General features: G+C 44.8%; 1 protein-coding gene across 1 annotated transcript; it reads left to right on the top strand.

Annotated features, from left to right (window-relative positions):
- Positions 1-7,013: 7,013 nt before the first annotated feature.
- Positions 7,014-38,660, top strand: HAO2 (hydroxyacid oxidase 2). Its single transcript, XM_074975192.1, has 8 exons — positions 7,014-7,193; positions 13,996-14,148; positions 16,324-16,475; positions 17,008-17,291; positions 21,137-21,352; positions 26,879-27,037; positions 34,292-34,361; positions 38,294-38,660. The coding sequence occupies exons 2-8, from the start codon at positions 14,018-14,020 to the stop codon at positions 38,347-38,349; spliced, it is 1,068 nt and encodes a 355-aa protein (XP_074831293.1). The 5' UTR covers positions 7,014-7,193; positions 13,996-14,017; the 3' UTR covers positions 38,350-38,660.
- The last annotated feature ends 33,429 nt before the right edge of the window (positions 38,661-72,089 follow it).

A 72,089-nucleotide genomic window follows, 5' to 3' on the forward strand; every position in this document is an offset into this window, starting at 1 on the left:
TAGCGCTTAAATCGGCCTTGCTGGGTCGAATTTGGGGTACTGTGGACACAATTCGACGGTATTGGCCTCCGGGAGCTATCCCAAAGTGCTCCATTGTGACCGCTCTGGACAGCACTCTCAACTCAGATGCACTGGCCAGGTAGACAGGAAAAGAACTGCGAACTTTTGAATCTCATTTCCTGTTTGGCCAGCGTGGCAAGCTGCAGGTGACCATGCAGAGCTCATCAGCAGAGGTGACCATGATGGAGTCCCAGAATCGCAAAAGAGATCCAGCATGGACTGAACGGGAGGTACGGGATCTGATCGCTGTATGGGGAGAGGAATCCGTGCTATCAGAACTCCGTTCCAGTTTTCAAAATGCCAAAACCTTTGTCAAAATCTCCCTGGGCATGAAGGACAGAGGCCATAACAGGGACCCGAAGCAGTGCCGCGTGAAACTTAAGGAGCTGAGGCAAACACAGAACCTGCCAGATTGGATCAGACCAGTGCCTCAGTTATTGGGTGCCCAATTTGAGACACCTCAGGACTCATTTTCAGAAAATGCTGAGCATCAAAAACTCCAATGGAAGTCAATAGCAGCTGAAAATTAGGCCAAAGATGTCTCAAGCTGGCATACTTGTCAACATCTTCAGGGAGAATAATAGTTGATTTTTAATTTGCATATTGAATTAGGCCTTATGTAGACTGGAACTTTGCACTGATTACTGCTATCAGTGTAGCTGTATCAATTTAGATGGAATATACAACTCTTGTATCAATTTGGATGGAATATACAAGCCAAAGATGTTAACATAACCCAGACACAGTCCAACAGTATACAGTTTTTAACAAGGTTCGGGATTTGGTATACAGAAACCTCATTCTGCTTAGTACTATGGGAAACACACCATGAAACATCCTTTTAACCTTTTGTTAAAGATAATGTGGAAAAAAAAACAGTTAAAAATTTGACATGTAAAGTATTAAGCCAGGCTCTCATTTTAACAGTGTTTCTTGTTCTCTTTCACTTTAGCTGGAGAGAGTTTTTAAAAGACAAACGCCCTTGTTTGACAGTCTGTTAGATGGCATTTAGCTTGGTAATACTTTCCTTTTGGGGAAGATAGAAGAAATAAAGAAGTATGTGCTGGATGGATGCACTACAAGGTGGGTAGAAAGTTGGCTAGATTGTCGGGCTCAACGGGTAGTGATCAATGGCTCCATGTCTAGTTGGCAGCCGGTATCTAGCGGAGTGCCCCAAGGGTCGGTCCTGGGGCTGGTTTTGTTCAATATCTTCATTAATGATCTGGAGGATGGTGTGGATTGCACCCTCAGCAAGTTTTCAGATGACACTAAACTGGGAGGAGTGGCAGATACGCTGGAGCGTAGGGATAGGATACAGAGGGACCTAGACAAATTGGAGGATTGGGCCAAAAGAAATCTGATGAGGTTCAACAAGGACAAGTGCAGAGTCCTGCACTTAGGATGGAAGAATCTAATGCACCGCTACAGACTAGGGACCGAATGGCTAGGCAGCAGTTCTGCAGAGAAGGACCTAGGGGTGACAGTGGACGAGAAGCTGGATATGAGTCGACAGTGTGCCCTTGTTGCCAAGAAAGCCAATGGCATTTTGGGGTGTATAAGTAGGGGCATTGCCAGCAGAACGAGGGATGTGATCGTTCCCCTCTATTCAACATTGGGGAGGCCTCATCTGGAGTACTGTGTGCAGTTTTGGGCCCCACACTACAAGAAGGATGTGGAAAAATTGGAGAGAGTCCAGCGAAGGGCAACAAAAATGATTAGGGGACTGGAACACATGAGTTATGAGGAGAGGCTGAGGGAACTGGGATTGTTTAGTCTACGGAAGAGAAGAATGAGGGGGGATTTGATAGCTGCTTTTAACTACCTGAAAGGTATATCCAAAGAGGATGGATCTAGACTATTCTCAGTGATAGCAGATGACAGGACAAGGAGTAATGGTCTCAAGTTGCAGTGGGGGAGGTTTAGGTTGGATATTAGGAAAAACTTTTTCACTAGGAGGGTGGTGAAACACTGGAATGCGTTACCTAGGGAGGTGGTGGAATCCCCTTCCTTAGAAGTTTTTAAGGTCAGGCTTGACAAAGCCCTGGCTGGGATGATTTAGTTGGGATTGGTCCTGCTCCGGGCAGGGGTTGGACTAGATGGCCTCCAGAGGTCCCTTCCAACTCTGTTATTCTATGATTCTATAAAATTAGATGAGTTGGGATGGAGCTGTTTCAGCCCAGGTGGTATTCAGAATTCAGCTGAAGCCCGTAGAGGTGGTGATGTCAACTGGATCCATCTCTCTGGCTTGGTCTGGATCCCAGAAAATGTGTGTATGGGGGTAGCCATCATGGTGAAGCTCACTCCAGTAGCCAATTTTTGTGCCCAAAGTCTCTTTCTTTAAGGACCCACAAAGGAAGTGGTGGGCAGAATAGTTCATACGCTCATTATTTTATCCACCAATTAGGCCTAATTTCTGACACACCAATTTTGGTTCATTGATTTTTTCAGTCTCACACTTTTCTTGTTTACCAAGCATGATCTTAGCACAGGCCATGAGTTATATCAGTAGTCTTTTTTTGTTTGCACTAATTCAGTCTTTCATACCATTTCCCATCAACATTTGTTATTATAGATCATTGTGACATCCTAAAAACTTGCACTTACTTTTTTACAGCTGAACTCACAATTAAAGTAAATTTGTAGGCCCAATTATCACAACAGACCCTACTGTGGACAGGCACAAGTAGAGTTTACGATAGGGTTTCAGGCAAGGGTAAACTCCACCAGAGCAAAGCGTGGTTATCTTATCTACGCTAAGGGGTTCACTGGTACCTACAACAGCAATTGACCACCAATGACTGTAATCAGCACAAAATCAACGTTTAGAAATGGCTGCTGATAGTGTAGCTCCTCAGCTCAGTGGGAGAGGAGCTGATGTGCACGTTCCCCTGCACAGTAAAACCCACACTAAGGCAGTGCAGCTAGAACCCCCATCAAATACTCAAATTCCTAATTCTACTCCTAGTCAATTAATTTCCCATCCAACACACATGCCCACACAGATGCCCCTTAATAAATTGTCAGCTACCCACCCCCACCCACAACCCATCAGGGAATTAATTACTCCCTTTGACCACAAACCCCAACACCAATTATGGCCCCCACGTGCACATCTTCATATTCTGCTACTGCTGTGCCCATTCCTGTTGTTCCCCTTAGCCCTTGGTTTCTGTGTCTTCCTCCACTGCTCTGCTGGGGCTGCTCTGCTCCCTCATCTACCCTCAAAGAGCACTCAAGGAAGCTAAGACCACTGCAGAGAAGAAAAATGAATTCTTTACATTGGTCTTCACTGCAGAGGATGTGGTGGAGATACCCAAATCAGAGCTCTGCTTTTTGGCTGACAACGCTGAAGTACTGTCGCACACTGATGTGTCAGTAGAAGAGGTTTTAGAACAAATTGACAAATTAAACAGTAATTGGTGACCAGGCCTAGTTGGTATTCACCCAAGAGGCCTGAAGGAACTCAAATATGAAGCTGAAGAACTTCTAATTGTGGTATGTAACCTATCACTGAAACAATAGTCTGTCCCAGATGACTGGAAGTTACCTAATGTAACGCCAATTTTCAAAACGGGCTCCTGAGTTAATCCTGGAAATTACAGGCTAGTAAACCTAACTGAGTACCGGGCAAATTGGTAGAAACTATCATAAAGAATGGCATTATCAGACACATACATAAACATGATTTGCTGGGGAAGAGTCAACATGGCTTTTGTAAAGGTAAGTCATGCTTTACTAATCTATTAGAATTATTCAAGGGTGTCAACAAGCACGTGGATAAGGGTGATCCAGTCAATATAGTGTACAATACTTGAATTTTAGAAAGCTTTTAACAGGGTTCCTCACCAAAGGCTATTAAGGAAATGAAGCAGTCCTGGGCTAAGAGGGAAGGTCCTCTCATGGCCCAGTAACTGGTTAAAAGATAGAAAACAAAGGGTAGTAATAAATTGTCAGTTTTCACAGTGGAGAGAGGTAAACAGCGGTATCCCCAAGGATCTGTACTGGGACCTATGCTGTTCAACATATTCATTACTGATCTGGAAAAGGGAGTGAACACAGTCGTGGCAAAGTCTGCAAATGATAAATAAGTGTTCAAGACAGTTAAGTTCAAAGCTGACTGCGAAGAGTTACAGGGGATCTCATAAAACTGAATGACTGGGCAACAAAATGGCAGATGAAATTCAACTTTGTTAAGTACAAAATAATGCACATTGGAAAAAATAATCCCAACTATACATATAAAATAATGGGATCTAAATTAGCTGTTACCACTCAAGAAAGAGATCTTGGAGACACCATGGATAGTTCTTGGAAAACTTCAACTCAATGCTCGGGAGTGGTCAAAAAGGCTAACAGGATGTTAGGAACTATTAGGAAAAGGATAGAAAATAAGACAGAAAATATTATAATGCCACTATATAAAGCCATGGTGCACCCACACTTTAGTCCATTTCTGGTTGTCACATCTCCAAAAGGATATAGTGGAACCGGAAAAGACTCAGAGAAGGGTAATAAAGATGTTCAAGGCTATGGAATGGTTTTCATACAGGAAGAGATTAAAAAGATGAGGGCTGTTCCGTTTAGAAAAGAGACAATTAAGAGGGAACATGAGAGAGGGTTATAAAATCATGACTGGTGTGGAGAAAGTGAATAGAGAAGTGTTATTTCCCTTTCCCACAACACAAAAACCAAGGGTCACCTGATGAAATTAATAGGCATCAGGTTTAATAAAAAACAAGAAGTACTTTTTAATACAACATACTGGAACTAATTGCCAGGGGCTATTGTAAAGGCCAAAAGAATAACTGGGTTCATAAAAGAACTAGATACATTCATGGAGGATAAGTCCATCAATGGCTATTAGCCGCAATGATCAGGGATGCAACCCCATGCTCCAGGCATCTCTGAGCCTCTGATTGCCAGAAGCCAGGAGGGGAACACAAGGTAGATCACACCAACTGCACTGTTCTGTACATTCCTCCTGAAGCCCTAGTAGTGGCCACTGTCAGAGACAGGATACTGAGCTAAATGGACCATTGGTCTGACCCAGTAGGGCCGTTCTTATGAGAATCTCACCTTTCATTTAAAAAAATAAGTCTCCAGCTCTTATGCTTGCAGAGAAAAGCTTGAAAATGTGAACCCGAAAGGCTCCCGAAGCAGAAGACACATACAAACAATTCAACATTTGTTATTTTTTAAAATCTCATCATTTTAAAGCCAAAATCATGAATTTTCAGATCCTGACTCACGCTTTTTGAACTCTTGGGCGTGGCAATACTAGAGCGTGCAGGATTCTCTCACCTCTCCCTAGGCATGGGGGGGGGAGGGTTGGGGAGCAGGCAGCACTAGCAGCCAGAGAGGCGAAGCTGCAAAGCCAGCTGGGACGCAGGAGCGCTGAGAGCTTGGGGTGCACTCCTGACCCCTTAAGCAAGGGAGTGGGTAGAAGGGAGCTCTGCTTGCTCCATGTGCTGAGGGTAGACGAAGAAGCTCTGCAGCACGTGGAGCAGCATTTTCCCAGAAGGCAATGGGGAAGGACAGCTATCGGAGGGGTTTTCCCCCAAAGACCTGTATGAGGGCCTGAAAACCTACAGTCTATAGGGAAAGTGGGTAGAGCTGGCAGCCCTTTGATGAAATCCTTAAAAACGAACACACCCAAAAGCAGTAGCCGCTTTTGAAATTTGGGGGCTAAGTGCCCACCTGTGAGCCTCTGGTCCTTATCCACTGCTGGAATGTGGGGGCATGACCAGTCAAATTCATTGATGAATCATTCTGTCTGTTCAAAGAAAACTTGAAGGGTGTGTTCTTACTGAGGCACAGAGGGTCTGTATATAACATTTACATTATATTTATTTAAACACTACATAACTCTGACACAACAGCAGCCTGGTGTTTCTGGTAGTCCACAGCCTGCACCTCACCAAATGGAGGAGGCAGGGGAGTGGTATTAGGGACTTGGAGAGAAAAACTAAGCTCTCCCCCTCCTCCCATTCATGGTGTCCTGTACTTGCATTCGCCTTATTGGGATTCTTTTTTGCCCAAAGGCAGTGCTATTTGAAGAAAGGAGGGGAAAAGTGGTATCAACAGGAACTGGTGATGTTCAAGGGTATTTGCACCAAAGATCTTTCGAAGTGTCTCATCTCTTTTCCTCCCATCTCTGGGATAGGGTCTGAAATATGGTTGTGTTCAGAGCGACTAACTAGGGTTGGTCTTAGACAAATGCTACCGGGGAAGGGCTCCCAGAATGTGAATCCTTGAGGCCCCAAAACATGGTGCCCTGGGAGGCCATACACCCCTCACAGGCCTGCGACCTGCTCTGCACATGCTTCAGTGTTATTTACTCTGCATTACCTTCTGGGATGCTGCAGAGTCCAGTGGTCTTTGCACTGCTATATCCAGTCCCATGTATGCAGCATTCTGCTGCAGTGGCTCTGTACTTTCCATTGGTGACTGCACTGCCTTCAGTCCCTGCCACCCGGCAGTTCCCAGGGCTGTTTGCCAAGCAATCAATTTGTAACCAAGATGACCTGTGTCTTTGGAAGGAACTTTCTTTCAGAACAAATGTAGACATACACAAAAGTACAAAGTTTGCTGGTGGGTTAAGCTTTAACCTCATAGTTGTTTATTCACCCCAGAAAATAAATAGTGGCCATTCTGTAGGTCGGTAATCAGGCCCCCCCCTAGCCATTTTGGTGCCCCATGCAGCCCGTCTCGCCCCAGACCTCCGCGGGGGGAAGCGCTGGCCACTTCCTGTGGGAAATGGAGTGACCCGGCTCCAGCCTGCTCCGCTCCCCTTGCTCCCAGGCTTGGGGGGCAGGGGGAACCGGCCCCCAGCAGTCGCCAGCGGCGCGGCTGGGAGCCAGAGGAGCGGAATAGGCTGGAGCCGGGTCGCTCCACGTCCCACCGCCGCCGAGTGCAGGGAGCCCAACCCTGCTGCAGTCCTCAGGGGCAGCGCGGGAGCGGGGACTGGGGCCAGGTGGAAGAGGCGGAGCAGGAGCTGGAGCAAATACGCAGCTGCATAGTTTCCTGGTGCCCTTCGCAGCTCTGTACTTTGCGTAAGGGTGGGGACGGACCTGTCTGTAATCCACTTTGAAGCCTGGGGTCTTACCTGGTGCTGCTTGCTTTTAAAGCCCAAAGTAAGTTGGTTTTTGCAAGTGATTGAGAGATGAGTGAGGGCTGTGTCTGGGTGACTATGGTTCCTGTTTCTCCTGCTGTGAAATAATTTGATTTCCTATTTGTCCTTGGTGACTTTGGCTTTCTTTGCACTAGGAAACTTAAGACCTAGATCTCTCCTCTGGTGTGGCTCCCCTTGTGTCTGCTGTCATGCAGCTGTGTAGACAGGGCTCACCTTCTCAGAGAAGATGACACAGTGACAAAAACACCCAAGTCCTGTCTGTGCTACTGGCTCCAATATTGCAACTATTACTGGAGTTGCTCTAGTGGAGAATTACAGGTCCCAGTCTTTTAGTGTAGAGTTAAACATGTCTGTCAGTGAGACAAGCCATATCTACTCTTGGAAGTTTGGTTGAGTGATTTTGTCTACATAATCAATCTGTTTCTCTATGTCTGGAGCGCACATTGTCATCATTTGGTTGACTTTCCAACCTGGTAGCTCACATCGTGGCTATCTGACATGCTGGTTCCAATAAGGGTTGCAACTCCTAATTAACTGATATAGAAGGATAGTAGAGAGAGCTGGAGCACTCTCCTGGGTATTTTCAGAAAAATTAAATTGTAAACAATGCATTTATTCATAGTCTGAAGCGCCTCCATTTTCATTTGCACTGTAAAAGGTCTATTTTAACTAGGTCTGCAAAACTATTAGTAACAAATCATTTATTTAACAAATTTTGCTTCTTTTTCTGTTTTGTGAATTGTGAGGAAACACCTCACACTTATCTCATATTTTGTCATTATTTTCCAAATCATTTCTGTGAATAATTCTTGGTATGTAGTTTATTCACAGTAGTTCATAGATTAATATAGAGCAAGGTCAGAAGGGACCACTGTGATCATCCAGACTGACCTGTATAACACAGGCCATAGAACTTCCCCAAAATAATTACTAGAGCAGTTTTTTTTAGACAAGCATCCAGTCTTAATGTAAAAATTGCTATTGATGGAGAATCCACCATGACCCTTGATAAATTGCTCCAATAGTTAAATTTGCACCTTATTTGCCGTCTGAATTTGCTAGCTTCAACCTCTAGCCACTGGATTGCGTTATATCTTTGTAAGGTTGAAGAGTGTGTTATCAAATATTTGTTCCCTATGTACGTACTTACATCTTCAAACTTTAGCAGTCATTATTTTCGTTTTCTTCCAGGTCGTTGATAAAAATATGAAATAGCATAGCAAGAATATAGCATAGCATAGCAAACAGAATAGCAAGAACTGATCCCTGTGGGACCGTACTAGAAACACACCCATTCAGTGATGATTACCTGTTTACAGTTACATTTTGAGACTTATCAGCCATTTTTAATTCATTTAATATGTGCTACATCAGTTTTAAATCATACAAGTTTTAATCAAAATGTCATGCAATACCAAGTCAACACCTTACAGAAATCTGTTACATCAACCCTATTACCTTTATCAACCAAACTTGTATAATCTTACCAAAATAGAGATATCAAGTTAGTTTCAAAGGATCTGTTTTCCATATAAACCCATGTTGACTGGCAAGTATTTGATATTCAATGTTCTGCTGCTTTGACTGCACACATATGTCATGCAGTGTTATTTCTGTTCCCTGACTGGATGAAATAATACTAAGAATCATATTTCCAGTGTGAACAGTTGCAACTACAATTTCAAAATTTTGTTTGTGTCATTATTCTCCTGTAGTTGCTCCAAATGTTATACATTTGCCTTCGCGCCTACTCATTTGCTACAATATTCACAGAAAGCAAACATCAAAGGGACCTGGATTCATTACAAAAGTCAACTGAATATTTCTGGAAAATATTTGGCGGATTTCACCCAGCTCTAATTCTAACTATGAATTGGAACATAGTTTTGCGCTGCATTTATTCTGGAATGGGTTTAGATGCAGGTTTCTGTATTTACTCCTTTCAGAATTTTCTAGGCCAAATTCAGAAATGTTCTAAGTGAGGGTTGCATATTGGTGAATAGAAAAAAGAAAAGGAGTACTTGTGGCACCTTAGAGACTAACCAGTTTATTTGAGCATGAGCTTTCGTGAGCTACAGCTCACTTCATCGGATGCATAGCATATTGTGGAAACTGCAGAAGACATTATATACACACAGAGACCATGAAACAAAACTTCCTCCCACCCCACTGTCCTGTTCGTAACAGCTTATCTAAAGTGATCATCAAGGAGGGCCATTTCCAGCACAAATCCAGGTTTTCTCACCCTTCCCCCCCCCCAGACACACATACAAACTCACTCTCCTGCTGGTAATAGCCCATCCCTCTTTGAAACCTCTCTTTATAATGCGCATGATAATCAAGGTGGGTCATTTCCAGCACTAATCCAGGTTTTCTCACCACCACCACCCCCCACCCACACACACAACCCCCTCCAAAAACCACACACACAAACTCACTCTCCTGCTGGCAATAGCTCATCTTACAATGTGCACAGCAATAATCCAAGTTTAACCAGAACGTCTTGGGGGGGGGGTTTGTAGGAAAAAAACAAGGGGAGATAGGCTACCTTGCATAATGACTTAGCCACTCCCAGTCTCTATTCAAGCCCAAATTAATAGTATCCAATTTGCAAATGAATTCCAATTCAGCAGTTTCTCGCTGGAGTCTGGATTTGAAGTTTTTTTGCTTTAAGATAGCGACCCTCATGTCTGTGATTGCGTGACCAGAGAGATTGAAGTGTTCTCCGACTGGTTTATGAATGTTATAATTCTTAACATCTGATTTGTGTCCATTTATTCTTTTACGTAGAGACTGTCCAGTTTGACCAATGTACATGGCAGAGGGGCATTGCTGGCACATGATGGCATATATCACATTGGTGGATGTGCAGGTGAATGAGCCTCTGATAGTGTGGCTGATGTTGTTAGGCCCTGTGATGGTGTTCCCTGAATAGATATGTGGGCACAGTTGGCAACGGGCTTTGTTGCAAGGATAGGTTCCTGGGTTAGTGGTTCTGTTGTGTGGTATGTGGTTGTTGGTGAGTATTCGCTTCAGGTTGGGGGGCTGTCTGTAGGCAAGGACTGGCCTTTCTCCCAAGATTTGTGAGAGTGTTGGGTCTCTCTTTTTTCTTTTTTCTTTTTTCTTTTTACGAATACAGACTAACACGGCTGTTACTCTGAAACCTGTCATATTGGTGAATGCGTGTAGGGCTGGTATCATTTATAGAAGGGTGGAGAGGGACACTGGAAAATGAACAAGCAGGAGGATGTAAGAGAAAGGGCTGCTTTAATTTGCACCTTCTAACAGGCTCTTGTTGGGTGCTTTTCACACTACAGCCTCACCCTTCCACCTCCAGTGTATGTTCACTTACACCACCTACTGGTAGCAACATGTAACACAACTATCTATTGTTCTCTCTGAACTTAGCCCTATTCTCTGTTGTTGATTGTTTTTTCTGACAGCTGAACCTTGGAGAAGACAACATGGAGATAGAGACTGAGACAGAGAGATCATAAAATATAGGCTTCATTCTGCTTTCTGGCCATATCAGTAATGCTTTTTTGTAACACTGGGGCAGAAGATGATTTGCAGGATTTGCTTGAGGCCAAGTTAAATAATCATTAACCTGGATAATCAGAACCTGGTAAAGCAGTAGCTTAGGTTAGACTATGTTCTGGTTTTAGCTATCTAAAAACGATCAAGGGGCAAATTCTGCCGTCATTTGTGATCCTTTCATTCCCAAGTGGCATCCATGGGGTTGTACAGGTATAAAGAAGACAGAATTAGGCCCACTTAACACTGTGGCCGACATCAAAGAAAGTGATTTGAGTTGCTTGTGAAGTATTTCCCCTTAGAGACATATGATTACGTAAAAAAAATCTAAGTTAAAAGAACAATAAGGTTGCAAAGTCAAGCACTCAAAAGTTAGGAAATGCCAGAATTAAGGTGGCCTATGCCATCTTAATTCAGCCCCCTGTGTGTAAGCATTATGATACAGTTTTTAATTATATGATCACATACTATTTTTTCCACTGCCTCATTCAGTGAACACAATGGGCAGTGCTCACTTAATGAGCAGCTATTCATTAAATTAATTTTATCTTTATCATTGAATGTGTGGGCCTATGCGTTATTTAATGAACACCAGTCATACATTGCTCTTAATACAGAATTATTATTTCCTCAGGGACTTTTCCATGATGCTCATCACTATGATATCAGTGCTTCACAAACATTAACACATTTATCTTCAGAACACCTCTAATATTGTTATTCCCATTTTACAGATGGGGAACTGAGGCACAGAGATATTATTGTCAAAAGCATCCACTTACTTTGAGCTCCAGTTTGAGATGCCTATGGCCTGATTTTTTCTAGAACTTATCATTTTATCGCACTGTTCAGACTATAGCTCTCACTGATTTCAGTTGCAGCTCTGAGTGCTCAGCACTTCTGCAAATCAAACCCCTTCTGTTTCAGTGTAAGCATCCAGAAAATGAAGAACACTCAATTAGTGGCCAACTGTAAAAATTTTGCTTTCATTGGATTCCACAGGAACTCTGTGGCAGGGGCAGGGATAGAATCTAATTCTCCAGAGCGGCATTCAACTGCTTTAACCATAAGACTGTCCTTTCTCTTTCTGCAATCCCCCGTTTCATTCACTCACACCTTCCAGATTCTGCAACAATGAGGGAGGGGTTTTACAGGCAACAGTGTTCTTCTTTACACAGCTCTGATTCATTCTCTGAGCATGGTCCATCCTGTGCGCTAAATGAGGCAGGAATCCTGTGGGGGAAAAAACTAGTATTTGATCATGTAATTAAAGAGTGTATCATAATGCATACACACAAAGGAGCCAAATTATGGTGGCACAGACAACTTTAACTGTGGCATTTCTTAACTTTTGAGTGAGTGATCTGCAGTCTTAATGGGATTTAAATGTATTTTTGTAAGTAATTTCCTAGTTTTTTTAAAAAAGCAAACTGAAAAAACCCCCAGAAATTCTATCATGTGGAACCATATTGATTCTCACATGGGTCATCTTCAGGTTTCAGAATTTTAAATCCACAGCACAGCCCTCTACCACTTGAACTAAAAGAATAACTGATAGCAGTAGTAGGTTGACATTCTCTATGTGGGCCAGCAACGAGGGGGCGGGGGATGAGGCATACATTTTGGGTTACACAGATATTTGCTGACAGAAAAGGAATGATGAGGCCCAGGAATCCTGGGTTCCATTCCAGGTTCTGAGGGGAGTGTTCTCTAGTGGTTAGAGACTTCTGTCCCTGTTCCCTGAAAACCAGGCCCCTTCTGCCCACCAATGCCTGCAGCCTGTCCTAGGACCAGCCCCAATTATCCATCCCCCATCTCCTCATCCCTGTCCAGAGCCTTGCCCCCACAGGCCCCACCCATCAGTCCTCTGGGTCTTCATTGCAGTGTCCCCTTCATCACCACCCCAGTTCCTCACTTTCTGCATTACAGTTAGCAAGTACCTCCTCTTCCCTGCTGAGGCTCCAATGGTGGATCAGTCTCCCAGCTCTCAGTTCCTGTGTCTGCTGCCTCAGCTGGCAAGGAGACAATTACAGGGAAAGTCCTTCAGGTCTGGGCTGGAGAATGCTCAGGGAAAACAAAATCCTCAGAAAGTTTAGCTGCTAAACTCTGTCTCTACTGAGATGTGCAAACTGAAATTTTCAGTCTCACAACTTGGACAAATTTAGGTGGATATTCACAGTGAAGACACAGGATGTACCTTACATCAAGGACGTGCACGTTATTCCAAGTCCCTGGACCAAAGGACAGAGGTACTAGACCTTCTCAATGAAACAGTTATTCATGAGCAAAACAATGTATTTTCCCTAAGTGTGTTCTCAGAAATGACTGAACTGCTTTTGCTGAAATTTAAAACAACAACAAAAATCAAACAAAAACTCAGCCTGAGGCAGACACAAAGTATGGAAATTTCAATCCAAACCATTAAAGTCTGACAAAGTTAAAAGCAGCTGAAAACAGGGTCTTATGAAAGAAGTGTCAGGCAACCTTAACCATTGGCAGCACTACCTGCATCTCTTATAATTATGCAGCTGGGAGGAAATAGCTGTGTGGCCAACAGCTAGACCTGCAGATGTGCACTATACAGCAATGCCCAGTGACAAGTGCCCAGTAAAAAATAATACGATAGGTGTAGCATGCACAGTATCTGCAAGGGGAATGTGGTACACAATAGATAACACATAGTACATATCACAGGCCAAATTCAGCCAGTAGTTCTACCCTACAACCTCACAGACTTCAGTGGTATTTCACAGAGTACAGAATTTTTCTCTTTATGCTTCAGTTTCTGAAAGGATGAATATTCCAGCTTATGCAGTGATCCTACTATGCAGGAAGGAGTCTTGTCAGTACTTTGGTTGGAGACAACCAAAAAAAATCCCTAGACTGCTGCAGGAAGCAGTGTGCGTGACTGAAATTTGTTTGGTGAATGGTGGCCAATACAAAATGAGATAGTGGCATCTGAGACCATTTCAGATCTTGAAAGCCATCCTCGCCTTTAAACTCTGAGGCATTCTCAATAGATAGATTAGGGAAAAGTGCCCTTCTCATTCCTGGAGGTCACTCCATCATGGCAGAGATGTGGCACACTAGTTGGTCACTGTGGAGAAGCTGGAGCTGTAATTCTTCTGCAGACAGAGGATTGTAGAGCTGTCAATCCAAGACCAGCACTAAATTAAATTGAAGTGGATAAAAGAGAGAATGCTGACAAAGGGAATGCTCAAGGACCTCATATCTACTCTGTGCTTGACATGTTATTCCTCTCTTCTCAGGTTCCAATAACCTTTCTCTGAAATGCCCATGATATGTTTGTCAGACTTTGAAGCTTATGCTAAGAAGCATCTGCCCAAGACCACTTGGGAATTTTTTGCAGCTGGAGCTGATGAGTGTTGCACCCGAGATGACAACCTCCTGGCATATAAAAGGTACAGAGAGCTCTTCTTTTGTGGGCAAAAATCTTTTAGGCTATGTTGGGATGCAAGTTCTTGGTGTTCTCAAGTGTCTAATACTCTCAACACCTATCCCTTATATAAATGGCCACAGCAAAATGCACCTGAGTTACTTACAATGTAGCCTCTGGTGTTACCCAGCAGATGAAGGTAGGTAGCATGGAGCACAGTGGACTTGAGGGTGGGAATGGGCAGCAAGGGAGTGAAAGCAAGTGGCATGTTGTGTAGGTGAGAGGGTAAAGGGTGTGAGTGGCCATAGAGTGTGGGGCATTGGGAGTATGAGGATGGAAAGTATGTAGCACAGGGGACTGAGACTTGGGGGCAAATTGCATGGATAGTGAGAATGGGCAGTGTTCAGGCTGATGATATGGGTATAGCAATCTGAAGGTTTTTGATGTAAGGGAAGAGAGATGGAATCCGACAGCAAGTAGCAAAAGTGCAGATGTGTATGCCATGGGATACATGGAAGGCAAATGACGGAGCAAGGATCATTTGAGTGGGTGGTTTTCATGTTCTGGGATGCTATTCAGACCAGTGAGGGGTGATATCACCACTTTCCCTGTAACTCTGAGTGCTTTAAATGCTCTGTTGCTGAAGCTCTCTGTCTGGGATGCTCACAGTTAGCAACAAGCATGCCCTCTGTCTGTTTGCTGTGCAACCCTGATACAGCAGTAGTTTGCCTTCTGCAGCAACACAGTCACTCCCTGGTTTCCACCAGCTTTGGTTGCACCTGGCAATTTGACCCCAGCATCCACCCCATCCCAAATTTTCCTGAAACCATGTGCTTTGCAACGTGCAGACCTTTCCTGGACCATTCAGAGGAATAAGATTTGTTTGTTCCTCTAAACAGACAAAACATACAGTGTATCACTTTAACTGGAGTTAATCACTTCAATGCACACACAGCACTGGGCTGGTTTGGTTTAAAAGTAAAACAAACGTATTGACCAAAGGAGATAGATTTTAAGTGATACCAAGTTGAAAGAATTAAGTTAGAAAGGGTTAAAAACAAACAAAAGTAAAAATACACTTTCTAGTTAACAAAACTGTGGTCTTGGTTCAAAGTAAGATTCTTACCAGACTTCCTTCAAGCATAGGTGCTGGAACTAGGGGTGCAGGGAGGTGCAGCAGCACCCCCTGGCTTGAAGTGTTTCCATTATATACAGGGTTTACAGTTTGGTTCAGTGGCTCACTATAAAAATTGTTCCAGGACCCCTTCCTTCCAGCAAGATGGCCGACCACCTCCTTTGGTCAGAATCTCCCAAAAAGTCTGAAGTGCTCAGTTCCTTTGTCGTCTTAGGTGAAAGTTCTTTGCCCCACTTTTTATATCTTCTTTTCCTTTGAAAGGGATTCAGCTGAAGGTTACCCCTCAAAATAAAGTTCATTAAAGCTATGAGGAAGGAGCTATGGAGTCTGGTGATGAAGGAAGTTCCATGCTGGGGTCTTCCCCCACTAGTGTTCGCTATAATGCAAATTGATCTGTTCCTTCCCCATCCAATGCAAATGAATGGCCATTAGACATGTGATAGCCAATTGATTCTGACAACACCTCACTGGAGGGTTGGCTTGTCCTTTGTCTGGGAGAAACCTGTTTACTCACTCCACAGATTTATCTGGTAAACACATTTTAATCTCACATTTCCTCCACATTTGTATAGTCCCTTGAGGTGTTTACTGTACATACACCGCACAAGGATATTAATGATCAGTGTGTTGTTACTAGTTTTCTATTGATATCTTACATGACACATATCAGCTATGGTTTATTATCTTAATGAATTGGGGTACACTGAATTGGTGACACCAGTGGAAACTGTCTACCATATATCAGGGTGCTTCTTGCCCTCTGGCATTGGGGTGCTCTTAGGTTACAGTGGTACAGAGAATGATGGCAGATGGTTCAAGAGCAGATGGTATGGGGTTTACAGGTAGGTGGCAATGACTGTGAGGAGAGTCATGTTGGGGGTGAAAGTAAGTACCAACGAGGGGGTGGAGTTCTCAACAGGCAGTGGCCCCTGGCTTTTCCTGATTGGGTCAGACTACTGTGTGATAACATGTAAATGAAGATCCATTGATCAGGGAAGATCGCAAGCATTAAAACCACTGGGCTGCTACCTTATTGACTGGCATGTCATCTTTGTCTTCTTGCAGAATCCGCTTCCGGCCACGCGTGTTGCGGGATATGTCTGTGATAGACACTAGGACTATTCTTCTAGGGACTGAAATCAGCTTCCCTGTAGGGATTGCTCCCACCGGTTTCCACCGGCTGGCTTGCTCCGATGGAGAGAAGAGCACAGCAAGAGGTACCCTGTGATTTCGTTCTGTAAAACAAAAGAGGACATATTAAAAACCTGTTAGAAACTGTGAGCAACTCTGATGGCATTTTAATGTGTGGCCAACCCCCTGAAAAGCCAATCTGTAAGAATGACACTGAAGTGCCATGTTTCAGAGCCAGATTCTTTTCCTGACCTACTCCTCTCTCCCTTGTGATGCTCTGGAGGCACAAAGCAGCTGGAAAACCACATACTGTCACAGTGCTGCAGCACTGTAGTTATCCCCAGCTACCAGAACAGCCTCTTGGGGGCTGCTGTAACTTAAAGAAGCCCTGAAGCTATTCCTACTTGTGCCAGGGACCAGACTGGCCCCCTTTTGGCCCCAGGATCGGAGGGGGGTGACATACAGCATTCAGCCTGTACAGTCCGTACATACTTTATAAAATATGGATGAAAGATCTTGTATTGGGGGTTGTTAGCTGGCATTACCATTGTACCCAGGCAGAATTGGTGAGGAAGCTTCAGCAGCTTGTACTGAGGCTTTTTTAAATATCTCCTACAGCGGCTGAAGCCATGAACACCTGTTACATCACCAGCACATACTCCACCTGCACGGTGGAGGAGATTGCTGCAGCCGCACCCAGTGGCTTCCGATGGTTCCAGCTATACATTCATCGCAACAGGGCACTCTCAGAGGGACTGGTCCGACGTGCAGAGGCCGCGGGTTTTCAAGGCCTGGTGCTCACCGCCGATCTTCCCTACGTTGGGAAGAGACGAGACGACATCCGCAACAACTTCCAGCTCCCACCGCACATGACAGTGAAGAACTTTGAAGGAGTTTTTGAGGTTTGGGAAATGATTTGTGTGTGTGTGAGAGAGAGAGAGCGAGCAGATGGGAGCCTCACTGGCCAGAGGCAACCCCTGCCTGCCGATAGTGGGGGAGGAGGCAGAGTGAGGGCAGCCGGCTTCAGCAGTGTTACTGAGCATGCTCAGTCCATGTGAGCATGCTCAGTACAAGCCAAGCAACATATCTGGGGGGATGGGAGGGCTTGTGAATACATATGTCTCCCTCACACACACACACACAAAATATCACCTTTGCCACTGGACTACAAAAATAGTTCTTAGCCTTTTTGGATACATGTTACCATTTGCCAAACTCAGGCCTGGTCTATGCTTAAAAGAGTTACTGTTATAAATACTTCAGTGAGGGGATGTGATGATGTTACTAGTGTGAATGCAGTTATACCAGTATAATGGTGACTCGTACTAGTGTAGTTATTCCCCTTTTCATATGGGAATAGCTTTATTGGTAGATGCACCTTTATACCAATATAACCGCACCCATGCTGGTGGCAGTGGTGAGTGGGCATGCCACACTGCTTTAGTTATATTAGTATAGTTAAAGTGGTACAGTTTTTGTGTATAGACAAGCCCTAAGACCTCAGCTGTACTAGCCAGTGCTCACCGCCTTTCATTCATCTGTGCCTGCTCTAAATTCTGATGGAGCTTGGGTTCCTCTAAAGCCTGGCCTCACTCTCAGAGCTCCGCTGATGGTTACAGCAGTCACAACTGAATGGGAGGTGAGCTCTAAATCCATCTAATGCCCCTGAAGTCACTTTGTTCAACAGCTCAGGTGCCTTTGCAGGAAAAGATTGACAACTGTTCGGCACAAAGTCCCCTGGTCAGACATTTTCCTTTCAAATGGTTGGATGACAATCTGTTTTGATTTGACCAAATGTTTAAAATCATACTCTGTACATGCACAAGAATATTTTAATAGTGCTCTCCCTATTTTCTATTGCAGATCTAACAAAATTATGTGTGTGGAGATTTCACTAAAATGTTTTGAAACACCGGGCCAGGTTATCGGCTGCTGTAAATCTGTGCCACTCCATTGGTTTTAATTGAGCTACACTGATTTACAACAGATAAGAATCTGGTCTCCCTTTTCTAATTCAGGGTGCTCATGTATATTGACTGAGGCAGGGTTTCAAAGCATAGGCACCGACTTACAAGTTGCCAGGGGGTGCTCGACCCCTGTTCCGCCACAGGCCCCACCCCCACTCCACCCTTCACCTAGGCCCCCACCCCCACCTCACCTCTTCCAGATGATCTGGGGTGGGTGGGAGGCGCTAGGAGGGAGGGGGAGGAGCTGCTCGGCAGGGCCGCTGGCAGGCAGGAGGTGCTGGGGTGGAGGAGGAGGCACTGACCCCCGGGGCTATCAGTAGGTGCTGAGCACCCACTATTTTTTTCCATGGGTGCGCCAGCCCCGGAGCACCTTCAGAATCGGCGCCTATGCTTCAAAGTAGCTTGGCTTAATTCCATTCACTTTTTCAGGCTCTGCATCAGCAAGCAGTCATGGGATAAGGGGGGGAAGGTTCTCTCATGGACTGGTAACTGGTTAAAAGATAGGAAACAAAGGGTAGGAATAATGGTCAGTTTTCAGAATGGAGAGAGGTAAATAGTGGTGTCCCCCAGGGGTCTGTACTGGGCCCAGTCCTATTTAACATATTCATAAACAATCTGGAAATAGGGGTAAACAGTGAGTGGCAAAATTTGCAGATGATACAAAAGTACTCAAGATAGTTAAGTCCCAGGCAGACTGCAAAGAGCTACAAAAGGATCTCTCAAAACTAGGTGACTGGGCAACAAAATGGCAGATGAAATTCAATTCTGATAAATGCAAAGTAATGCACACTGGAAAACATAATCCTAACTATACATATAAAATGATGGGGTCTAAATTAGCTGTTACCATTCAAGAAAGAGATCTTGAAGTCATTGTGAATAGTTCTCTGAAAACATCCGCTCAATGTGCAGCGGCAGGCAAAAAGGCGAACAGAATGTTGGGAATCATTAAGAAAGGGATAGATAATAAGACAGAAAATATCATATTGCCTCTATATAAATCCATGGTACGCCCACATCTTGAATATTGTGTGCAGATGTCACCTCATCTCAAAGAAGATATATTGAAAGGGGGAAAGGTTCAGAAAAGGTCAACAAAAATGATTAGAGGTATGGAGCATATGCCATATGAGGAGAGATTAACAAGACTGGGACTTTTCAGCTTGGAAAAAAGATGACTAAGGGGGATATGATAGAGATCTATAAAATCATGACTGGTGTAGAGAAAGTAAATAAGAAAGTGTTATTTACTCCTTCTCATAATACTAGAACAAGGGGTCATCAAATGAAATTAATAGGCAGCAGATTTAAAACAAACAAAAGGAAGTATTTTTTCACACAACACACAGTCAACCTGTGGCACTCCTTGCCAGAGTATGTTGTGAAGGCCAAGACTATATCAGGGTTCAAAAAAGAATTAGATAAATTCATGGAGGATAGGTCCATCAATGCTATTAGCCAGGATGGGCAGGGATGGTGTCCCTAGCATCTGTTTGCCAGAAGCTGGGAATGGGCGACAGGGGATGGATCACTTGATGATTACCTGTTCTGTTCATTTCCCCTGAAGCACCTGGCACTGGCCACTGTCGTAAGACAGGATACTGGGCTAGATGGACCTTTGATCTGACCCAGTATGGCTGTTCTTATGTTAAGCCAGGATTCAAAATAGTGCCTCATTGAAAGCACAATGTGAGAACTGAGTGAGGCATGATTCTGCAGGAGTCCTTGCCTCCTTCAGTGTGCATCTAGAATGGGATAGCGCAATCTATGGTGGGCTAGCCACATCCAAGTTCTTTCTTTTCCCCCCTATTGTTTCATTTTTAACAAACTAGTAATTCCATCAAGAAAATGGCACTAAAAGCACTCATAAATCAGGAAATGCCAAAGTGACAGTTGGTTATGTGAATGTATTGTGATACCATCTTCGTTTACATGCTGCTCTTTCTGCGGGTCTGAGTGGCACACACTGAATAAGGCAAGGTACAGAATGAGTGAGGAATGTTCTGTGGATCTGGGCCTGGTTTGTGGCCCAGTTGTTTCTGTACTTACCACAGCGTAATTCCTGAGTATGCATTACAGTCCATGCACTTACTCTCAGTCTAAACCAGTGTAACTGAGAGTACCTTTAAGGTTAATGGCAGGATGGATGATATGTAGCAAATAGGCAAGTTGCATAAATCAGAGCTGTATGGCTATGGGTACCCTTCCCTTTTGTATCTGCTGCTTTCTCATCTTGTTTTAAAATAGAGTGAATGGAAAGGAGACCTGCCTTGGCCTCCATCACACCAGACAGTTTATGTTGCTATCTAAAGAAGCCTGGGAATTGGTCCTGCTTCGAGCAGGGGGTTGGACTAGATGACCTTCTGGGGTCCCTTCCAACCCTGATATTCTATGATTCTATGATAAGCCCAATGATCTTATTTGCAGGAAAAAAAAACCATTTTGACAACTGCTGTATTAAGGGCATATCCCCTCCTGTTTCTGCTCTGCAATGTCCTCGTTTGCGCTCCTGCCTTCCAATACCTTGGCTTTGACATCTCAGCCTACATCCCTCGGAGACTCTTCTTTCCATATCCATTCCCCATAATAATTGTTGTCCTCCAGAGACATACCCTTTACAAAGCCAGTTGATGGAACTGTTATGAAGTCTATTAATGTCTTCTGTGGTAGGGAAAGAGTTCGAGGGATTTTATTTTATTTTTATTTATATTATAATATATTATATTATATTTATTTATTATAAACCTGTAATGTGATTTCCTTCTACTCCATGGCTTCAGGAAGAGAGTTGTTCTGAGTATGGCCTCCCGCCTAACTCCATAGACCCTTCTATAAACTGGAATGACATCTATTGGCTGCAGAGCCTGACTCGCTTGCCTATCATTGTCAAGGGAATTTTGACGAAGGAAGATGCAGATCTGGCAACGAGACATGGAGTTCAGGGGATTATTGTCTCCAACCATGGTGGAAGGCAGCTGGATGGAGGACCTGCCACTGTAAGTGAAAAGCTGTAATCTGTTGTCATAGGCATGCACGTGTGTCCTGACATAGGTAACTGTGTGTTTACATTCATATACATAGCTGTGGTATACCTGCACACACATTTGCGTGCCTGTGTGTACTGTAGCAAAGATGAAGTAAAGAGCAGAAAATATAGAGATGAGGGTACAATACAGTCTCAGCACCTAATTCTGCTGAGACAGAGACCGATTGAATTTAGTGGGAACTGCCTGCAAATATTTGCAGCATTAGATTTTAATGGAATGGAAATTTATAGTCCCTTAAACCCCAGAGTAAAGATAATTTATGTAGCAAAAATCTCCCTGATATCCAGCTCTGCAAATTAATCACTGGGTGTTTGAATGTTTGCATCCACCCATGTTTCTTCCCATCTTTTTTCTGTTTCTTTTATTCATGTTATTTTTGCATATTGTCACATCTGTGTTTTATTGTGACCTATTCACTTTACTATTTTTACTGACTTTTCTGTCATTTGCTTTACAAAATACGACACAATAATCTAGGGAATTCCATGAAAACACTACTTTGATGCAATGACAAGGATGAGGCTGGTCCCAAGATCCCTACACTCCAGGCTCCCCAGTTCCCATTACCCAGCATGTCCAGCGCTCTGCTGCCATCCCGCTGCCTGGAGACATTGGGCTGCCCCCACTGCCATGTGCTCCTCAGGAGCTCTCACCAGATAGCATCTGCCTGGCTGAGAACCAACTTAGCCTCTTCCGGGGCAGCCTGAGCACCCCTAGCTTTGCGGCTGTGTGCTGCAGAGACTGAACGCAGGAGATGGGGGAACTGGTGAGAGGAGGGTTCTGCTAGGAGAACGGGGGTCTGGGTATGGGAGATGGGGACTCTGCTACAGGGAGACAGGCCAGAAAGGGGGAGTTGCCCTGGATAGAGAGCAGGGTCTGGGTAGGAAGAAGGGAGGGAGGTGATAGCACTGCTTGGGGGCTGCTGGGGAAGCAGGGAAATTCTGATGCCAACCCAAGGCTGGGTGCTCTGCTGGGGAGATGGGGGCTAGGAATGGGGCTGTCCCAGAGCCTGGCTCTGGCTGCTCTTTGAAGGGCCAGGTGATGGATTCCCCTTGTCCAGCAGCCCTGGCCTCCCCAACACACTGTGGGGCTGAGAAGCTGTTCCCAACTAAGGACCCCACACCCAGAGTCGAACCCATGGGATCCATGCACTCCTTCTCCACAGGCCCCTGCCCCTCTGCCCTAGCAACTGAGCCCCCTCCCCTGAGCGTGGAGCATGTGGGGACTCTTCCGAATTCAGCACCGTCTGGGTCCCCTCTGTTCCAAGAGGGCACCCATAGGACATGAATATCCAAAGGGCATACAGCCAAAAGAAACAAAGATATGAGAACCTCTGTTCTACTATATTTCCAACCACTGCTATGGCTCCAGGCCTTAGTGCAAGGTCTGTCACGCCTTCTGCTGCCCCAATGAACCAGCAGATATCAAACTTAGAAAACTTCAGGCTGAAACTTTGACAAAATTATAAGCAACTGAAAAGATTACTCTAGCAAATGTAACTGTAACTATTATAATTACAATACATAAGGAGACCAGAGAAGGGAAACTGAGAGATCAACAGACAAGTGCCTTCTAAAGATAAGGTTGAGACAGTAGCCAAGGTGATTGGGGGGAAAAAAACCATGCCAATTTTTGCCCAAATTTCTTCAACCCCCTCTTATTGGCCCTCCCTCCAGAATTTCTATGGATAGAAATTCCATGCTTGAATAATGAGTATAGAAGTAGGAATAGACTACCAACCACCCAACCAGGATGGTGATGGTGATCGTGAAATGCTCAAGGAGATTAGAGAGGCTACAGAAACAGAAAACCCAATAATAATGGGGGATTTCAACTCTCCCCCTGTTGACTGGGTACATGTCACCTCAGAATGAGATGCAGAGATAAAATTTCTAGATACAGTTAATAACTGCTTCTTGGAACAGCTAGTCCTGGAACTCACAAGGGGAGAGGCAATTCTTGATTTATTCCTGAGTGGTGCATAGGATCTGGTCCGAGATGTGAATATAGCTGAACCACTGGTAACAGCAACCATAATGTGGTTAACTTTAACATCTTCATAGGGAGAAAAATACCAAAGAAACCCACCCCAGTAGCATTTAACTTCAAAAAGGGGAACTACAAAAAAAGGAGGAAGTTAGTTAAATGGAAATTAAAAGGAACAGTCACAAGTGTGAAATAACTGCAAGCTGCATGGATACTTTTTAAAAACACCAAAATAGAGGCTCACACTATATGTATACCCCAAATTAAAAGAAACAGCAAGAGGACCAAAAAATGCCACCCATGGCTAAACAACAGAGTAAAAGAGGAGTCTAGCGAGAATAAGACATCCATTAAGAATTGGAAGTGAAATCTTACTGAGGAAAATAGAAAGGAACATAAACTCTGGCACGTCAAGTGTAAAAGTACAATTAGGCAGGCCAAAAAAGAATTTGAAGAGCTCTTTGCAAAAGACACAAAAACTAACAGCAACAACATTTTAAGTTCATCAGAAGCAGGAAGACTATCAAACAATCAGTGGAGTCAGTGGACAATGGATGTGCTAAAGGACCACTCAAGATAGACAAGGCTGTTGCAGAGAAGCTAATTGAATTATTTGCATCAATCTTCACTGCAGAGGATATGGGGGAGATTCCCATATCCAAACCATTCTTTTTAGGTGACAAATCTGAGGAACTGTCCCTGGCTAAGATGTTAATAGAGGAGATTTTGGAGCAAAATTGATAAATTAAAAAGTAATAAGTTATCAGGACCAGATGGTATTCACCCAAGAGTTCTGAAAGAACTGAAATAAGAAATTGCAGAACTACTAACTCTGGTATGCAACCTAGCACTTAAATCAGCTTCTGTACCAGATGACTGGAGTATATCAAATGCAATGCCAATCTTTTAAAAAGTCTCCAGAGGTGATCCTGGCAATTACAGGCCGGTAAGCTTAATTTCAGCACAGGCAGATTAGTTGAAACTATAGTGAAGAACAGAATTATCAGACAGATAGATAAGCACAATATGTTGGGGAAGAGTCAACACGGCTTTTGTAAAGGGAAATCATGCCTCCCCAATCTATTAGAATTCTTTGAAGGGGTCAACAAGCATGTGGATTAGGCTGATCTAGTGGATATAGAGTAGTTACACTTTCAGAAAGCCTTTGACATGCTCCCTCACCAAAGGCTCCTCAGCAAAGTAAGCAGTCATGGGTCCTCTCAACTGGTTAAAAGATAGAAACAATAGGTGGGAACAAATGGTCAGATTTCACAGTGGAGAGAGGTAAATAAAAGTGTCCCATTCCCCCCACCCCAACCCCAAGGATCTGTCCTGAAAACAGTGCTGTTCAACTTATTCATAAACAATCTGGAAAAATGGGTAAACAGTTTGGCAAAGTTTGCAGAGGATACAATCTTACTCAAGATAGTTAAGTCCAAAGCTGACTATGAAGAGTTACAAAGGGATTTCACAAAACTGGGTGACAGGGCAACAAAATGGCAAATGAATTTCAAGGTTGATAAATGCAAAGTAATGAAAGCTGGAAAACAGAATCCGAACTATACATACAAAATGATGTGGTCTAAATTACCCGTACTACTCAAGAAAGAGATCTTGGAGTCATCATGGATAGTTCTCGGAAATCATCTGTTCAGTGTGCCGTGGAGTCAAATAAGCTAACAGAATGTTGGAACCATGAGGAAAAATATAGACATTAAGACAGAAAATATCATAATACCACACTATATGAATCCACACCTTGAGCACTGCCTGCAGTTCTTGTTGCCCTATCTCAAAAAATATATTAGAATTCGGAAAGATGCAGAGAAGGGCAATAAAAATTATGAGGGGCATGGAACAGCTTCCATACAAGGAGAGATTTAAAAGGCTGGGACTCTTCATCTTAGAAAAGAGACAATTATGGAGAGATATGATAGAAGTCTATAAAATGATACCTGGTGGGGAGAAAGTGAATAAGGAACTATTATTTACTCCTTCACATAACACAAGAACCAGAGGTCATCCAATGAAATTAATAGGTAGCAGGTTTAAAACAAACATAAGGTAATACTTCTGCACAGTCAGTCTTTGGAATTTATTGCCATGAGATGTTGTGAGAGCCAAAAGTATAACTGTATTAAAAAAGCATGAGATAAGTTCGTGGAGGCTAGGTCCACCAATAGTTATTACCCAACACGTTCAGAGTCTGCAACCCCATGCTCTGGGTGTCCCTGGACCTCTGACTGCCAGAAGCTGGGAGTGGATGTAGGGAATGGATCTCTCTATAATTGCCCTGTTCTGTTCATTCCCTCAGGAGCATCTGGCACCGGCCACTGCTGGAAGGCAGGATACTGGGCTAGATGGACCATTGGTCAGACACAGTATGGCCATTCTTGTATTCAGAATGCTGCTGCCAAAATTGTCTTCCTCTGATCATGTTATTCCCCTGTCTGAATCCCGCCGTTGGCTTCCCTTTATCTTTCACAAAACTTCATCCTTCAGAAATTCATTTTCAAGGCACCTCACAACTCCACTCTGCTTATTTCTCTGCTCTCATGTCTTTCAAGCCATATTCCCTTCACTCTGTACAAGCATCCACCTTGCGTCTTCCCTTTGTATCCTTCTCTCCCTCCTGTTTCCATGCTGTCTTTCATGCCAGAACCAGTCCCTTCTAGTCTTGTGGAGCAAATGACCATCATTGAAATCCCTACTTGAAATTAATTTCCCCAGAGTCTTTCAGGGGTACAAATCCTCAACAACATCAAAAGGGAAAAGGGAAGAATTTAAAACAAACTAAAGATCTTCAACATCTTTGTTCTGCACCTTAAGTAGGGCAGCGAGTGTTTCTATGGCACATTCTACTGTATGTACTCATACAGTACGTACTAGGCCATGGTGGGTACACTGTCAATGCTCATTAAATAGTGGAACTAGTTGAAAATTTTCAAATAAACCTGTTTTTGCTGAAAAATTCCCTTTTTTCTCCCTCAGATTTTTTTTTGCAAATATTTTTATCTTTTATCATTTATTTTCTATTTTCAAAACAAGAAATTTTCAAAAATGGTTTCTTTTTACATTTTTAATTTTGGGGGGAAGAACCTGCATGCCATGTGATCAAAAATGCAATTTAAAAGTATTTCAAAAATGGAAAACAACAAAAATGTCCCACTATTCACTTTGTTATTTTTGTGTTTGTTTTGTTTTTTTAATCAGCACTAACAAATAAATCAAGTAATCATAACATGTTCATGACACTAGAAACTGGGATAAACGATTTGGCAAGTAGACTGGAGGACTGCATTTTTTTCTACAATTTAGAAACATATATATGGCATTTTGTATTATGAGGTGCATCATTAAATTTCAGTTTAAAAGAGCATAAGCAGTTATAGAAGGTCTTACATGTTTGTACCCCCTCCCTTCTCTTCTTATATCTTTCTCTAAGAATCAAAGGCTGAATTCTATGTAAAAGTATCTGTTTCTTTTCAGATTGATTCTCTGATTGAAATTGTAGACACAGTGCAAGATAGAGTTGAAGTTTATTTAGATGGTGGAATACGAACAGGAAGTGATGTATTAAAGGCACTGGCACTCGGAGCAAAATGTATCTTCATTGGAAGGCCAGCTTTATGGGGTCTGACCTACAAGGTGAATGAGGAAACGTGGGGTTTGTACATGCACTCATTCTCATATGCACAAACACTGGGTTACTGACAGAGCTGGTAGTGATATTTTTTCCTGTGAAAAAATTAAACAAGAATGAAATATTTTTAATTTTCATTGTAAAGTTTCTCTGAAAAATGTCAGGCTTTTGTTTTTTCAATGGAAACCCAAAACATTTACTCAAAACCAAATATTTCACACCGAATTACCAGTTTTGACAAAAATGCCATTTTCTGTCAATGGACATTTCTCTGGAAATTTTTTCACCAGCTCTAGTTACTGATAAAGGAAGAAGTTGCAGATAAGCAGTGTTCACCCTGAGTAAAAGACTCCAACTCTCCAGATGGTAGGTTACCTTGCTCTGTGACATAACTTTCCCAACTCTTGTGAGGAGTCTTGTGATTATTGAGAATTTCAGGGGTTTTTAAAAGTACATTTATAGCGCTCATGGCTATGAAGAGTGGTATGAAAATGTAAAATCAAAAGACTCAAAAACCAAAAAAGAAAAAGAAAAAAACCAAAATGTATTTATAAAAAAAATCATGACTTTTAAGCCATGGGTCTGCCTCATGATATATGGGTCTGCCTCATGATATATGAATGCCTGGGGTTGGCAGTACTGGTGATATAGAGACAGGTCTCCTCATTCAGCTATAAAGTTTAATAGCTCCATATTTAGATACATTTAGATTCATTTTGCCAAATATTTGTACCTGCTGAAACTGGTGGCATTGTAGTGTGGTGAAACATTTTGATGTTAAAGAGACAGTGAGTGCTAGATTTTGAAAGGTACAATATTTTGGCACCGAAAGATGGTGCCTAGTGGGGTTTTACAAAGTGCTTAAGTCACTTTGATAAATAGGACTTAGGTTCCCAAGTCACTTAGATTTTTTTTAATTTACCCAGGGTCACCTTACATTTTTTAAAAATTAAGTAACAAACAATCCAAGTTTTTGGTAAAGTATCCATCGTATAGCATGTCATGAAACCTTTTCTAAAACCACTGCTTTGTGCTACCATGTTGAAGTTTAAAAAGGTCTTTTGGGCTGGATCAACTACACTATCTTTTCTGTATGTGCTCAGGCCTGCTACCATTTCTATTCCAGTGTCAGTTTTGCTGCTCCAGCAATACTATCAAACTCAAGCATTCAAAAACAGTGAGCAGACCCCAAAAATCATAAGACTGGCTTAAATCATGAGATTTTGAAAAAATCTAGTAAAATCTGGGCTCTTTTTATTTGTCTTCTGGCTTTTGAACCTTTTGGGTTCACGTTTGCACAATCATGAGGGCTGGAAACATTTTTTCCTTTAAATGAAATCTAAGATTGTGATACAGTGTTGTGTTTCTAGCTACTGGGGCTTTCCGAAAAATAGCAGACTTGTGATAAACTTGCAAGAATTGGGAGCACTGCTTCTGTTGCCAGTAAATACTCTCTTAAAGGGATGTGGAAAAGGGTGTTGGTGAGCTCCGCGCCCCCCTCCCAGGCACTACATAAGAGTAACAGGTGGGATTTTCAGATTTGCCTCAGGAGTTAGGCACCCAACTCCCACTGAAGGGGAATGTGTGTTGGGTGCCTTGCTTCCCTAAAGTGCTTCTGAAGATCTCACTCAATGTAATTTTCTAGTGTATGAGACAGAAGATGTAAATGATGATCAGTGAAAGAGAGACATTGACATCAAATACTGTGAAATGTAAAACTGAAATTAGAGAAAAATAATTTTCTCTGATACCTTTCAGTTATGGTGATATAGAACAGTATAGAAAAAATAGGTGGACAAAATGTTCAAATGGAAATGTGATTCTCAAGTTGTTGGCACCACATTTACAGAAGAAAATGTACACTACACTATTTTTAGGATCCATAACTTTTATCTGAAAAACCTATATCTTCCAAAATGTAAAGTGCTCAAGACCTTATTGAGCACCCAACCGCTCCACCCCAGTAGACAGCCCAAGCAACAGAAGGCTGTCATTCAAGAAGTTTTAAAGTGGCCTTTTCCTTCCCTCCTACCCTCCTCCCACACCCCACCCAGGCTACCTTGTGAGTTATCTCCCTATTTTTATAATCAATTAATAAAGAATACATGTTTTTTAAATGATAGTGACTTTATTTCCTCTGCAAGCAAGCTGTGATCGAAGGGGGGAGGGCAGGTGGCTTACAGGGAATTTAGAGGCAACCAAGGGGGCGGGTTTTCATCCTCCCACCCCACCATAAACGTCTCCCCCTTACTCTCACAGAGATTGTGGAGCACACAGCAAGCAGCAATAACAATGGAAATATTGGTTTCGCTGTGGTCTGAGTGAGTTAGTAAACTGCGCCAGCGACCCTTTAAATGTCCAAATGCACACACTACCACCATTCTACACTTGCTCAGCTTATAGTTGAACAGATCCTTACTACTGTCCAGGGTGCCTGTTTACGGCTTCATAAGCCAGGGCATTATGGGGTAGGCTGGGTCCCCAATGATAACTATAGGCATTTCAACATCCCCAACAGTTATTTTCTGGTCTGGGAACTAAATCCCTTCCTTCAGCCATTTAAACAGACCAGAATTCCTGAAGACGCGAGCGTCACAAACCTTTCCCAGCCATCCCACATTGATGTTGGTGAAACGTCCCTTATGATCCACCAGTGCTTGCAGCACCATTGAAAAGTACCCCTTGCGGTTTAGGTACTGGCTGCCCTGGTGGTCCGGTCCCAAGACAGGGATATGCGTTCCGTCTATAGCCCCACCACAGTTAGGGAATCCCATTGCAGCAAAGCCATCCATAGAATCATAGAATATCAGAGTTGGAAGGGAATCTGGAGGTCATCTAGTCCAACCCCCTGCCCAGAGCAGGACCAATCCCCAACTAAATCATCCCAGCCAGGGCTTTGTCAAGCCTGACCTTAAAAACTTCTAAGGAAGGGGATCCACCACCTTCCTAGGTAACGCATTCCAGTGTTTCACCACCCTCCTAGTGAAAAAGTTTTTCCTAATATCCAACCTAAATCTCCCCCACTGCAACTTGAGACCATTACACCTTGTCCTGTCATCTGCTATCACTGAGAATAGTCTAGATCCATCCCCTTTGGAACCCCCTTTCAGGTAGTTGAAAGCAGCTATCAAATCCCCCCTCATTCTTCTCTTCCGTAGACTAAACAATCCCAGTTCCCTCAGCCTCTCCTCATAAGTCATGCGTTCCAGACCCCTAATAATTTTTGTTGCCCTTCGCTGGACTCTCTCCAATTTTTCCACATCCTTCTTGTAGTGTGGGGCCCAAAACTGAACACAGTACTCCAGATGAGGCCTCACCAATGTCGAATAAAGGGGAACGATCACGTCCCTCGATCTGCTGGCAATGCCCCTACTTATACACCCCAAAATGCCATTGGCCTTCTTGGCAACAAGGGCACACTGTTGATTGATATCCAGCTTCTCGTCCACCGTCACCCCTAGGTCCTTCTCTGCAGAACTGCTGCCTAGCCATTCGGTCCCTAGTCTGTAGCGGTGCATTGGATTCTTCCGTCCTAAGTGCAGGACTCTGCACTTGTCCTTGTTGAACCTCATCAGATTTCTTTTGGCCCAATCCTCCAATATGTCTAGGTCCCTCTGTATCCTATCCCTACCCTCCAGCATATCTACCACTCCTCCCAGTTTAGTGTCATCTGCAAACTTGCTGAGGGTGCAATCCACACCATCCTCCAGATCATTTATGAAGATATTGAACAAAACTGGCCTCAGGACCAACCCTTGGGGCACTCCGCTAGATACCGGCTACCAACTAGACATGGAGCCATTGATCACTACCCGTTGAGCCTGACAATCTAGCCAACTTTCTACCCACCTTGTAGTGCATCCATCCAGCCCATACTTCTTTAACTTGCTGACAAGAATACTGTGGGAGACCGTGTCAAAAGCTTTGCTAAAGTCATGGAACAACACGTCCACTGCTTTCCCCTCATCCACAGAGCCAGTTATCTCGTCATAGAAGGCAATTAGATTAGTCAGGAATGACTTGCCCTTGGTGAATCCATGCTGACTGTTCCTGATCACTTTCCTCTCCTCTAAGTGCTTCAGAATTGATTCCTTGAGGTCCTGCTCCATGATTTTTCCAGGGACTGAGGTGAGGCTGACTGGCCTGTAGTTCCCAGGATCCTCCTCCTTCCCTTTTTTAAAGATGGGCACTACATTAGCCTTTTTCCAGTCATCTGGGACCTCCCTCTATCGCCATGAGTTTTCAAAGATAATGGCCAATGGCTCTGCAATCACATCTGCCAATTCCTTTAGGACTCTCGGATGCAACGCATCCGGCCCCATGGACTTGTGCTCGTCCAGCTTTTCTAAAAAGTCCCGAACCACTTCTTTCTTCACAGAGGGCTGGTCACCTCCTCCCCATGCTGTGCTGCCCAGTGCAGTAGTCTGGGAGCTGACCTTGTTCGTGAAGACAGAGGCAAAAAAAGCATTGAGTACATTAGCTTTTTCCACATCCTCTGTCACTAGGTTGCCTCCCTCATTCAGTAAGGGGCCCACACTTTCCTTGGCTTTCTTCTTGTTGCCAACATACCTGAAGAAACCCTTCTTGTTACTCTTAACATCTCTCGCTAGCTGCAACTCCAGGTGTGATTTAGCCTTCCTGATTTCACTCCTGCATGGCCGAGCAATATCTTTATACTCATCCCTGGTCTTTTGTCCAATCTTCCACTTGTTGTAAGCCTCTTTTTTGTGTTTAAGATCAGCAAGGATTTCACTGTTAAGCCAAGCTGGTTGCCTGCCATATTTACTATTCTTTCTACACAGCGGGATGGTTTGTCCCTGTAACCTCAATAAGGATTCTTTAAAATACAGCCAGCTCTCCTGGACTCCTTTCCCCCTCATGTTATTCTCCCAGGGGATCCTGCCCATCAGTTCCCGGAGGGAGTCAAAGTCTGCTTTTCTGAAGTTCAGGGTCCGTATTCTGCTGCTTTCCTTTCTTCCTTGTGTCAGGATCCTGAACTCGACCATCTCATGGTCACTGCCTCCCAGGTTCCCATCCACTTTTGCTTCCCCTACTAATTCTTCCCAGTTTGTGAGCAGCAGGTCAAGAAGAGCTCCGCCCCTGTTTGGTTCCTCCAGCACTTGCACCAGGAAATTGTCCCCTACAGTTTCCAAAACTTCCTGGATTGTCTGTGCACCGCTGTATTGCTCTCCCAGCAGATATCAGGATGATTGAAGTCGCCCATGAGAACCAAGGCGTGCGATCTAGTAGCTTCTGCGAGTTGGTGGAAGAAAGCCTCGTCCACCTCATCCCCCTGGTCCGGTGGTCTATAGCAGACTCCCACCACGACATCACCCTTGTTGCTCATGCTTCTAAACTTAATCCAGAGACTCTCAGGTTTTTCTGCAGTTTCATACTTGAGCTCTGAGCAGTCATACTGCTCCCTTACATACAGTGCAACTCTCCCACCTTTTCTGGCCTCCCTGTCCTTCCTGAACAGTTTATACCCATCCATGACAGTACTCCAGTCATGTGAGTTATCCCACCAAGTTTCTGTTATTCCAATCACATCATAATTCCCTGACTTTGCCAGGACCTCCAGTTCTCCCTGCTGGTTTCCCAGGCTTTGTGCATTTATATATAGGCACTTGAGATAACCCGCTGATCGCCCCTCATTCTCAGTATGAGGCAGGAGCCCTCCCCTCTCACACGCTCCTGCTCGTGCTTCCTCCCGGTATACCGCTTCCCCACCTACCTCAGGGCTTTGGTCTCCTTCCCCCGGTGAACCTAGTTTAAAGCCCTCCTCACTAGGTTAGCCAGCCTGCTCATGAAGATGCTCTTCTCTCTCTTCGTTAGGTGGAGCCTGTCTCTGCCTAGCACTCCTCCTTCTTGGAACACCATCCCATGGTCAAAGAATCCAAAGCCTTCTCTCCGACACCACCTGCGTGGTGACACCCAGAGACACCACGCACACAGGGCATGGCCACACTGCAGCTTAGCCCGGGCTGTGACTTGGGTGTGAGCCCAAGCGCCCCTTCTGTCCACACACAAATTGGTCTGACCCGGGGCAGCGAGCACTTGGGACATGAGTCTTAGGATGCTGCCAGAGGGGTGGGCCAGAGCCTGAGTCCGGCTGTGACTCAGGTCCAAGCCCTGTCATTTTGTCGTGTGGCCGCAGCTCAAACCACAGACCTGAGTCAGAAGGTCTGCGCACTGCAGTATGGACCTGTTAGCACGGCTGTGAGACCCGGGCCCAGCGATGGCAAGCCCACGTTTACACATCCACTATGATTTGCACATTTCCCAGAGTCACTACCTTTGATAGCAGCAGCTCAATGATTGCGTGGGCTACTTGCATCACAGCAACCCCCACAGTAGATTTGCCCACTCCAAATTGATTACCAACTGACCAGTAGCTGTCTGGCGTTGCAAGCTTCCACAGGGCTATTGCCACTCGTTTGTGAACTATGAGGGCTGCTCTCATCTTGGTATTCTTGCGCTTCAGGGCAGGGGAAAGCAAGTCACAAAACTTTCCATGAAAGTGCCCTTACGCATGTGAAAGTTTCGGAGCCACTGAGAATCATCCCAAACCTGCAACACTATGCGGTCCCACCACTCTGTGCTTGTTTCCTGTGCCCAGAATCAGCGTTCCACGGCATGAGTCTGCCCCAGTAACACCATGATCTCCAAATTGCTGAGGACCGCGGTATTAGAGAAATCTGTGTTCATGTCCTCATCACTCTCGTCACCGTGCTGCTGTTGCCTCCTCACCTGGTTTTTTGGGTGCTGGTTGTGCATAAACTGCACGATAATGTGCGAGATGTTTACAATGGTCATAACTGCTGCGGTGAGCTGAATGGTGAGCTCCATGCTTGCCGTGCTATGGCGTCTGCTCGGGCAATCCAGGGAAAAGGGTGCAAAATGATTGTTTGCTGTTGCTTTCACGGAGGGAGGGAGGGTTGACTGACAATATTTACCCATAACCACCCATGACAATTTTTTGGCCCCATCAGGCATTGGGAGCTCAGCGCAGAATTCCAACGGGCAGCGGGAACTGTGGGATAGCTACCCACAGTGCACCGCTCAGAATGTCGACGCTTGCCACCGTACTGTGGACGCACACCGCCGAATTAATGTGCTTAAGTGTGGACACATGCACTCAACTTTATACAATCTGTTCCCAAAAATCGACTTCTGTAAAGTCAGAGTAATTTCGTAGTGTAGACATGGCCTCGGTGACTGCATTCCTCTTACCTTCACTGCTTTCTCTGATTGAATAGGGCGAAGAAGGACTTCGAGAAGTTTTGCAGATTTTACATGATGAATTTCGTTTGTCAATGGCCCTGACTGGTAAGATTTTTTTGCTATTTGATTAGTAATTGATGAGAAGCAGTATTGCCACCTTAGAGTGAGCACAAAGGCGCCACATGCAAACAGATGGATCAAATCAAAGTGAGGGGGTTTGTAAAAGGGCCGCGTAGTGCAGGGGTGGGCAAACTATGGCTCGTGGGCCACATCCGGCCCGCGGGACCGTCCTGCCTGGCCCCTGAGCTCCCAGCCGGGGAGGCTAGCCCCCGGCCCCTCCCCCGCTGTCCCCCGTCCTTCACAGCTACGCCGTCGCGCAGGCAGGGCGGCTTGTGCCCGCCCACCTCCCAGGCTTTCAAATAAGCCTGTCCTGCTGCTCTGAACAGTCTGGTAAGGGTAGGGGTATGGGGGGAGGGCAGGAGGTCCCAGGGGGCAGTCGGGGACAGGGGGCGGTTGGATGTGGCGGAGGTTTGGGGGGGGGCAGTCAGGATACAGGGAGCAGGGGGATTGGTTAGGGGGTGGGGTCCCGGGATTCGGGGGGGGGGACAGGGAGCAGGGGGGGTTGGATAGGGGGTGGGGTACCGGGGGGGTGGTTAGGGGTGGGGGATCCCGGGAGGGGGCAGTCAGGGGACAAGGAGCAGGGGGGCTTGGATGGGTTGGATGTTCTGAGGGGGGCAGTCAGGGGGAGGAGGCCAGGCTATATCGGGAGGCACAGCCTTCCCTACCCAGCCCTCCATACCGTTTCGCAACCCTGATGTGACCCTCGGGCCAAAAAGTTTGCCCACCCTTGGTTCTGTGCAACAAAAATAATTCTATTCACAGGATTTCAGGCTGGGAACCTGTTGCTTTATATGAATGCATCAAAACAGAGTGGGTAGAAAAACTCTCACTGAGTCAAATAGGAAGTAAGGCAGGGGTACAGCCTGGCTCCATCCCATAGTACTCTGGGTAACCCAATTAACCCTATCATGTAAGCACCTGAAGGATAATAGGGTTATAAGGAATAGTCAGCATGGATTTGTCATGCCAAATCAACTTACTTTCCTTCTTTGACAAGGTTACTGGCCTAGTGAATGGGGAGAAGCCCTAGGCATGATATACCTTGATCTTAGCAAGGCTTTTGACACGGTTCTGAATTTTCATAAGCCAACCAGGGAAATATGGTCTAGATGAAATTACTATAAGGTGGGTGCACAACTGTAGAATGTATGCAAAAAGTGCTTTTCAATGACTTGTTGTCCAACTAGGAGGGCACATCTAGTGGAGTCTCACAGGGGTCAGTCCTAGGTCTAGCACTATTCAATATTTTCATTAATGACTTGGATAATGGAGAGGAGAATATGCTTATAAAATTTACAGATCACACCAAGCAGGGAGGGGTTGCAAGCACTTTGGAGGACAGGTTTAAAATTCAAAATGACCATGACAAATTGGACAATTGTTCTGCATTCAACATGATAAAATCCAACAAAGACAAGTGCAAAGTACTTCACTTAGGAAGGAAAAATCAAATACACAATGACAAAATGAGGAATAACTATGAAGATGGTCGTACTGCTGAAAAGGATCTGGGGGTTATAGCAGTTCACAAACTGAATATGAGGGAATGAGTTGTCAATGGGATGCAGCTGCAAAAAGGGCTAATATGATTCTGAGGTGTATTAACAGGAGTGTTGTATGTAAGACACAGGAGATAATTGTCCCGCTCTACTCAGCACTGGTGTGGTTCCAGCTGGAGTCCTGTGTCCAATTCTGGGCACCACACTTTAGAAAAGATTGGACAAAGTAGAAAAAGTACAGAGGAGAGCAACAAAAATGATAGAAGGTTTAGAAAACCTGACCAATGAGGAAAGGTTAAAAAAACTGTGCATATTTAGTCTTGAGACAAGAAGACTGAGGGAGGACTTAATAACAGTCTTCCAATATGAAAATGGCTGTTATAAAGAGGACGGTGATCAATGTTCTCCATAACCACTGAAGGTAGCACAAGATGTGATTGGCTTAATCTGCAGCGTGGGAGATTTAGGTTAGATATTAGGAAAAACTTTCTAACTCTAAGGGTAGCTAAGCTCTGGAACAGGCTTCCGAGGGAGGATGTGGTCCCCATCATTGGAAGCTTTTAAAAATAAGTAGGAGAAACACCTGTCAGCAATGATCTAGGTTTACTTGGCCCTGCAACAGTGCAGGGGACTGGGCTTGATGACTACTCGAGGTCCCTTCCAGTCTTCCATTTCTATGATTCTGTGACCACTTTACTACAAGGGTATAGAGGTTAGATCAGAGGACTGGGGATCAGGATTAAAGCATTAGAACCATGCTGGTTTCAGTTAGGGTTCATGAAAACCCCTTTTCATTTTTGCTTCCCATGGGTTCACACACTTTGCGTTTTGTGTACCAATGGAATCAAAATGTCAGTGAGAAAGTGGGCTGAAGGTACTTTTTCACCTGGTTTGGGTTGAAACCAAGCAAAACCACTGACCAATGCTAAGCAAAAATTGGAATTTCCATCCTGCAGGAAATTCTGATATTTCAACATTTCGTTTCATCCTAAATTGGAATGCACCGTAGTTCACTAGTACCGTCGCTCAGGCGGCAGCAGTGCATATTGCAGCGCTGATGGTGTTGGTTGTTACAATTGCATATAATATGATTTATTTTTATCTTTTTCCTTTAAAAAAACAAAGAATTTACAACCTGGAAGTTACATTCAAAGTAAATTATGTAGTTTGCAAAGTCAAGTGCTTGAACGTTAGGAAATGCCAGAATTAAGGATGTCCATGCCACCTTAATTTGGCCCCCTTGTGCTTATGGATTCTGATAGATTTAACTGCCTCATCACAGACTGTACTGTTTTTGCACAGGATCCATGTCTCATTCAGTGCACAGCATGGGTGATGCTGAGGGAATGAGACAGCTGCTCAGTACTTTTTTTTGTGATTTCTGGTCAATGTGTGGCCCCAGGCCTTGTTTACTGCACACCGTCCAAACCCCGGACTGGACACACAATTATTTATTTCCTCATGGACTTTTCTGTGGCCCTCACCATCGTAGTATTGGAATGTTTTGAGAACATTAATTTCCCTGTAAGAGAAGAAAATATCGTCACCTCCACTTTACACATGGGAGAACAGAAACAAACAAACAAAGACAACACATTGAAACTTTGGCAAGGCCTAGAAATCCGTGATCATTCCACCAGAGCACACAACCTTACTGCCAAAAAGATTGAGCATCCACTACTTTCATTAACATCAGTTACAGTCAGGAATGCTCAGGAGTTTGAAAATCACACCCCAGGTATCTCAAGTTAGGCTTGCAGAAAATAAGAGAGACACAATTATTGGCCACCTGCAAAACTTTTCGTTTAAGTCTATTTGCACAGCATTATAGCGGAAGTCTGCCAGCTGGCCAGGGATAAAAATCCAGATCTGGGCAGTATTCAACTGTCTTAAGTATGAGCCCATCCTTTCCTTGCCTGCATGTGTTTGCCTCTACACCATCCATCCTGTGCACTGCGTGAGGCATTTTTGCCTGTGGAAATAATAGTACAGTATGTGATCACGTACTTAAAGACTGTACCATAATGCATGTGCCCAAGGGGGCCAAATTTAAATTATGCAGTCAGTCTTAATTCTGGCATTTCCTAACTTTTGAGTGCTTGATTTTTGAAAACTTAACATTATTTATAAAGTAGGTTTTTGGCATGTAATTATTATTTATGGTACATTAGTGTCTAGAATCCTCAACATGCTAGGTGCTATACCTACACATAGAAAACTCTGGCGAGTTTACAAGCTAAAACAAGAGTTTTATTGTCCCCATTTTATAGATGGAGAACTGAGACAGAGTAAGTGGCTTGCTCATGGTCACACAGGAAGTCTATAGCACAGCCAGACCTCCCAAGACTTAGCTCAGTGCCTTAATCATAGACCATTCTTTCTCTCAATCGTCATTTTTAACCCTGTATTTTATTTCAGGCTGTCAAAGTGTCTCAGAAATCGGACGAAACCTGGTTCAGTTCTCCAAGCTTTAAATGGTTCATGCAATGTCCACCAACCAGACACATGGAAGCAGCTCCTGATAACTATCAAAGCTCTGAGTGTCCTCAGTAACAGACTCCCAGCTGTGTAACCTTCCCACTGTCCCCCGACAAGCACCCCCCGTTCCCCTATGAGCTGTTGAAATGTCCTCCCCCACATAAAAACAAGTGAAACTATCAGGATGTGTGCATAACATCGCTGCATGTCCTTATCATCACAACCCCCACCCCCCTCCACACACACCCTACCCAGACCCCCTCTACTTTAAGGCTAAGCTTGGACACAGCAGGGGTCAGGCCTTATTTCTGTATAGAGCACCATGCATACCTATGGCTCTGTATAAATAATCGTTTGGTCACCCTGTGGTCTCCTTATTTGTGGATCAGTGCAGCCATATGGGGTCGCTGAATAATGATACTGGCATAAGCTTAGTTTAACAACAGATATTTATTTTTGGAATAGGATACAGAACATCCTGCTGCTGGTACAAATAGTTTCCATCTCTCCCTGAGGCAGAAAATACACTCTTCTATTTCCTCTCAGAGTTACTTCTCGAGACGCGGTCTTTCCATCCTGTCTGGGAGGAGCCACCGCCTTTGGGGTCTGCCTGTGGCTGTGCCATGCACACAGACCCAACCAGCACAGTGCCTCTGTTAAATAACTAATAATAATGAGCTATCTTTTTACCACTCTTCCCATGTTCTTTTTCTCTATCCCCTGTTTCTCCCTTCCCACAATTGTCTTCTTCCCTTCCATCCCACCTCACCCAGAGTATAGCCGTTTGCTACTTTCCCCCTGTATCATCCCTCTTCCTCCTTTCTTCTATACCCCACTTTGGGACTGTCCGTAAATTACATCATGCATTAATGGCTGGGAGGGTGGGTCTTTAATTTTGTGTGTTTGTTTCAGTGTTACAAGTGGTAGGTGGGTCTTGAAAAATCAATAAAAAATGTGTTATGTAATTTATGGACAGACCTTTCTCTCCCTCCATGTCTTCTGTCTCCCCTCTGCCCAGAATGTTGTTTCTTTATTTCCTTTTGTCTTCCCCCTATGTTCTCTCTCTTCCTTCTTTCAGGAACAAGACATTCCATCCTTTTAAATTATCCAGAGGCTGTTGACTGGGATGATGCTTCTTCCCACTTATTGTCACATTTTGCTTTTTAGGCCTTGGCTACCTGCAGAGTTGCATGGGTTGAACTAAAGTTGATAATTTATATTGATATAGTTACAGTGATGAAAACCCATGTGGACACATATTTTGTTGTAAGTGGGACTTACTTTGGTCTAGCTTAAGTCAGCTGGGAATTGGTTTAAACTAAACTGAAATAAGCCAATATACACCAAAATAAAGAATGTTCACAGGGTTTTAAGTGAACTGGGTTAACTAACTGTGATGATTCTCATTTGATGGTTCTCAGGGTGCCCAGGACTATGAGTCTCCTCATTACCCCCTGCCTCTAGCAGGAGGTAGCCTAGCTTGTGCTAGCTGGGTGTTAGCTCCCTAATGCCACCAGCCTTTCAGTCACTCAAGCACTGTCCTCCGGGCTATGACAGACCTGTCTTCCCTTGCAGGTTAACTGTAGGTGTACCCCAGTCCCTGAGTCCCTTTGAATCATTCCCCTGTGATACCCAGCCCTTGACACTGGCTACTCACAGAAATCCCAGATCCTTTCCCCCCCAAGAGAGCAGTGTAACCCAGTTTATTAATTTTACCTTAAATCACCACTCCTGTATAACACACAACACTTGTGAGCACTTAAAATAAAACAAAAGAAGGTTTATTTAAGAAAGAATAGAGACAAGAGAGAGTGGTGGAAACAAATGGTTACAATATAAAACAAAATCATAAAATGTGAACCAGGATCTATACTTATTCATGGTTACTTCTCCTATCTAATAAAGTAGGGTTTCCCCCACCTCCACCTCCCAAAATTCACAAATTCTGTTGCGGAGCTGGTTGGATTCACAAGAACCAGAATCCAGTTTTTCATGAGAACATCTCAGTACCTGTGAGAAAACATCCCTGCTCCCCAAGATGACTCTTCAGTGAAAGGATGCAGAGGGTCTTTCCCCCTCCTCTGGTATACTGAAACAGGCTTTTGTCTTTATTCGTAAACAGGGTGAACCTCTGTCTGTTGTAATGTTCCTTTTCTATCTTCCAGTGGTTTTGATTGTTTGCACATTAATACATGTCCCTAGAAGCCTTTCTCCTTTCCCTTCCTTCCACATTTGCCACACACTTGGTGCCAGGGCAGAGGGATGGAGGCATCCACAGGGGAGGGATTCAGCATGAGGACTGCATGAGGCACATTTGCCCTATCCTGCCACTCATAGGGCCTGATTGCATGGGCCACCCAACCATAGAGTTGTCCAAGCTGCTCCTGGAATGCAGGGCAGGGTACTGCAGAGGGAACACAGGCCATGGTGTGGGTGCAACAGGAGCCAGGACTCTTGCAGATAGTAGAGACAGCAACTGCTCAGCCAGCTCTTTCTCTGTTGTGCTCAGTCTTCCTCCCTTAACCATTGTACCTGTTCAAGGAACTGCAAAGTGAGGGCCTGCTCCTGCATCACTACCCTGTCCTCAAGGCACAAAGCTAGCCTCAGTCTTTTCCACTTGCCTTCTACATGTCTTTCCTCTTGTCACCAGTCCCTTTGCCTTTGGTACTCGACCTGGTTGTTGAGTCCTGTCCAGAACTTCAATCACAAGTTCATCCCAGAAATCCTTCCTCTTGGAATGGTCTGTGAAGGTACGATGAGCCCTCTGCCGTGAGGGCGAGCTGTGGAGGTTCTGAAGCCTGTAGAGGTCGAGGGGCCTGCAATAGGAGAAGACACTGAGGGTTACTGTCTCAAATGTGTCAGTGCAGGAGCACAGAAACAATTGTTATGGACTTTCCAGGGGAGAAAATGTTACTTTTGGAACCTGAACTTCAGTGTATTGGCAGAGGGCTGCTTTAGACCACAGAGGCTCACTGGAAACAGCCAGATTAAAGACATGCTGAGAGAATGGTATGTTAAAAATCACAACTTTAATAAAAAAATCAACAAAATGGAGTTTTGGGGGAGGTTGGTCGCCATGCTGCATAAGCCTTTTCTATCACTTCAGGCTTTGGACGTTCTGGAGGCCATAACAGTTCTTGTGGTGCCCAATTGGCAAAGAGAGGTGTTATTCCAAGCTGCTGGTGGGAAACCAGGTGTGTTTGTCACTGAAGTATTCAAATGTATGGCGACTGAACAGCACATCTATGCGTGGCATTGTTACCCGGGGTTCTTTCAACCCAAAGCTGTCAGTAACTTTTACTCTATGCAAGGTGGTGTCAGGAAATAAATCAGGGGAGGCACGGCTGTCCGACCGATAGATGGCTGGCACAGACAGGACAACACAAGACTGCTTTCACTTAAAGATAAACTTTACTTAGTCTCAAGCACTTACACACACATCTGCAATAGGTTAGTAAAACACCCCCAACCCTCGATAATTACCGAAGCTGAGTGTGGCTCTCAAGTGGCACAGCGGCAGCCCATCTGCCAGTGGGGAACACAAGATGCATCCAGAGGGAGAGTCCAGTCCCAAAGAGTCCTCCCTACTTCAAGCTTTCCCCCCTTATTGATACATTAGTAATAGAATGACATGTCCCTTAAAGAAAACTTGTTAAACAAGCAGTTTCAATGGTCAAGCAAGAGGCTTTCATCTGATTATTGATTAACCAGGTGTGGGTTTTTCCAGAGTTTGCAGCCTTGAGGCCCCAACAGACATTCCTGGGGCACATCCTGCCCTTCTAAAATGCACCTATCAGCAACTTCAACACAATCCTTATCAGGAAGAACGCAGGGTCAAGCTGCCCTTTCTGTGGCACCCAAAACCCCCTCCTCTCCTGCCTTGGTCAAGCTGAGGCTGTGACATGGCCAATTTACAGCCTGCTGACTTGGCTTCTTTTGGCAATAAGACATCATGGTTTCAGGCACTTTACTGGTTGCCAAAATCTCCCCGTACAGAGTGGGCTGGTGAGCTACTGAGGTGGCCCTGGAAAATACACCCTTCCTCGAAATATGACTACCTATCTGGAGTTCCTGCTACGGGAAAAGTTTGCAGCTACTAGTGCCTGGGATTGGGTCACAATTCATGAGGGAATCAACAGGATACGGCATTATCTTCCAAATGATTTAGTGCCTCCCCATGGCTTCCAATACAGTCTGTTAGGACTACATGCAAACACACAGAACTCCATTGCCATCCCTCTTTCCTCCCCCACAGCAAATTTCTGGACTGAATTCAAACTCCAGTCATATTTGGGACTAATGATTTCATCACCAATGGAAAGCCTGGACTGCATTTAACAGAAATGCACTACGTGTGAACCCTTCCCTCTCCCGTCTCCTTCCCCGCATATAGTTCAGTCTTTTCAGGCAGCTCGTTACACTGTTGGGTTGGTCTCAAGCATTGTACATACGGGGAATGTAATATAAGATTCTCATTCTAACAAACCGGAATGTACTAGCAAAACTGCGTGCCTTAAATATTCTCTTTTACATGCTCGTTTTACTGTTTGTGTTTCCCGGTCTCCATTTTGAATTCCACGTGGTGGGTGGAGAGTGAGGGGATGCCAAGGTGCTGGCATGCAATCCACCATTAGCAGATACATGCTGCTACCCAGGGCTTATATCTTTTGCACTGGTTCTTAGAGCAGAAATCCCTCCTGTTCCTATATTAATAAATACAAAAATGGAGCCAGAAACTTACCAGCCTCTAGGTAGCTTTTCCCTCTTCTGTTTCTCATACCAGTCCCGCAGTTGGCTGTTCCTTTGGTGGGGGGACCAAAAAGTTCTTCCGAGCAGGGCCCCAGGATGTGCTGCAGCTGCTCCTGCACCAAAGCCTCCTCTAGGACCCAGCAAAGTCTTTTTATTTGCCACATTTGGTGCCTGCTTGTACCCATCGATTCCCATGCTGGCTTCTTGGGCCAGCAGGACGCCATCCCAGCTGATCAGGTCATTGTACACTGCTGGTGACGCCGTGCTTGGCGCAGTGCCCAGCACCCAGTCAAACTCATCATAAAACCGGCACGATGTTGGTGAGTTGCCAGAGATGCAGTTTTGGTCCCTGGTTTTCAGGTACTCAGTCTTGAGTCACTGAATCAGTTCTCTGTGCTCGTCATGGTCTGTTAAATTTCCAATGCTGCCAGCATCTTTGCTATTGGCTGGTATAAATGGTCATTCCTGCTTCTCTTACTAAAATCCACTGTTTTGCTGGCCTCACAAATTAATTTAAATCTGGCTGTGTGTCCAAAACCATGAAGCAGCGTGCTTTGTAGGGCTCAGTCTGGTCAATATCCATTGCAAATGCTGAAGGTTCTCCTCAGGTGTGTTTGCAGCTTGCAATCAGAATAAAATGGAAGAGTTAAATGTCAGGCTGCTGCATTGAAACAGGGTTGGTGGGGGGTGGGGGGAGTCCATTTCCCTGGAGTCGACTTGATTCTTGGGAGAGAGAGGACAAGGAAGTTGTCCCACAGCATTCTGGGATACTATTAGCAGACTCCAAGGACCTGAGTCTGGGTGGGGACTGCATCTACACTGAAAAAGGATAGCGCTCGAACCCTTGGTCCTGCCTTGACTCATGCTCAGACCCTCCACCCTGGTGGGATTCTAGGAGCTGGAGTCTGAGACCAATTTCAAGAGCTTTGTGTCTATGGAAGGTGGGTTGGGGCTTGAGCCCGAGTCTGCGCTTACATTGCTTTGTAGATATACCTTTAAGACATGTCTACATTGCAGTAAAACACCTGCAGCTGGAAGGTCAGCTGACTCGGGCTCATGGGGCTCAGACTGCAGGGCTATAAAACTGCGGTATAGATGTTTGGGCTTGGGCTGGAGCCCAGGCTTCGGTACCCTATGAGGCGGAAGTATGTCTCTGTCTTCCCATGTTGACATCACATCCTCATGTTGATTACATATGAACTGAGGCAAGTGAATAAACATTCTTTATCTGACAGAAAACTTCATTTGTCAACTTTGCCTGTAAAACATATTTTAGGAACATATCTTCAGCACAGATACATGACTCCTTAAATATCCCCTGTACATATACCATGACGTGATTATGAGGCTCAGGGTGATGTAAATTGCCACTCGACATCTCACATGACCCTTTTTGGATAAATACTATGAAAGTATGTGTAAGGTGTCGTGAGTTTGTCAAGCCTAATACAAGTTGCTGTTACAGAAAATTGAATCCTTTGCCAGTGGACACTGAGGAGTTCTCTTGGGCACAGTGACCTTGACTAATTCTCTAAACCAGTCAATAGGCGGCCCATGGGTCAAATCCGGACCGCCAGTTACTTTTGAACAGATTGCAAAATCTTTTTATTTACTTATTATGATCATTAGAGCTGGTTTTTTTAAATTATTTTTACCCTCTCATTCTCTCACAATGAGATCTCCATGACATTGCATTGTGAATTAATGATTGACTGGTTCTCCTTAATTCCTTATTTGCTTAATTTGAGCTATCAGTTTCTGCCAATAAAAAACAGAGAGCATGTTTCTTTGTAAAAAAATTACATTTTCCACTTTACATTCATAGGCTCATTTACACTGTTGAAAGCTGCAGTCCTGCCTCCAGCATTTTCAATGTCTAACGGCACTGGGTTTAAACATGGCAGCAAAAAAAAGGGAAGTTGACACCGAAAACCATTCATTTAAAGAATGCTTACTGTTTTATTTTGCCACAATGTCCAAAGGCTTGACTAGTATGTTTAATTTGTACAGAGCCTGTGGCTGTTGTTAAAAGTGGGAACATCATATGGCACTATGAAACAAAGCACATGGATTTTGACCATAAGTATCCACTGGGTTCTTGTTTAAGCTCAGACTAGATTGCTTCATTAAAAGATGAATATTTTCAGGGCAGAAATATTATTTCAAAGGCTACTTGTGCTCAGGAAAAGGCAACTGAAGCTTCTCTGAGGTGTCTGTGGGTAATGGCAAAACACAGGAAACCTTTTACCGATGCGATCCTTATTAAGCAGTGTATGGTTACTTCAGCGGAAACCCTCTTTGTGGAGAAGAAAGACATTGTTGACACCTTCAGACAACTGCCGCTCTCAGCACAGCAGTTATTAGGCGCACTGAGATGATGGCAAAAGACGTTTTCCAGCAGTTGGGTGAGAAACAAAATGGGAAGATTTTCCGTGGCAGTGGCCAAGTCCTGTGATATCAGGCACACAGCACAGCTAGCGCTATACGTCTGTTTCTTTATGGAGCTAAATTTGTGGAGTATTTATACGGCCTAACAATCGCGCAGCAGGTGAGCCTTTGTTTATTCTGTTCAAACTTTTTTGTCTAATGAAGGTTTTGATGTGACTCAGATTGTGTCAATTACAACAGATGGTGCTTCTTCCATGATTGGTACTCACTGATCACTTGTGAATCATCTGCCAGACCTGAACCCCGGTCTGATCTCCTATCAATGTGTAAACCATCAAACCACACTTTGTGCAAAGCTTAGCAATGAGCATGTTAATGTAATATCAGTGGTGATTAAACCTGTCAACTTCCTTCAGTCCAAGTCAGCACTGCAACACATACAGTGCCAAAGTTTCTTTCAGATGTATCTGCTGGTTACTATGACCTGTTGATTCATAATGACATCTGCTGGCTGAGCAGAGGGCAAGTACTAAGAAGGCTGTGGGAAATTTGAGTTCATGTGGAAGAATATCTACATAACATTCCAGGGGAAAAGGCAGAAGAGCGACATGCATTTTTGATGGATGCCACAAGCCTGAGCATCCTCGCCTTCCTTGCTGATTTGACAGGCCACTTCAATTATTTCAACTTAAAGCTACAGGGGCAAAATCTCAGTGTAGTGGAGCTACACAGCAGTGTCACTTCATTTGAAAACAAACTGAGTCGCTGCAAAAGTGATTTGGAAACGGGTAAGAAGCTGCATTTCCCGACACTGCTAAGCAGTGAATCAGATGGCATCATTTCTGGACAGAATCATAGAATATCAAGATTGGAAGGGACCTCAGGAGGTCATCTAGTCCAACCCCCTGCTCAAAGCAGGACCGATCCCCAGTTTTTGCTCCAAATCCCTAAATGGCCCCCTCAAGGATTGAACTCACAACCCTGGGTTTAGCAGGCCAATGCTCAAACCACTGAGCTATCGCTCCTCCCCCCTGCCCTGGTCTCTTCAAAACTTCCAGCAGAGGTTCCAAGAATTTTAAAATGTTAAAGATGGCATCCTGTTTGTAAGGAACACAGCTGTGGTACAAGCAAATGGCAATCAAGCAAAAGCATCATTTTCATATGTTGAAAAAGCAAAACTACAGCTGGAGCTTACTGATTTACAAGCGGATGAAGAGCTTATGGTGTGGCACACTGAAAGTACATCTGAAACTCTCTGGAAAACCTTTGTGCTGGACTCCAAGTATCCACATTTGAGGAAGGTGGCATTTAACATCTTGATTATGTTTGGCTCGACACACATGTATTACTCCCTTACATGTCCCTTGTCCAGCAGAGGACCTGTCACTTTTCCCACTGACGATATTATAATTATACATAGTCACATATATTTTATTTTATATTTGTATTGCCATATAAAATTACATTTTAGTAGTGATACTACAGTTTTAACAGGTATTTCACAGTAATTATTCATGATTCATTTGCTTAATATGTTTGTGTGTATTTGTTATTGGAAAGACTTGAATCATAAAGCTAAGATAGAGAGTTCACGTGTACTAAGTGTTATTTTCTTTCAAACTCTGATACTAATATTAAATAATACACAAAAGGCTTGAAAGTTTTGAATATGTTTATCTATCTAGCTATATACATACATGCCTACAATAATTTTATTTGACAAAACCAAAGTTAATACTCGTTGTAAACTCACAACAAATTCAAAACTTAAAACAGTTGTCTGAAAGTGTTTTAATGCTAATATTTGCATCTATTTGACATTTTATCTGTGCACTTTCTCAAAGTCTCAGATGTAATTTATTACATCTTTCGTGGAGGTTATTTTTAAGTTATACGGTGGTTTGATCTTATTTTTCATTTAATACACTAAAAATATAAGCAATGGGGTATATTATTAATGCACAGCATTGTATGTGTTTGTTGAGCAGGGGCACTTGTGCTGTGAAAAATGTTTCTCTGGATTCTGGATCTTGACTATACCTTGACCAAGAAATGTGGCCCTTGGAAAAAAAAATTGACTATCCCTGGTCTACACTGACAGGACATTTTCCTCCAATCTTAAAATGTTAACAAATAAAACCGCTCCCTCAACTCATTATTTTATTCCAAACATCAAACCACAAGAAATTAAAATAAATTTGTTCAATTTTAATCCAGTTTAAATTGAGCATATGGAATAGACAGTCTGAAAAAGATATAAAATCACAGGCCTACTGTAATATTGTTTATACTATCTGGAAGCTCTAGTCCTTCTGAAAATTTGGATGTATGGAGATTTTTATTATTAACATGGATTTCTATCCCTTCCAAAGAAGTCTGTGAATTATTTGGGTGATTTGTTGCGTCTTGGCAAGCAGAAACTTCAGCTCGTGTAAATCAAAGTAAATTTGATGCAGATTTACATCAGCTGTGGCTCTAGCTTGCAGTGTCTACAACAGTTGGGGCATTATGTTCATTTTAATTTAATATTAAATTTGATTTTTTGATAAACCGAGAGGGAAAGAGAGAGCCATCTCTCTAGGACTGTTTTGACTTGGGCCCAATGTGGCTTGACATTATTTAGCTTCTTCCTCAGCAGGGGCTGATAAATAATTGTTCTACTAACAGAGAATTCCATATAGAAACACCCTCTTTCGAAACAGCTACTAAAATTGACTTGAAAATCCCAGCTAAACATTTTTCCATCAGCATTTGTCAATTTGTTGAAATCAAAATGTTTTGCAAAGATGATTCAGTTTTAACCAAGTTCTGATGGAACCTGCCTGGTTTCCTGCCATTTCACCTGCCCATCTCCTTGATAGCCCATCTAATGTTTTTTTGGGAAGCCTGAGATTCCAAGGTTTGGCTCTCGGCAGTCAAGGTCCCAGGGCTTCCAGGAGTTGTGACTCTGAAACAGCCCATTATATGGACTGTCCGGTAGCTACAGCTCCATTTCCTTTTGCAAAGTGTTTCAAAATGTCTGGGTTGTGTTCAGAATCGGAATGAAACCACATTTTTAAATTTTTTAATCCCCTGCCAAAAAAATATTACCCTTCTCCCTCTCAGTTCTTATAGGTACTGTTGCCCATTGTTCTCAACAGGACGGAGGTCAGATGTTGCCCACAGTTAGGTGGCCATTTTGAAAAGGGCAACTATCTCCTATTGTTTTTAATAGCACTCAAGCCACAGGCTGCTCTTAACGAGAAGACGCTCTGATAAATAAGCTGGGGAAATGCGGGCTCAGCGGAGCACAATGAAGTGGTTACATAATTGATTAAACAACCACAAGCAAAGAGTAACTATTAATGGAATGATGTCAGATTGGAGGGAAGGCTTAACTGGGGTTCCACAGGGATCTGTTCTGGGTCTGGAGTTATTTAACATCTTTATTAATGACCCAGGTGTAGGACTAGAGAGCATACTGATCAAATTTGCAGATGATACAAAGCTGGGGGCGGGATTACCAACACTTTGGAGGATAGAGCTAAAATGCAGAGGGATCTTGATAAATTGGAGAAGTGGGCTATAGACAACAAAATGAAAGTCAACAAAGACATATGTAAGGTGTTACACTTAGGGAAGAAAAACCAAATGCACAAATATAGAATGGGGGATAACTGGCTTCGCAGTAGCACTGCTCAGAAGGATCTGGGAGTTGTGGTGGATCACAACCTCAACATGAGCCAATAATGTGATGCTGTTGCAAAAAAAGCAAATGCAAATTTAGGTTGCATTAAGAGAGGCATGGCGTGCAAGTCATGGGAGGTGATAGTACCATTCTACTCGACACTGGTTAGGCGTCAGCTGGAGTACTGTGTCCAATTTTGGTCATCGCTGTATAGAAAGGATGTAGAGAAATTGGAAAGAATCCAGAGGCAAGCGACAAAGATGATCAAAGGAATGGAATGCAAACCATATGAGCAAAGGCTGAAGGAATTGGGTATGTTTAGTTTGAAGAAGAGAAGACTAAGGGGGGACACATGATAGTGGTCTTTGAATATTTGAAAGGCTGCCATAAAAAAGATAGAGAAAAGTTGTCTCTCTTGCCACAGAGGGCAGGACAAGAGACAATGGGTTCAAGCTACAACATAGCAGGTTAGCTTAAATCTCAGGAAAAACTTCCTAACTGTAAGAACAGTAGAATCATAGAATCATAGAATATCAGGGTTGGAAGGGACCCCAGAAGGTCATCTAGTTCAACCCCCTGCTCGAAGCAGGACCAATTCCCAGTTAAATCATCCCAGCCAGGGCTTTGTCAAGCCTGACCTTAAAAACCTCTAAGGAAGGAGATTCTACCACCTCCCTAGGTAACGCATTCCAGTGTTTCACCACCCTCTTAGTGAAAAAGTTTTTCCTAATATCCAATCTAAACCTCCCCCATTGCAACTTGAGACCATTACTCCTCGTTCTGTCATCTGCTACCATTGAGAACAGTCTAGAGCCATCCTCTTTGGAACCCCCTTTCAGGTAGTTGAAAGCAGCTATCAAATCCCCCCTCATTCTTCTCTTCTGCAGACTAAACAATCCCAGCTCCCTCAGCCTCTCCTCATAAGTCATGTGCTCTAGACCCCTAATCATTTTTGTTGCCCTTCGCTGGACTCTCTCCAATTTATCCACATCCTTCTTGTAGTGTGGGGCCCAAAACTGGACACAGTACTCCAGATGAGGCCTCACCAGTGTCAAATAGAGGGGAACGATCACGTCCCTCGATCTGCTCGCTATGCCCCTACTTATACATCCCAAAATGCCATTGGCCTTCTTGGCAACAAGGGCACACTGTTGACTCATATCCAGCTTCTCGTCCACTGTCACCCCTAGGTCCTTTTCCGCAGAACTGCTGCCTAGCCATTCGGTCCCTAGCCTGTAGCGGTGCATTGGATTCTTCCATCCTAAGTGCAGGACCCTGCACTTATCCTTATTGAACCTCATCAGATTTCTTTTGGCCCAATCCTCCAATTTGTCTAGGTCCTTCTGTATCCTATCCCTCCCCTCCAGCGTATCTACCACTCCTCCCAGTTTAGTATCATCCGCAAATTTGCTGAGAGTGCAATCCACACCATCCTCCAGATCATTTATGAAGATATTGAACAAAACCGGCCCCAGGACCGACCCCTGGGGCACTCCACTTGACACCGGCTGCCAACTAGACATGGAGCCATTGATCACTACCCGTTGAGCCCGACAATCTAGCCAGCTTTCTACCCACCTTATAGTGCATTCATCCAGGCCATACTTCCTTAACTTGCTGACAAGAATACTGTGGGAGACCGTGTCAAAAACTTTGCTAAAGTCAAGAAACAATACATCCACTGCTTTCCCTTCATCCACAGAACCAGTAATCTCATCATAGAAGGCGATTAGATTAGTCAGGCATGACCTTCCCTTGGTGAATCCATGCTGACTGTTCCTGATCACTTTCCTCTCATGTAAGTGCTTCAGGATTGATTCTTTGAGGACCTGCTCCATGATTTTTCCAGGGACTGAGGTGAGGCTGACTGGCCTGTAGTTCCCAGGATCCTCCTTCTTCCCTTTTTTAAAGATTGGCACTACATTAGCCTTTTTCCAGTCATCCGGGACTTCCCCCGTTCGCCACAAGTTTTCAAAGATAATGGCCAAGGGCTCTGCAATCACAGCCGCCAATTCCTTCAGCACTCTCGGATGCAACTCGTCCGGCCCCATGGACTTGTGCACGTCCAGCTTTTCTAAATAGTCCCTAACCACCTCTATCTCCACAGAGGGCTGGCCATCTCTTCCCCATTCTGTGATGCCCAGCGCAGCAGTCTGGGAGCTGACCTTGTTAGTGAAAAGAGAGGCAAAAAAAGCATTGAGTACATTAGCTTTTTCCACATCCTCTGTCACTAGGTTGCCTCCCTCATTCAGTAAGGGGCCCACACTTTCCTTGGCTTTCTTCTTGTTGCCAACATACCTGAAGAAACCCTTCTTGTTACTCTTGACATCTCTTGCTAGCTGCAGCTCCAGGTGCGATTTGGCCCTCCTGATATCTTTCCTACATGCCCGAGCAATATTTTTATACTCTTCCCTGGTCATATGTCCAACCTTCCACTTCTTGTAAGCTTCTTTTTTATGTTTAAGATCCGCTAGGATTTCACCATTAAGCCAAGCTGGTCGCCTGCCATATTTACTATTCTTTCTACACAGCGGGATGGTTTGTCCCTGTAACCTCAACAGGGATTCCTTGAAATACAGCCAGCTCTCCTGGACTCCCTTCCCCTTCATGTTAGTCCCCCAGGGGATCCTGGCCATCTGTTCCCTGAGGGAGTCGAAGTCTGCTTTCCTGAAGTCCAGGGTCCGTATCCTGCTGCTTACCTTTCTTCCCTGCGTCAGGATCCTGAACTCAACCAACTCATGGTCACTGCCTCCCAGATTCCCATCCACTTTTGCTTCCCCCACTAATTCTACCCGGTTTGTGAGCAGCAGGTCAAGAAAAGCGCCCCCCCAGTTGGCTCCCCTAGCACTTGCGCCATGAAATTGTCCCCTACGTTTTCCAAAAACTTTCTGGATTGTCTATGCACCGCTGTATTGCTCTCCCAGCAGATATCAGGAAAATTAAAGTCACCCATGAGAATCAGGGCATGCGATCTAGTAGCTTCCGTGAGTTGCCGGAAGAAAGCCTCATCCACCTCATCCCCCTGGTCCGGTGGTCTATAGCAGACTCCCACCACTACATCACTCTTGTTGCACACACTTCTAAACTTAATCCAGAGACACTCAGGTTTTTCCACAGTTTCGTACCGGAGCTCTGAGCAGTCATACTGCTCCCTTACATACAGTGCTACTCCCCCACCTTTTCTGCCCTGCCTGTCCTTCCTGAACAGTTTATAACCATCCATGACTGTACTCCAGTCATGTGAGTTATCCCACCAAGTCTCTGTTATTCCAATCACGTCATAGTTCCTTGACATCACCAGGATCTCCAGTTCTCCCTGCTTGTTTCCAAGGCTTTGTGCATTTGTATATAAGCACTTGAGATAACCTGTTGATCGCCCCTCATTCCCAGTATGAGGCAGGAGCCCTCCCCTCACAGACATTCCTGCCTGTGCTTCCTCCCAGTATCCCGCTTTCCCACTTATCTCAGGGCTTTGGTCTCCTTCCCCCGGTGAACCTAGTTTAAAGCCCTCCTCACTAGGTTAGCCAGCCTGCTGGCAAAGATGCTCTTCCCTCTCTTCGTAAGGTGGAGCCCGTCTCTGCCCAGCACTCCTCCTTCATGGAACACCATCCCATGGTCAAAGAATCCAAAGCCTTCTCTCCGACACCACCTGCGTAGCCATTCGTTGACTTCCACGATTCGACGGTCCCTACCCAGGCCTTTTCCTTCCACGGGGAGGATGGACGAGAACACCACTTGCGCCTCCAACTCCTTTATCCTTCTTCCCAGAGCCACGTAGTCCACAGTGATCCGCTCAAGGTCATTCTTGGCAGTATCATTGGTGCCCACGTGGAGAAGCAGGAAGGGGTAGCGATCCGAGGGCTTGATGAGTCTCGGCAGTCTCTCCGTCACATCGCGAATCTTAGCCCCTGGCAAGCAGCAGACTTCTCAGTTTTCCCGGTCAGGGCGGCAGATAGATGACTCAGTCCCCCAGAGGAGAGAGTCCCCGACCACCACCACCCGCCTTCTCTTCTTGGGAGTGGTGGTCGTGGAACCCCCAACCTCAGGACATCGCATCTCATGCCTTCCAACCAGCGGAGTCTCCTTCTGCTTTCTCCCCCCAGACATATCATCTGGTCCACTCTCCGCAATGGTACCTGTGGAGAGAACATGAAAGCGGTTAGTTACCTGTGTCTGTGTTACTGGAACCCGGACATTCCGCTTACCTCTTCTGGAGGTCACATGTTGCCAAGCTTCTTCACTGGCCTCTTGGCTCCTCTGTGCAACCTGCTCTATATCTTTAGAGCTTTGTGCCCCTAGAAGCCTATCCTGAGTTTTGTCCAGAAAATCCTCAGTTTCTCGTATACAACGCAGGGTCGTTATCTGTAGGACAATGGAACAGACTGCGACTGCCTAGGGAGGTCATGGAAGCTCCTTCACTGGAGATTTTTCAAAAGGAAGCTGGATAGCCACCTGTCTTGGATGGTTTAGACACAACAAATCCTACCTCTTGGCAGGGGGTTAGACTAAATGATCCTTGTGGTCCCTTCTAACCCTATGGGTCTATGAATCTATGATTCATTGGAAACAATGGTGCAAGGTGGCCATTTTGAAAAAGAGCACCTTAACTGAGGGCAGCATATCATCAGTTCCACTAAGAACAATGGAACATGGAAGCCATTTTGAAAGAAGGCAAATAGTGAGTTTCCCTGAAGAAAATTTTTATTCACCAGCCTCTGCTAACAGATAAACTTTCAGTTATTAAAATTAATGGCAAAAATGATAACTAATCCTAAATATATCTTTTCAAATGCTACCTGTTACACCAGCCCTACTCAACAGAGAGAGTAAGAGGGGGAAACTAGGGGCATATGGGCAGGGGAATATGAGATGCAAAAGGCGGGGGGAGGGATGCAGGAAAATGGGGAAAAGGGGATGTGTGAGTTGTGGAATATTGGGAGATGCAAGAGGCAGGGGAAATTTTGAGGGAAGGAGATAGGAGGAAAATGGAGTGTACGCTGCAGATGCTTTGTGCTTCTCTGGCAATGCAAAACAGTTGTAAATACAGCTTACCTGGCCAGTATGATCTGGCCAATTTGGCATAAAACTGGGAGCGTACTGGTGAATCCCTGGGTCTGGCCATTGGAGCCTGGGGTTCAGGCCAAGGTTAAAATATTCTTAACCTAGGGCTAGAAATCAGTGTAGATGTTCAAGCCCTAAGTTATCAAATCCAGGGTCTACTGACTTTAGCCCCACTCACCCTGGCTTTACATTGCAGTGTAGGTGTACCCTAAGAAGCAGGTTGTATCTTTTTGTTTTACATGCAACCTATTGTTCTTGTTCTCCTTGCTGACTCTCTCTGAAAGCTTAATCTTTGTGATAAACTTATGTTTGTTTTCACTATCAGTAGATGCTAGTGCTGTGTTGTTAGAAAGAACCAGAGCCTGAGTTGTACCAGGTAAGCTGTGTGTACATGGTCACTATGGGGACAGCTTACCTGGTAATTACTGTGAGTATCCCGTGACAGGAGCTGGATGCTGCTGGGAGCACTCTAAGGACTCAGGGGTTAGTCGGTGCTGACCACTAGCCTGCACAGAAAGGGCGAGGTCTGCAGAGACCAGGAAGTCAGTGCTGGTGGGACCAGAGGCTGGTGGTTTCAGGGAGCTGAATCACAGCAGGCCCAAATTCCTTCGTGCTAATGTCAGGTAGTGGCAAAGTACCTCACAACCCTGAGGATCCCTGGGGAGTGTCACAGTCACTCATTTGTTTTATTACACATGCTGTTCGGTTCAATAGCCAGAGTCTTTCTAGATGTTAATTCTACTCTTTACTTGCTCTGGGGGGAAGTAAGTTACTTTATTCTTCCTCATGTAGCAGCTTACTGCACCTATGCACCCGTCAGCTACTCTGGCCAGCAAGTAGGGAGGTAGAGCCCTGACTCTCCCTGCTCTTTGTCCCTCTTTTTGTAGCAGGGAGTATTGGATGAGTAGCCATTGCTCTTCTTTTGGGGCTGGAGGCACAACCTGAGCAGGACCATGCCGGAAAGTAAGGGTGGGGAGAGGCCAGCATGGCTGAGTAAAAGCTGTGACAGTCAATTGCAGGCCTGTTCACACGAAACTAGCCTGTTCTTATACCACTCACTGCTGGGCACCAAGGCCCTTCTCCGTTCCTATTGCTGTGCTCTTCACATTTCATTTTCTCCGTTTCTGCGTACAAACAACTTTTGTTTCAGGCTTTGCTTCTTGGGTCACATGCTGTAACCCATTTGCTTGTTTGTCTCAGGGAAATCTGTTCAAATCTGGCTAAATTACAAACTGCAGAAACCCGTTTCCCATCTGTGATTCACACCACAGACCTTGTTTCTGGCTTGCTGCCAAAATCCCTCAGCACTGTGCATGCACCATCCAGCGCCTCACAGCAACAGCCCATATACACAGAGCAGGACCTCCAGACACAACACGCGCTTGAATTGGGTCAGAAACCTCCAGCCATTTTTCTCTCCAGATTCTCAGCTTTTGTTTTTTAAAACAAATAAGGATCTAAATGTTATAGCTGTGAAGGAAATCCTTCAAAGTGGGAAGTGACTGTAACTCCTGGAGGGATGTCTGCCTCTGCGAGCAGAAAGCCTTAAACAATTGCTTTGAACACTGTGAACTTAAATTAGGTATTTTTATGATTACCCCCTTTGCATCTTGGAGCCCTAGTCATAGATCTATCGTGCTAGGTGCTGTACAGGTACAGAGCAGAAAGACAGTCCCTGCCCCAAAGAGTTTACAATCTAAGCACAAGACAAGAGATAATAGATGACTACCGATAGACAGGGGAATACAAGGAAACAATGAGACAGTATTGGTGTGCATTGGTCCCAGTGCACCAGCAGCATAAGAATGGCCATACTGGGTCAGACCAAAGGCCCATCTAGCCCAGTATCCTGTCTTCTGACAGCGGCCAATGCCAGGTGCCCCAGAGAGAATGAACAGAAGAGGTGATCGTCAAGTGATCCATCCACTGTCGCCCATTCCCAACTTCTGGAGCCCTTTTTAAAAATTGGCGTCACATTAGCTACCTTCCAGTCATTTGGTGCAGAAGCTGATTTAAATAATAGGTTACAGCCTAACCGTTCTCAAGTTTTTTTGTAGGCATCATGGCAAAGGAGAGTTCTAAGGAGGGATTTAAAGGAGAAAAATTAAGTGGGCTTGAGGATATTTATGGGGACCTCCTCCCAACCATGTCAGGCAGCCTGGGAGAAAGCACTAAGGTGCTCATTTGAAAATTTAACAAGTCGGTGAAAGAGGCTGGCATCATGGGCTGACCAGAGGCAGGAGTCAACCTCTTGATATTGACTGAGCAACACCAGGTAGGGTGGGGATAGTCTGTGAAGGGTCTTGAACGTGAAGACAAGTAGCTCATGTTTGATGTGATCGAGACAGGGAAGCAAGTGGAGGGATGCAAAGAGAGGGGTTGACAAGATCAAAGTGGATAGGCTAGGAAAATGATCTTTGCAGCATCATTCTGAATGGATCTGAGTGGAGAAGACTGCATTGGTCAAGGCCAGAGAAAGGGCCTTGTTGCAGTAATTGAGACATGAGATGTCAGAGCCTGGAGGAGAGTCTTAGCTGTGGGGATGGATTGGAAAGGCTATATCTTAGAGATGTTAGGCAGAAAGAATCTGCGAGACTTAAACATAGCCCAGATGGGAGGACCTAGAGAGAGCGCTGGGTCAAAGATGATGTGCAGGTTATGGGCCTGGTGATGGTTTTGTCTGCAGTGATACAGAAAAGAGTTAGCAGGGAGGTTTGGGGGAAGGGGAAGATTATAAAAGCTCTGAGTTTGAGCTTACAGCTAGACATCCTCAAGGAGATGTCAGAGAGACAGTCTGAGATTTTAGTTTGGACAGAAGGAGACAGCTCTGGAGTAGCGAGGTAGAGCTGTGAATTGTCATCATAGAGAGAGGAGGTGAATTTAGAATCATAGAATATCAGGGTTGGAAGGGACCTCAGGAAGTCATCTAGTCCAACACCCTGCTCAAAGCAGGACCAATCCCCAACTAAATCATCCCAGCCAGGGCTTCCCTCAAGCCTGACCTTAAAAACTTCTAAGGAAGGAGATTCCACCACCTCCCTAGGTAACGCATCCCAGTGTTTCACCACCCTCCTCGTGAAAAAGTTTTCCCTAATATCCAACCTAAACCTTCCCCACCCTAACTTGAGACCATTACCCCCCATTCTGTCATCCACTACCACTGAAAACAGTCTAGATCCATCCTCTTTGGAACGCCCTTTCAGGTAGTTGAAAGCAGCTATCAAATCCCCCCTCATTCTTCTCTTCCGCAGACTAAATAATCCTAGTTCCCTCAGCCTCTCCTCATAAGTCATGTGTTCCAGTCCCCTAAACAATTTTGTTGCCCTCCGCTGGACGTTTTCCAATTTTTCCACATCCTTCTTGTAGTGTGGGGCCCAAAACTGAACACAGTACTCCAGATGAGGCCTCACCAATGTTGAATAGAGGGGAATGATCACGTCCCTCGATCTGCTGGCAATGCCCCTACATATACATCCCAAAATGCCATTGGCCTTCTTGGCAACAAGGGCACACTGTTGACTCATATGCAGCTTCTCGTCCACTGTAACCCCTAGGTCCTTTTCTGCAGAACTGCTGCCAAGCCATTTGGTCCCTAGTCTGTAGCGGTACATGGGATTTTTCTGTCCTAAGTGCAGGACTCTGCACTTGTCCTTGTTGAACCTCATCAGATTTCTTTTGGCCCAATCCTCTAATTTGTCTAGGGCCCTCTGTATCCTATCCATAGATTCATAGATTCGTAGATATTTAGGTCAGAAGGGACCATTATGATCATCTAGTCTGACCTCCTGCACAACGCAAGCCACAGAATTTCACCCACCACTCCTACAAAAAAACCTCACACCTATATCTGTGCTATTGAAGTCCTAAAATTGTGGTTTAAAGACTTCAAGGAGCAGAGAATCCTCCAGCAAGTAACCCGTGCCCCATGCTACAGAGGAAGGCGAAAAACCTCCAGGGCCTTCCAATCTGCCCTGGAGGAAAATTCCTTCCCGACCCCAAATATGGCGATCAGCTAAACCCTGAGCATATGGGCAAGATTCATCAGCTAGATACTACAGAAAATTCTTTCCCGGGTAACTCGGATCTTACCCCATCTAATAACCCATCACAGGCCATTGGGCCTATTTACCATGAATATTTAATTACCAAAACCATGTTATCCCATCATACCATCTCCTCCATAAACTTATCAAGTTTAATCTTAAAGCAAGATAGATCTTTTGCCCCCACTGCTTCCCTCGGAAGGCTATTCCAAAACTTCACTCCTCTGATGGTTAGAAACCTTCGTCTAATTTCTAATCTAAATTTCCTAGTGGCCAGTTTATATCCATTTGTTCTTGTGTCCACATTGGTACTGAGTTTAAATAAATTCCTCCCCCTCTCTGGTATTTATACCTCTGATATATTTATAGAGAGCAATCATATTTCCCCTCAACCTTCTTTTAGTTAGGCTAAACAAGCCAAGCTCCCCGAGTCTCCTTTCATAAGACAAGTTTTCCATTCCTCGGATCATCCTAGTAGCCCTTCTCTGTACCTGTTCAAGTTTGAATTCATCCTTCTTAAACATGGGAGACCAGAACTGTACACAGTATTCCAGGTGAGGTCTCACCAGTGCCTTGTATAACGGTACTAAAACCTCCTTATTCCTACTGGAAATACCTCTCCTGATGCATCCCAAGACCACATTAGCTTTTTTCACAGCCATATCACATTGGCAGCTCATAGTCATCCTATGATCAACCAATACTCCAAGGTCCTTTTCCTCCTCCGTTACTTCTATCCCTACCCTCCAGCATATCTACCACTCCTCCCAGTTTAGTGTCATCCACAAACTTGCTGAAGGTGCAATCCACACCATCCTCCAGATCTTTTAATGAAGATATTGAACAAAACCTGCCCCAGGACTGACCCTTGGGGCACTCCACTTGATACCGGCTGCCAACTAGACATGGAGCCATTGATCACTACCCGTTGAGCCCGACAATCTAGCCAGCTTTCTATCCACCTTATAGTCCATTCATCCAGCCCATACTTCTTTAACTTGCTGGCAAGAATACTGTGGGAGACCATCTCAAAAGCTTTGCTAAAGTCAAGGAACAACATGTCCACTGCGTTCCCCTCATCCACAGAGCCAGTTATCTCGTCACAGAAGGCAATTAGATTAGTCAGGCATGATTTGCCCTTGGTGAATCCATGCTGACTGTTCCTGATCACTTTCCTCTCCTCTAAGTGCTTCAGAATTGATTCCTTGAGTACCTGCTCCATGATTTTTCCAGGGACTGAGGTGAGGCTGACTGGCCTGTAGTTCCCAGGATCCTCCTTCTTCCCTTTTTTAAAGATGGGCACTACATTAGCCTTTTTCCAGTCATCCGGGACCTCCCTCTATCGCCATGAGTTTTCAAAGATAATGGCCAATGGCTCTGCAATCACATCCGCCAACTCCTTTAGCACTCTTGGATGCAGCGCATCCAGCCCCATGGACTTGTGCTCGTCCAGCTTTTCTAAATAGTCCTGAACCACTTCTTTCTTCACAGAGGGCTGGTCACCTCCTCCCCATGCTGTGCTGCCCAGTGCAACAGTCTGGGAGCTGACCTTGTTTGTGAAGACAGAGGGGAAAAAAGCATTGAATACATTAGCTTTTTCCACATCCTCTGTCACTAAGTTGCCTCCCTCATTCAGTAAGAGACCCACACTTTCCTTGACTTTCTTCTTGTTGCTAACATACCTGAAGAAACCCTTCTTGTTACCCTTAACATCTCTTGCTAGCTGCACCTCCAGGTGTGATTTGGCCTCCCTGATTTCACTCCTGCATGCCCGAGCAATATTTTTATACTCTTCCCTGGTCATTTGTCCAATCTTCCACTTCTTGTAAGCTTCTTTTTTGTGTTTAAGATCAGCAAGGATTTCACTGTTAAGCCAAGCTGGTCGCCTGCCATATTTACTATTCTTTCTACACAGCGGGATGGTTTGTCCCTGTAACCTCAATAAGGATTCTTTAAAATACAGCCAGCTCTCCTGGACTCCTTTCCCCCTCATGTTATTCTCCCAGGGGATCCTGCCCATCAGTTCCCGGAGGGAGTCAAAGTCTGATTTTCTGAAGTCCAGGGTCTGTATTCTGCTGCTCTCCTTTCTTCCTTGTGTCAGGATCCTGAACTCGACCATCTCATGGTCACTGCCTACCAGGTTCCCATCCACTTTTGCTTCCCCTACTAATTCTTCCCGGTTTGTGAGCAGCAGGTCAAGAAGAGCTCTGCCCCTAGTTGGTTCCTCCAGCACTTGCACCAGGAAATTGTCCCCTACACTTTCCAAAAACTTCCTGGATTGTCCGTGCACTGCTATATTGCTCTCCCAGCAGATATCAGGGTGATTGAAGTCTCCCATGAGAACCAGGGCCTGTGATCTAATAACTTCCATTAGTTGCCGGAAGAAAGACTCGTTCACCTCATCCCCCTGATCCAGTAGTCTATAGCAGACTCCCACCACGACATCACCCTTGTTGCTCACGCTTCTAAACTTAATCCAGAGACACTCAGGTTTTTCTGCAGTTTCATGCCGGAGCTCTGAGCAGTCATACTGCTCTCTTACATACTGTCAAAGTCAGATTCAGGACTCACATAATTTGTCAGACCACTCTGTTTATTAGCAAAGCGCCTTGCTAATGCACCCAGATGTGAGCCCTTCTCTGAGGTTCAAGATAACTTATTTATACAGCTAAGCCAAAGCCAATTTAACATAAGAGACCAAAGAAAGCAGAAACTGACAAATATACATACATATCTTATTTGCATACTAACGTTTACCAATCTCCTAGCTCAGTAGGAGCTCTAAGTTAATTAGTTTGAGGACCCCTTGTTTCACACTCCTTAATGTTTCTCTTCCTGACAACTGTATTTCAACAAACCCTTCAGGTAGCATTTCTTTAATGAATTATAATTTCAATATAATTCATTCTTAATTCATTCTACTTTCACAATACAGTGCAACTCCCCCACCTTTTCTGCCCTGCCTGTCCTTCCTGAACAGTTTATATCCATCCATGACAGTACTCCAGTCATGTGAGTTATCCCACCAAGTCTCTGTTATTCCAATCACATCATAATTCCTTGACTGTGCCAGGACTTCCAGTTCTCCCTGCTTGTTTCCCAGGCTTCTTGCGTTTGTGTATAGGCACTTGAGATAACTTGCTGTTTGTCCTGCTTTCTTAGTATGAGGCAGGAGCCCTCCCCTTTCGCATTGTCCTGCTCATGCTTCCTCCCGGTATCCCATGTCCTCACTTACCTCAGAGCTTTGGTCTCCTTCCCCTGGTGAACCTAGTTTAAAGCCCTCCTCAATAGGTTAGCCAGCCTGCTTGCGAAGATTCTCTTCCCTCTCTTCATTAGGTGGAACCCATCTCTGCCTAGCACTCCTCCTTCTTGGAACACCATCCCATAGTCAAAGAATCCAAAGCCTTCTCTCCGACACCACCTGCATAGCCATTCGTTTACTTCCATGATTCGACGGTCTCTACCTGGGCCTTTTCCTTCTACGGGGAGGATGGACGAAAACACCACTTGCGCCTCAATCTCCTTTATCCTTCTTCCCAGAGCCACGTAGTCCTCAGTGATCCGCTCAAAGTCATTCTTGGCAGTATCACTGGTGGCCATGTAGAGAAGCAGGAAGGGGTAGCGATCCGAGGGCTTGATGAGTCTCGGCAGTCTCTCCATCACATCGTGAATCCTAGCTCCTGGCAAGCAGCAGACTTCTCGGTTTTCCCAGTTGGGGTGGCAGATAGATGACTCAGTCCCCCTGAGGAGAGAGTCACCGACCACCACCACCCGCCTCCTCCTCTTCGGAGCGGTGGTCGTGGAACCCCCATCCCTAGAACAGTGCATCTCATGCCTTCCAATCGACGGAGTCTCCTTCTGTTCCCTTCCCTCAGATGTATCATCTAGTCCACTCTTGGCATTAGTACCTGTGGAGAGAACATGAAAACGGTTGCTTACCTGTATCTGCGCTGCTGGTACATGGACGCTCCCCTTTCTTCTTCTGGAGGTCACATGCTGCCAAATTTCTTCACTGTCCTTCTGTCCCCGCTGCACGGCCTGCTCTGAATCTTCAGAACTTTTGTGCCCATAGAAGCATATCCTGACGTCTGTCCAGGAAATCTTCAGTTTCTCTTATGCAACGCAGGGTCGATACTTGTTTCTCCAGACCTTGAACCTTCTCTTCCAATATGGAGACCAGCTTGCACTTTGTACAGACAAAGTGGCTTCTGTCCTGTGGAAGAAAGACAAACATGGCACATCCAGTGCAGGTCACAACAGCTGAATGCTCCCCATCCATATTACCTTCCTTCTACGAGCTTTCTCAGGAGTTGTAGTAACTACTCAGAGAAGCCGGCAAGATATAAGCCTCAGTGGGCTCTCCCCGGGCGAACTCCCAGGCAAACTCCCTCAGTTAGCCTCTCTGCTGTTCACCACTCAGCTGGTTCGCAGCTGACTGGCTTTTTATAACAGTCAGGCCTACTCAAGGCTCACCTGGAACAAAGCACTCCCAATTCACACTTTTCAAACGAACAACCAATCAAGCACACGGTCAAACTGTCCAACTGTCCCCACAACAGACACTCAGATACTCACCAACACAGCCTCCCTAATGCAGCCCTTAGCATACCTCCTCTCAGACAGATCCCAGGTAAACTCCCTTTGTTAGCCTCTCTGCTGGTTGCCGCTCAGCTGGTTCGCATTTGTGTTTGTGGATGAGATTACTTAGAGATAAGGTGCACAGGGAGAGAGGACCAAGGACAGAGCCCTGTGGAACTCCTTCAGAAAGCTGAAGGGGGAATGAGGAGGATCCTCCAAAGGACACACTGGAGGAGTTATTACAGGTGTAGGAGGGGAATCAGGAGAGGGCAGAGTAATGGAAGCCAAGGGAGGACAAGATTTCAAGAAGAACAGCATGGTCAACTATATCAGAGGCAGCTGATAGGTCAAGGAGGATAGGGACGGAGTGCTGATTCTGAGATTTGTCTAGGGCAGGGGTGGGCAAATTTTTGGTCCGCAGGCCTCATCGGGGAATAGAAATTGTATGGCAGGCCATGAATGCTCACACAATTGGGGTTGGGGTGTGGGAGGGGGTGCGGGCTCTGGGGTGGGGCTGGGGATGAGGAGGTTGGGATGTAGGAGGGTGCTATGAGCTGGGCCTGAGGGGTTTGGAGGGTGGGAGGGGGATCAGGGCTGGGGCATGGGTGCGTGAAAGGGTGCAAGTTCCAGCTGCAGGGGGGCTCTGGGGTGGGGCTGGGGATGAGAGGTTTGGGGTTCAGAAGGTTGCTTCGGGCTGGGATCAAGGGGTTTGGAGAGCAGGAGGGGGAATCAGGGCTGGGGCAGGGGGTTGGGGCATGAGAAGAGGCTCAGGGGGTGCAGGCTCCAAGTGGCACTTAACTCAAGTGGCTCCCGGAAGCAGTGGCATGTCCCTTCTCTGGCTCCTATGCGGAGGTGCGGCCAGGAAGTTCTGCACGCTGCCCCATCCGCAGGCACTGCCCCTGCAGCACCCATTGGAGCACGTAGGAGCTGGAGCAGAGCCATGTAAATTATGTAGTTTGCGAAGTCAAGCGTTTGAATGTTAGGAAATGCCAGAATTAAGGATGTCCATGCCACCTTAATTTGACCCCCTTGTGCGTATGCATTCTCATAGATTTAACTACCTCATCACAGACTGTACGGTTTTTTCCACAGGATCCATGTCTCATTCAGTGCACAGCATGGGTGATGCTGAGGGAATGAGACAGCTGCTCAGTACTATTTTTTGTAATTTCTGGTCAATGTGTGGCCCCAGGCCTTGTTTACTGCACACCGTCCAAACCCCGGACTGGACACACAATTATTTATTTCCTCATGGACTTCTCTGTGGCCCTCACCATCGTAGTATTGGAATGTTTTGAAAACATTAATTTCCCTGTAAGAGAAGAAAATACCATCACCTCCACTTTACACATGGAAGAACAGAAACAAACAAACAAAGACAACACATTGAAACTTTGGCAAGGCCTAGAAATCTGTGATCATTCCACCAGAGCACACAACCTTACTGCCAAAAAGATTGAGCATCCACTACTTTCATTAACATCAGTTACAGTCAGGAATGCTCAGGAGTTTGAAAATCACGCCCCAGGTATCTCACGTTAGGCTTGCAGAAAATAAGAGACACACAATTATTGGCCACCTGCAAAACTTTTTGTTTAAGTCTATTTGCACAGAATTATAGCGGAAGTCTGCTAGCTGGCCAGGGATAAAAATCCAGATCTGGGCAGCTGTCTTAAGTATGAGCCCATCCTTTCCTTGCCTGCATGTGTTTGCCTCTACACCATCCATCCTGTGCACTGAGTGAGGCATTTTTGCCTGTGGAAATAATAGTACAGTATGTGATCACGTAATTAAAGACTGTATCATAATGCATGTGCCCAAGGGGGCCAAATTTAAATTATGCAGTCAGTCTTAATTCTGGCATTTCCTAACTTTTGAGTGCTTGATTTTTGCAAACTTAATATTATTTATAAAGTAGGTTTTTGGCATGTAATTATTATTTATGGTACATTAGTGTCTAGAATCCTCAACATGCTAGGTCAGGGGTGGGCAAACTACGGCCCACCAGACCGTCCTGCCCGGCCCCTGAGCTCCCCACCGGGGAGGCTAGCCACGGCCCCTCCCCCACTGTTCCCTCTCCTCCGCAGTCACGCCACCGCGCGGGCAGCACGCCTTGTACCCGCCCACCTCCCAGACTTTCAGATAAGCCTGTCCTGCTGCTCTGAGCAGCCTGTTAAGGGTAAGGGGGTGGGGGGAGGGTAGGAGGTTCCGGGGGGCAGTCAGGGGACAGGGGGGCAGTTGGATGGGGTGGATGTTTGGGGGAGTCAGTCAGGAGACAGGGAGTGGGGGGGTTGGATAGGGGTTGGGGTCCCAGGGTTTGGGGGGGGGGATAGGGAGCAGCGGAGGGTGGATAGGAGGTAGGATCCTGGAGGGGCAGTTAGGGACGGGGGTCCTGGAAAGGGGCAGTCCGGGGACAAGGAGTGGGGGAGAGATGGATGGGTCGGGGGTCCCAGGGGGCCTGTCAGGGGGCGGGGGTGTGGATAGGGGGCGGGCAGTCAGAGGACAGGGAGCAGGGTGGGTTGGATAGGGTGTGGAGTTCCGGGGGGGCGGTTGGGGTGGGGGGTCCCGGGAGGGGGCGGTCAGAGGACAAGGAGCAGGGGGAGGTTGGATGGGTTGGGAGAACTGAGGGGGGCAGTCAGGGGGCAGATAGGGGGCAGAGGCCAGGCTATTTGGGGGGGCACAGCCTTCCCTACCCAGCCCTCCATACCATTTCACAACCCCGATGTGGCCCTCGGGCCAAAAGGTTTGTCCGCCCCTGGTCTAGGGTAGAACTGCTTCTGAGAAATGCCAGACATGACTGTAAACAATTCATTCAATGAACATACAGATGAAAGGGCAGAGGGGAGATGGGGTGATAGCTAGAGAAGCAAGTGAAGTCATGGATTTTTTTTTTTAATATGGGAGAGACTAAAGCATATTTATAGTATAAGGGAAAAGAGCAAGGGGAGAGTGAGAGGTTATAAGGACCAGAGTAAGGGAGGGGATAAGAGTGGGCATGCCCAGAGATGGGATGCGGTCACTGGAGCAAGTGGAAGGGTTAGACAAGGTGAGTGGATAAGAAACTTCTGCATCTGTGTTGGGAAAAAGAAGAAGGAGAGCATTGCAGGTGGAAAGAGGGAAGGGAAGATGAACTAATGGGAAGATTTTGTCAGTTCTTCTCTTGGAAGAAATCTGCAAGTTCCTGTGCAGAGAGAAAAGAGGAGGGTGGAGGATTGAATCAAAGGTGGCAAAAAGTCAGCTGAGATTGTGGTGTGGAATTCACTTGGGGACTTATGGGGCTTTAGTGTGCAGCAAGCTGGGGTGCGAATCTACAGTGCACCAGCCTGCTGCGCACTAAATGGCCATGTGGACATGGCTGCAACACATTAAAAGTTCTGTAGTGTGCTTTGAGCACTAGATCAAAGTGCACTATGGACCTTGTGGTGCACAGTGTGATGGGGTCCACATGGCTTATTTTAAGTGATTGCGTGAGGCCTGGTTACAGAAACTGCTATTTTCTTCTTTTTTGGAAACTTTTAATTTTTCTGCTTGAGTAAGCTGTATATTAGTAGGCTACGAGTCAACTCTGTTACCAGGCAGTGACTTTTCATTCGGCTAAAATTATAACACTTCAATGTTGCAATAAGTCTTGGGATGTTTTTCAAAAGCACTGACAGTGAAAATATGTGCAGCTGGAAGGGAGTGAAGAATAGCAGTGATAGCCACTAAGTCACGTAACATGCACAGACTCTGGAGGGGCCTAGAGTAACTTGATCATTGATACTCAGGGCTAACACCCTGGGTGGGTGAAAACTGCATTTGTGGAGTCATCTCCTTTTATTTTTATATCTATGGAAGGACCTCTCTGCTTGGTGATGTATAATATCACTGGACTGCCAGTAAGGAGACCAGACCGTTTCTAGATCATTGAATGGTCAAATTGCCCACCCCTTAACTCTGATTGAACTATGTTTTCGGAATATCAGGTTTGTAATCCATTGATTTGCTTGGAAAATCTCCAGAGAGGTGCCAAGGGGCAGAAAAAGCCAGAACTTATAACCTTAAAGACTCAGGTAAACACGGAGGAAGCTATGATCCTTGGGCCACCATAACAAAAGACGACTTTGCTCCCTCTCATCCTGAGGTTGGCTGAAGGAAGGAAGGAGGAGATCAAGGATCCACAGGTCATGTCAGCCTGTTTTGCCAAGAGCCCAAGGAAGCCGGCTGGCATGTGGTACTGACCAAACAACATCACCTGCAGTCCTGGCCTTAAAGCTAAAGAGCATGCAAACTGAAGAGCTAAATTTCTCTTTAACTGTATCTTTTTTTAGGTGGAGATGTCCATTATATTATTGATTTTTTTCCTACACCTTTTCAGGGGTGAATAAGAGTGTGAGTGTCAAAAAAAAACACCAGCATGTGCATATTTAGATTAACCCAAAATGACTTAAGTAAAGATTTTTTTATAATCTGGGTCACAAATGAGTGTTACAGAAACTGCTTTGCCAAAAAAGGGAAAGTTAGAAACTGCCAGTCACCTAGCATCACAGTGAAGAAATTAGTCTGCGGAAGAAAAGAATGAGGGGGGATTTGATAGCTGCTTTCAACTACCTGAAAGGGTAGTTCAAAAGAGGATGGATCTAGACTGTTCTCAGTGGTAGCTGATGACAGAACAAGGAGTAATGGTCTCAAGTTGCAGTGGGGGAGGTTTAGGTTGGATATTAGGAAAAACTTTTTCACTCGGAGGGTGGTGAAACACTGGAATGCGTTACCTAGGGAGGTGGTAGAATCTTCTTCCTTAGAAGTTTTTAAGGTCAGGCTTGAGGAAAGCCCTGGCTGGGATGATTTAGTTGGGGATTGGTCCTGCTTTGAGCAGTGGGTTGGACTAGATGACCTCCTGAGGTCCCTTCCAACCCTGATATTCTATGAAGAGATGACAATGAAAGTTACCTGGTAGTGGGGAGGCTTTGAAGGGCCTCAGAGCTGTGAAGTAGATTATGCCCTTTTAAGGTTCCAGGGATATTAGGTATAAGAACTGATCATGTGTTATGCTAACTTCATGATTCAAACCTTGATTGTGTTCACTTAATGATTTTGGACAATTGTTGAATCCATTCCATATTATAGTCAATTTGTTGATTCATTAACTCACTACCAGTTGCAACTCTGATTTGATAATTGCATTGTTAATTCAAAGATAATTAGCAAAATTTGTAATAGCTAGTTTTAAGGAAAATCTTAATAGATTTTTAATTGTTTTTATTAATTTAATAATAAAATCCTTAAAAAAAAATCACAACACTGGTTCTTCTTCAAAAACCGCGATGAGGGTCACAATACCCTCACCCAGGCTTAAAAGTTAAAGGATAATTGTGTAAGGTATCAGAGAGCCCCCTTAGTTCTGTTTCTAAATGAACAATTTATCCCTCACAGTCATCAAGATGGAAATTGAAGTCACTGAGGCTGAGTGCGAGAGACTGTGAAGAGAGAGAGCCAGAAGTCAACATTAGAGAGGAAGGCTGGTGAGGTTAGGGTTGGGACACAAACTCATACCTGGTGGGGTGGGCTCTGTTTAAGGGTCCTACATACCATTTGCCCCTTCTGCTCTTCCTGGTATGATAAAAGAGCTAATTTAGATTCAATTGTGATCCTCATTTTCTCGATGCCCAACGTAAAGCTCCTGGGGCCAGATTTGAAGAGGAGCTGAGTGCATGCATCTGAGACTGAATTCAATGGACAGAGTTGATCCTGAGCTATTCTGACATTCCTAAAGATTATACTGCCTTAATGAGCAGAGGCCTTGGAGTCAGAAAGGTCCCATCTCTGCCACTGATTCACCTTGGGGCCCTGGTCAAGTCACCTCATCATTCTGTCTCACTTTCCCAATCTATAAAGTGTGGCTAATAATATTTTCCCCACCCCTAGTGGCCAGGGCTGTTCTGGTATTAAGTAGTTAATGTCTGGACCTTGTTTTAAACATATGAAATTCTATAAAAAATGCAAAATACTTTGAAAAAAAATCAACCCAAGACCTCAAGTTGGGGTGCAATCACTAACAGCCCAAAAGTTAGTGGAGCCTTTTGTAAATTTTAACATTAATTTGTCTGTACCTTACTCAGTTTGCTGTCTATAAAATGGGAATAATAGAACTCTGGTATCTCTTAGGGAAATTGTGAAGATAAATTCATTAATGTTTGTGAGGCTCAAATACATTGGTGATGAGTGCCACAGGCAAGCCCATGAAGCAATTAATAATTCCATATGGAGTGGAGGGCTCAGAAGTTGTGCAGTAAATAAGGCCTTACACATTGCATAAAGGCAGGGTAAAAAGAAATATTGAAAACTACCTCATTCATTTTCTGAGCCCCATTCATCCTATGCACTGAATGGGGCAGTGTGTGATCATGTAATTAAAGACTGTATTATAATGCCTACACACATAGGAAGTGAAGTAAGGCTGCACAAACATTCTTCATTCTGGCATTTCCTAACTTTCGAGTATTTTTCTTGTCAACCTAAATAACTTTCTTTCATGTAGATTTTTGATATGTGATAGCATATAAAAACAGACAAGCAACTACTAAGTTTTGCACCTTTTAATATTTCACTTGCCACTTTCTACAGCTGTTTGTCTGTCTTGACTATTTAGCATATAAGTACCAGGGCAGTGGGAACCAGTCAGTGAGTAGGGCCTATGGGAGCTACTGGAATACCGTTAATTATTTTTATTATTATTTTCTTACTTCAAGCATGAGGATGGGGGGAGGGAAGCTTATTTCATTAATAAGTGTGAGGTGCTCAGATGCTACAGTGATTAGTACCTCTGAAAAGCCTGTAAGTATTTTAATACCAGACATTTATGTAGTTGTGCATGTTAAGAAATTAGGAAGCAAATTTTAATCTGATGCCTCAGCACATAAACTGATCACAGCTCTGCTCAGGAGGAAGTTTGCACCATTATAGAACTGGCCAGGCACATTATTAGGGACTTTTATTGATCACTTGAGATTTCAAGCATAGGCCACTAGACTTCATAGACAATGGGTCTGATCTGGCATTGCAAATCACTTATTACTCTTTTATTTTTAAATTACACTTGGCATATTCCAAAGTTGTATGTAGCTGCTGGGAGGAGCCATTACACTGACAAGTGACCTTGTGTAACATCCTGCTTTTAGACTGGTTTAACAGCCAGAAGGGAAAACCCATCTACTAATTTTGTCCTGTTAAGACCTGAAGTTATCTCTGACATAACTATGTCTGCACTGCTACTCTAGAGTCCTTCACTTGGGGACTTTCTCTGTGCTCCAGTGATAACAAACCTTGCTGGAAGACAAGATAGATAAAGCCCAGGAATAACACCACATCAAGCACTGTGATAGATTTCAAGGATGTTCCCCAACAAAGTAGCAATGCATCATACTGATAACCCAGGCCACCTGTGGGGACAGCTCTGAAGTGGCCCCCTTGTCTCTCCCATCTTCTGGGCTGGCATGGAGCTGTGGTGGCAGCATGTCCAGGCTCTGGGAGAGAGAATAAAAACAGTTTAAAAAAATATATACATTGGTGACTTTGCTATAAAAAAACCTATCACAGCATTCCACAAGGGGTGAGAGCTACACAATGTCACAATGTCCTCAGTCCAGAGATCTGGAAGGGTTTCAGAAGCTATTTTTCACAAACTGGATTAGCCCCCACCCCAAAACCCAAGCCCCCTTTTCTGCATCCTGCACAGCTGCTTTATGTCTTTATTTGCTAGGAGTTTCTTTAGTGTAAATTCAAGCAATCATATTTACAGATGATCTCAAACCTGGAGGTGTTGTAAACACATCTGGAGGGCAGAACTGAGCTGCAATGCATATGGGGAAGGCAGAGCAAAGGGTTCTAGAGGCTGTCGGGAAATCCAGCCCTAATTAATATAAAAACCTGTAACCAGGAAGAGGAAATAAAAAGCTGAGATATAGCTGTATCCTTCACATTACAGTGCATAATTTTTCATCCTTAACCCTCTAATATTAACTCCTGTGGGGTGGTGGCTACAGCTGAAACAGGGAAGGAGAGATTGGAAGGGGAGGTGTCCACAAGAGGCTCTTTACTATGAGGAAGTGGATCGCAGTATGAAAAATCTGAAGAACGGTGATAAAGAAATAATGGTTCCTAACATGAATACGTAACAGAGACATGTTCCTACTGTTGCCCTTCTGATGAACAGCAAATTTGGGCACCTTGCAGGTCAGTTTCCCTTAGGGAAAGAAACCGGTGACATTGAGTCAGGCTATTTTCTACCATAACTTGTTTATCTGTAAACCCTATTTCCTTAACGAGGGGTTGTAACAAACTGCATGCAGGTGCACAGCTGGTGTCGACAGGAGGGTGATGGCTTCCTCAACCATGGGATGCTTTTCCATGAAAGAGGATTGCTGGGCAGAATGGGCTACATCTGATGACGAAGGGTCATAGAGTCAGAGTTCAAGGCCAGAAGGGCCCACCAGATCAACTAATCTGACCTCCTCTATATCAAAGGCCACCACACCACTCAGCCTCCACACACTAAAGCCAACAACTGGAATTAGACCAATTACACTACTCAGGAGACTAAACTATTCCTAGATTCTAAGGTCAGAAGAGACCTTTGTGATCATCTAGTCTGACCACCTGTATCACACAGGCCATAGAACTTCCCCAAAGTAACTCTCAGAGTAGATCTTTTAGAAAAACAACCCATCTTGATTTAAAAATTGCCAGTGATGGAGAATCCACTATGACCCTTGATAAATGGTTCCAGTGATTAATTACCTTGACTGTTAAAAATGTATACCTCATTTCCAGTCTGAATTTATCTAGCTTCCACTTCCAGCCATTGGATTGTGTTATACCTTTCTCTGCTAGATTGAAAAGCCCATCATCAAATATTTGTTCCCCATTTAGGAACTTCTTAACTGTAATGAAGTCACTCTTCAACCTTCTCTTTGTTAAGCTGCATAGACTGAGCTCCTTGAATCACTATAAAGAAGGTTTTCTAATCTTTTAGTCATTCTTATGGCTCTTCATTGAACCCGCTCCAATTTATTAACATCCTTCTTGAATTGAGACACCAGAATTGGTCACAGTATTCCAGGAGCAGGCACACCCTTTTACTTTGTACTGTTTAATTTCATCCCATTTCTGTTACTCCAGTCCTCCAGGACATTTAGTTCTTCCTGTATAAGATTCCTATCTACCCCTGTACTGGAGATGCCTCCCCACTTTTTATCATAAGCAAATTTCATTA

This window comes from Natator depressus, chromosome 1 (assembly GCF_965152275.1).
Source record: "Natator depressus isolate rNatDep1 chromosome 1, rNatDep2.hap1, whole genome shotgun sequence".
Lineage (NCBI taxonomy): Eukaryota > Metazoa > Chordata > Testudines > Cheloniidae > Natator > Natator depressus.

Coding starts and splice junctions, on each gene's coding strand:
- HAO2 (XM_074975192.1), top strand. CDS start 14,018: ATGCCCATGATATGTTTGTCAGACTTTGAAGCTTATGCTAAGAAGCAT. Junction 16,476..17,007: donor AGAGAAGAGCACAGCAAGAG/GTACCCTGTGAT, acceptor TATCTCCTACAG/CGGCTGAAGCCATGAACACC. Junction 21,353..26,878: donor TGGATGGAGGACCTGCCACT/GTAAGTGAAAAG, acceptor GTTTCTTTTCAG/ATTGATTCTCTGATTGAAAT.